The following is a 72089-nucleotide window of genomic DNA, read 5'->3' on the forward strand; positions in this document are numbered from 1 at the left end:
AGGAAAACACGGTATCCCGAATCATCACTGGGGCCAGAGCAAAGGACATCGGCAGCAACCACTGTTGCATGGGATAGCAAGGCGAGGACCTTCAACACTGTCCTAAACCAAGCTCTTATCCCCCATGACATGACACTAGAGGGCACCATCAATGTCCAGCGTTGAACACATTCAAAGAGAGGCCCGACAGACTCCTCGTCCTTGGTTCTTCCAGGCTCGCCATGTCAGATAATTCTGTATTACCACAGACAGGGCTCACTCAGCATTTAAAAAAAAAAAAGAAAAAAAAAAAGAAAAAGTATTTCTGCATGGAAGAGGCTCCCACATGGCCCTTGTCAGGTGGAGGCGGCAGCAAGGGCTCGTGGTGCAGCACCAGGCACCAGCTCAAGAAAGCTGGGTTTAATACCTGTGCCGTCTCTTGCCAGGAAAACGGGGACATGAAACCTTCAGCTCGCACTGTTAAAGTCTTCCTAGAAGGCGTTGACAAGTGCTATGGGAGAGATCAAGGAGCGAGAGGTACTCTCTTCTCCATCAGTTCTCCATTGACCCTAGAGCCTCCCTGCACACCTCCAAGGGGGACCTTCTTTGCTTCAGAGCTCCAGCAACCCAATAACGACGCAACCATTGTCATTAGTGACTAAAGGGGCATAAAAGCCCCATCCCACGGGCAGGAGAGGAGCCCAGCAGCAGAGGTCATTTCAGGAGCCTAAAAACTCAGCTCTGCTAATTAGCACTGGGCACTGCGCAGACAGCACACAGCAAGAGGAACCACCCAAGTATCCAACCATGCTTCGGGATCCTCAGTGGGGATCCATTAGGGATGGGCCAAGGAAATGTCTTGTGGGAAGAGATGGTCTTAAAATGTCATAATAAGAGGTGCTTGTCCCACTGGCCTGTTTGGTAGGCTTTGGAGAGAGGCATCACACAGCCTTCAGCTCCCCAGGGTCCTTCAAACACTATCCCGCATCTAAGGCTGTGTTTTGTCCAGGCTACAGAGCTGTCTCAGTGGTTTGTGGCATTTTGAGAATGGGGACTCCTACAACAGCAAACAAGCACTCCTCCATTTCCAGTGGTTTTCACTGGTTGGATGAGGAGGGACCTGAAAAACGCCGAAAGCACAGAAAAACACCAAGAAGAGTCCTGATGTCCACCTGTGGCCATCTCTGACCTGCATCCTCAGAAGTGCGAGACACGGGTCAGCACACTGGAGATGTGGCACAGATCCTAGAACACGGGGACAAACGTTTCTCTAAGTCAAGCCCAAATGCACTCACACTGTTAAAATGGGGTCAGAACAGAGCATTATGGCTGTTTCATTTCCTTCGTTCTCTACCTCTCCAGAAGTCAAACATTCCGCAGCATCCCTGGGTTCTCCCCTCTGGATCACTAAGGGAAAGCAGCAGGATGTTGCAGGAGGGCGGCGAGGGCCACCAAACGCTGGGTGGGGGGAAAGGTGCAGCCTCAGAGAGGGCCCCTGGCTTGGGCAGGGTGCTGAGGGGCAGGAGCTGGGCCACCCTGCTGCTCCCCGGGACCTGCCGGGGAGATTCCCTGAGCCGAGGCTGACCTCCACAGGCCAGCTGGATCATAACAGCCCTGCAACTCCTCCTCCTCCTCCTCCTCGGGACCAGGAGCACCGGGAAAATATTTCCAAACCGTGCAAACAGATATAGGAGCCTTTCCCCAGCAAAACCAACGCAGTGTTACCAAAGCAGCGGGCACCTCTGGGATCTGGAACTGCCTGCCTCATGTCCCAGCAAGGACAGCTCCGTAGGGGAGCTGCCAGCTCAGGACACAGGAGCTCCTGGGCTTGTTTCTCCTCTCCATCTTCCTGATACATCCAGGGCTTCCTCCTGTGCATCTCCCCTACTGCTGCCTTCCCTTGTTTCAGAAATTAAGAGGTTATAAGAGACATGGGTGCTACAGGAACGGAAGGTTCACAGCAATTCATTAAGCTGTTGGTCTAACAGGGCTTTCCAGGGCCCTGAGGACCCCTTTTGCACACAGAAGATAAAGCAGTACTTCAGGGCCAGGAGCAGACCCAGGAGTCCTGGTTCCCCAAGATCCACATCACCTGCTCAGAACAAGCAGCGATAGGCAAGGACTGTTTGCACCTTTGCACTAACACAGTGCCCGGGAGAGCTTATCCTATCTCCAGTTAATCAGTAGGGCAGCAAACACTGAGGATTTGGTTTTCGGCTCAAAAAGAACAAAAAAAAAAAAAAAAGATTTCATCTGTATAGCTGGTATTGAGGCTTCCTTTTCCCAAGAAGGTCTGAGCAAGCAATGCGTACGCCCTGACAAAGAGTGAAGTCATCCCTGGAGGGCAACAGCAGCTCCGAAGCCTCTTGCCTTACTGAGGTTTTCACTAGCAACTGCTGATCTGAATTCCTAGACACAGCATCTGTCTCCTCAAAAGCCTTGGGTTTGTCCGGGTGTTAGCACCAAATCCAAGAGCTCTCCGGCGTCCAAGCGGATCTGCTTTGCTCTCCGCACACACCAGCAGCCACCAGCTTCCCCACGGCACAGCATGTGATGGGAATGGAAAAGCGTGGCCCTGAGGAGCAGCGCGTGGCCGGAGCAGCGGGCAGTTTCCCCACAGAAGAGCAGTTTTAAGTTGGTGATGCTGAGGAGGACTTCAGAGCAAGAAAATCAAAAGGAGGATTATTCAGAGACTCATTTTAATGCCTGGAGGAGGAGAGTGAGCAGAGCAAAGCCAACAAAACTGGCAGGGCTGCGCGAGTGGTTTGCAGGTCTGAGAGGTTTACATGAGGACGTTGGCCAGATGTGACATGAGCTGCTCCGTGTCCCTCCAACCCCACCCCACTGCTTTCCCTCTGAGCCCAGCCCCACGCCCTGACCAAGCCCTCGGGGTCTTGCTGAGCCCGGTGTTCCCGCACTGATGCTGTGACAGGTTCCCTCACAACAACCCAAAGTTGTTCGACCGAGATGGTAACAACCTTCCTTCGACGGGCTCAGGAGCAGCTGCGTCCGCAGCACAACGTTCAGCGGACAGAGAGGCAGGTTTTCTCTCTCCCGCTGCCGCTACGGGTGGGCACCGCAGAAACGAGCAACGCTGATGGGAAACCAGAGGCTCTGGCATGGAGAGGGCAAAGACCTTCTGACCGTTCTGCCACAATGCCACCGGCCCTCTCATGTGGGTAACTGGACTGTTTGCCCCGCAGACCCATCACCACTTCCTGGCCTCCTGCTAGAAAGAGGAGACTTGCTGGACTAGTGCTGTGAAGACGACATGAGGAAAAAAAAAAAGTCTCCATGAAAAGAACCATTCAGGAAGGCGCCTGGCAGACAATTTGATGTGCCGACACATTCTGCAGAGCCAAGTGTTTATACTGAAGTGAACTCTGTACAGATACGCACTCTAGGCTGGGCAGAGATCAGGATCACAGCAAGGGTGTAAATAAAATTACGAGCGTAACATTGATTCCAGTTTGCCCACTAACAACGTTCCCATTCACTCAAGGAAACATTCCCAGGAATCGCTCCTATTTGCTGTCTGGCAATTCAGGCTGCGTTTTCTCCTCTGTTGAACCAACACTCCTGATAAAGCAGGGAGCCTTCCGGCTACTATCTCAATGTAAAGATACAAAAGAGACCTTGCCTTTTGTTGCCTGTTCCAACCAGGCAGCGTGGCCAAAGCAGGGATCCTGGGGAATCAGGACTCCTGGATTCCTTCCCGGCCCTTCTGCAAACCCTCTGCGTGCAAAGGGGGGGCCCTGACACCTGCCCGCGCTCCATTGGAACGGGTGCATTTATAAGCTCAGCTCCCTGCGGACGTGATAAGATCAGTCCTTGGAAGCAGCGCAACCACAGCAGGAGAGCGCTGCAGCTGGGTTGTTTAACCTATATACAGCACCCCAGATACAGCTTTACCCCTTTGGGTCAGGTCAGAGCTGGGGATCTCTCCTCCAGGCTGCGCTGCACGCTGTAGACACGCACTGGGTGACTCACACAAGGGCACCCGGAGAGTCAGCAGCAGAGCCAGCCACTGCACCCAAAAGCGAGTAACCTGGAGGGACCCCCAACGAAGCTGTGAAGCTCAGCTATTCTTGGGAACCAGTCACAACTTGCCCTGGTTTCAAGGCCTTCTCTTATCTTTTGCAGCAACTTGGGCTCATTGTGAAATCTTACCACTGGAGATGTTAACAGCCAGGATTTATGGCTTCTGTAGTTTCCCTTTAATAGCTTCAGCTGGGGAAGCGCTGGCGAAGGATGAAAGATGCTGGTACGGGATGGATGTCAGGAGAAGACTTCAAAGACTTCCAATACATTGAGTCGCGTTATGATACTCGGGATCCTTCTCTTACAACCATCCAACACTTTCAGGAGCCTCTCCCTCCTTAAGCACAGGCTTAACCATTTGGATCCACAGTCAAGCACCTGCATCTCAGCTCTCGAGGCTCACAGGCGGGATTCTGCCCCGAGGAGCCCCCGTTCAGTTGCTCCCAGCAAGTTTCTCATCGCCTACAGCACATGACACAGCAGTGCCTTTCTCCTTACCCCAGACTTCCCCAAATCCTTCGCTCCCAAAGACGCTATGAAATGCCAACGGGCTCAGACCAACGCAGTAGCCACTGCAAAATCCAGTTTGCAGCAGGAAGTTTCATGGGAAAGCTGAGCAAGTTCTGCTGTAACGAGTAACTAGCCATCAGGAAAGTCTCGTCTGGAGGGGAAGGACAGAGCGAGCCTGAGAAGGGATTTTGCACACTAATATCTATGGATTGCGTTGCCCTGCGGGCTAGTCACACTGTGAGAAAGTTTGCTCATGTGCATCTTTCACTGCCCACTAGTACAAAAGGATCTTAGACTAACTGAACTGGTCTGTCACACACTATGCCTCAGGGCAGGTAGCTGGGACCCAGGGACAATCTCCATCCTGTGAGTTGCCTGCAAGCGTGCAAAGTTTCTCTCCTCAAGCAATCTAGCAGAGAAGAATCCACCCAATGGTCAGAGCAGCATTATTTCACACTCCTTCCCATGGCAAGTTTTACTGCATAGCTGATTCTGGCTCAAAGTCCACAAAACACTCTGAAATTAGTTAGATCCCCTTGAAGAAATCTCACACTGAACACTTCAAATCCGCCAACCCCTTGCATGACGCCTGCAGTAAATGCACATGTGCTGCTGTATATCTGATTCCTAGGCGAGTGGGTGCAGCAAGACAAAGAGCCAACCACTGCCTTAAAAAAAAAAAAAAACCAAAACACAAACTACAGGAACTCCCAGTCCCTATAAGAAATATTGCCTGAGGAAATTAAAACTAAGAAGTAGCTGAAGCAGCATACGCCTGCCTACACCTTAAACCCACATACACAAGCAGGAGCTCTAAAAACTCTCAGCATTTTCCTGCCCTCTGTCCTTGCACGGTGCATCCAGGCTTCACATGCTCATTTGTCACAGGTAACGCCACCCGGCATGCAAACAGCAGTTTAAGTTGTCCAAGTGCCCTGAATGACAAGAAGAAAAGCACAAGCTTCATCGTTCAGTTTTGTTTCAGACATATCCACAGCAGGAGCCCATGGATACAGATCAACCCATCCAGATCAAATGAAAAAAATTCAGCTACAAGCCACAGAATCGGTACGAACGCTAACGCAGCTTTGTTACACTGATGTAACTTCATTCCCAGCGAGCCAGCAAGGCAGATAAACAGAAGTCATTGCGACCAGCAGAGCTAATAAAAGCCAATTTCCTTAGGGCACATGCCCTTGTCCTCAAGCACCCCTCTCTGCTGCAGCAGCCTCAGCTCCCCCCTTCGCCCCATCAGCCTCCTGACACAAGGCAAGGTGCAGCCAGTGCCGTGACTTGTCCAGAGCTACGCACACGCTTAGGCCAGCTCTGCTGCCAGAGAGCAAGTACATCAGCTGAGCTCTGCCCTCCAAAGGGTCTTCGTTTAGATCTCAAAGGGAGATGATTGTCCGTGATACTTTCTTCTTTAAGTTTCCTTGTTGGTAGCTACAGATGGAAAACACTACCAAAATCTTTTAAAGGAAATTATTCCCCTTTTAAGCAAGCAAAACTGAGACACTACAAATGGAAACAGCTTGCCCAACACAGACAAGAAATGAACCCACGGCCCCTAGAGTCAAGTCCAGGCAACTATTGTCTAGACCATCCTTCTTCCTCGTTAGACTCTTCCCAACAAGAACTTCACCCCAGAAACAACCTCCAACGCTTGTGCAGCTACAGAGTAATAGCTCGACTTGCCGGCTGTTCACAGGGCCCAGCTCTACTGCTTTATGTTTAAAGGCAGTAAGTCTCTAATGAGACTCAAGCCTCAGGCAGTAAATCGTTCAGGTCAGAAGACCAGGGTCTTTGTCTTTTGCCTGGCATCCCACAACAACTGCGGGAGTATCCAGGAGTTTAAGTTCTCCTCGGAAAGCTGCGCGCACACAGCGTGACATGTACAGAGCAGCCGGGCCTCGGGGAGAAGGCTGTGTTCGTAGCTCCCGGGCACTGGGCTGACTGCAGCCGGCTGCTCCGTATTAAAAACAGGAGCCAGCTGCAGCTGTGCTCCACATCCAGATTAAAGCATCACCCAGCAAAGGCTGCAGCAGGCAGTCGGGGTATTGAATCAAAGGAGAAACAGGAGCAGAAGCTGTCAAGGATGGAATTACTCAATGCTGGGAGCAGGAAGGAGGAGTCAAGACAGTTAGGTCTGTATGCCAGGCAAGAGTCTGACTGACAAGCTTCCTGTTCCCAGTTCATGTCGCTCTTCAAACTTGATAGAAGGAAAAAAAGGTAAAAAATAATGGCTGGCTGCTCCTGGGTTCTCCTTCCTCTCCAACCACCAACTTCTTAGAAGATACTGAGCAAACCCATTTCTGCAACCCACGGTCCCGTCTTCCTAATGGGAAGGACTGGAACTGGAGGCTTGAAACGCACCTCAGATCAGAGAAACCCCTCCACTGCCGAGCTCTGCCGTGCAGGCGCCTCTCGCAGCTGACTAAGCTCGCTCTTCGGCACGCTATTAGCAGTAGCTTCTCACAATCAGCTTTTTAAATCACACATCATTTAAAACGTTGCTATGTTCTACATCCAGAGCTCAGCACCATAAATGCTTTCTCCTCTACCCTGCATTCAACCGATGCATGGACAGAGGAGGACATTTTAACCAGCATAACCTTCAAATTCATTAAGAGAAGCAGTATCACTTTAATCAGACTCTTTAAAATAAGAATTCCATGTGCAAACTGACAAAGTCATTCTCCTAGGTCCTGCCAAGCCCTTTGCCGCAGGCAAAGGAGTTGAGACGTCCCTTAGCATCAATTTTGTTTGTTTATTTATAAAGTTCACATGTTTGATCTTTGTTTAGCAACTGTTTTCATCTCTCTGTCCAGTGGTAAGAACACAGCAGTTCTTCTCTTGAGTCAAAGAATCATGAGTTCTCTTTTTCCAGCTCTGGAAACCATCCAGCATCAGCTTTGAGAGCTCATCAGAAGTTTAGCAAGACCAAGTGCAGTAGGATCTGCAGGGAGAAGGGTTGCTTACCTCTAGACTTTTCATTTCTCACACACAGTTAAAAGGCTCTTTACGTCGCCTTAAGTTAATACTTCTCAGAAAGGATCTCGTGACACTTGAATAATTTCTCCCCCCAATCTCTGGTTACTTTTGAACACTGCGATCACAACCCCAAGTTGCTCAGCCACCACACACTTTTGGCAGTCTTGGAAAAATACTAACCCAGACTAAAGAGCTTTGTTATTGCCAGTGTTGCTGCATTTTTTTCCATTAGAGATTAAACTGCTTTAAGTCTCACCACTATGTCTACTGACTTCAGGAGACCACCACAAAACCGAGCATTTGGGTGTGAACTATTCACCAGTTCAAGGTGAATCTTGCTTTTGCAGAATGAATTCAACGAAGAAAGGAAAGCCCTCGAGCAGCAGTTCCTAAACGTTTATGATTAAATGGTCAGTCAACTTCTCATGGACCATTCACCCCGTTGACACTATCCCCTGCTTCATGTAAGCCCATCAAAGGCTCTCCTTGGCCTCCTGCACCACCTGTGATCCACTGAGAAGAGTTTGGGAACCACTGGAGTTAAACATATTTTTGATTAATGAGTCACTACATCCACCCTTTCTCCCGGAGACTTTCAGAGACTGCAAAAATGTTTAGACATTCAGCTCATACTTAGCTTTCATTGTAATGAGTGTCCAAAAGCCCTCAGGCAACCACGTCAAATGAGTTCCTTTTCTATCCCACTGAATACAAAGGTTTGTCCAGGTTTCTTTTTCCTTCCATAAAAATCTCGACTACCCTCTGACAAATTGGTTTATTCCTACACCAGCAAGTACTCAACAGAAATACTTCCAGGGTCTCCTCAGCCTTTTAGCTACTGTATTTTGCCGCTGTTTATAAGAAAACTGAGTTGAGGAAGTAATTAGAAAATTGTTTCTGGAATTTCCACAGCACAATTAATACTACCGAAGCTTTTGACAAATAGTATGTTTTAGCCTCTTTGCAATAAGAAAACTGGAGCTCTGATAAAGCGTGCTAACTGCTAAAGGAATGAACCAAGACAAATCTGATCAATCTTCTGAAATGTGTGCAATACCCCATGTAAAATATGGAACTATGCTAACAAAATGCTTGTTTATTTCTAGGAACTTCTTAGTGAAGCATCACAAACATAAGTTGATGAGTATCTAAAATAGCATTTTCAAACAAGGTGCCAATATTTCAAGGCTAGTGCCCTTCAAAACACATCTCAAGGTGAACCAGTGCTCCAAGATCACTAGACACCCCCCCCCGGCTTGGTACCAGAGACTGACAGCAATTTCCAGTACATTGTTAGGCTCACTTAGAATAGGGCAGACTACAAACAGAAAGAAAACGATCAGTTAAATCTACATGGGGTCTAGCTAAAGCATGTTGATGTTGCAGGGGTGGACAGGACACAGGAGACGGGTGACACACTTCTCAGTAGTCACTGCAATTCTCAGACTGCGCTCCTCTCCGTCCTTGCAACTGAGGTGAACAGATACTGACTGCTTTCACAATTACTACTTATCACAGTTTAGGTGGTCCAGATCCTAAACCACTGGAGTTCATTACAAATCTCTAGACTAGTTTTCCTTGGGAGCACGGCAGCATTTTTGGAGAGGTAAGCCAGAGCTACGAAACCTGGATTCAAGCCAAGTTTAAAACGATTTGGATCAGAGCTGTCCCTGAGAACAGGGAGAATGCAGTGGTCAGAAACAAGTACGAAACATTCAGCCTCACCTAGCTCCCCTCAAGCTCTTAAGTTCTTTCCGTTGCTCACAGTCAGCAGCTACACAGAACTGTTTGGGAGTGGGCTCCATAGCTTTCACTCCAGCCAAAATCCAGCTGTTGCTTGCTAGGACATCCAGGAGGAACCTTCCACACCAGACTGGGCAGTCACCCGAGGTGTCTTAAAAACAAAATCTAGCAAAAAATACAAAGGTTATTAGCTAGTCAAAAGCAGCTCTTGCAGCAAATCATTATACAAAATAGTCATCGCATTTCCTAAGACTATTGCCTTTGCCATGCAGGACGAGCATCATCCTCACAGGTCAACACTATTCCCTTTCAGCGTGCTCTTCACACGAAGAGGGTGTTACATGACCTTCTGGTCCACTCCGTTGCATTTCACGGAAGTATGTGACCAAACTCAAACAAAGCAACCGCAAATCTTACTGCAAAACCCACCTCTGATCACAGACCTCGCAGTCAGTAAAATGACATAGTGTACAGGTATGTAATCCTACCAAGGGTTTAATTGCTGGATTTGCTACTACCAGAAGCACGTCTGTTACTTCCCTGCACATGCTCAAACTCAGATGATGGCATCCCAGATTACAGGCTTCAGGAATGTCTTCTGGATTCCACAAATTTCCTTTCAAAAACAAAAAGTCAGACCCCAGATACACCTCAAACACTCATAAGACAGACAAGAGATTGACATGATAATGCTTAGGAAGTTTTGAAGAAAACTTCCACTAGTGGCTGGTGGTCTTTGCTCTGAAGACCTAGTACCTAGTTAACATACGCATAGTAAAAGCAAGGGTGTATGGTGTTTACCACGGCTAGTTGAGACATATTTGAAAGCAAAAGACAGTAAGGAAACACGGCTGAAACTCAGAATAAGAGCACTGGGTCTGAAATCCATGAATTCTGTAGATGGGATCAATTCCGTCTCAACCCTTGAAATGGCTATTTAGTGGATTATCTGGGTGGAAACAAGCTGAACCAAACACGAGAATTTTTTTTATGTCTTTTTAATCAATTTTCACAGTTTAACTGTGAAAGCCTAGTACTCCACAGAAAAACAAGCTACCAAAAATTTATGTTCTTAAGAGTTTCCACTTAAAATCCGGAGGGGGGGGAAACAAACCACTTTTCATAATTTCTGTAGAAGTCATTATTTCTCAACTCGTTCTTAATTTTAAGAAAGTTCTTAACTTTGTTAAGGGGCACAACAGCTAGTTATAACGTTAGAAACGACACGTATTCTGCCTTAAATCACACCACCACTGAAAAAAACAGAAGGCCAAAAACTGAGAACATAATTATTACAAAGTTTTGGTCTGTAGCTTAGCACACCACATTCAAGTCATAGCTTACACATGCGAGAACTGTAGTCTTCAGAAATAAGAGAAAGATCTGCTTGATAGTGAAAATATAATTTTATTTTTAACAATAGCTGCCAGCAGTATACTGGTATACCTGTAAAAGATGTTCCAGAGAGTGAAAGACATAAGCAAACTACAATAAATTGTATCAACTCTTCAAGTATTTCTGCAAACAATGCTCCAATTCTTGATGTCCTGTCTTGGGAGTCTCGATATCCTATTCTGCTCCACTATTCTCCCATCCCCCCCACCCCCTCCAGAAACAAAATGTAATAAGCTGGTGGCACAGGTTCTGAGGCAGATTAAATATTTTTCACTTGGGATAAAGCCTTCTTCTGAAAATATTAATTGGATGTGTTCAGATAGTACTCTGAGTGGCAAAGAGTAAAAAAAGTTGACTGTACTTAGCCACTTTTTGTTCTACATTGAGATAGGCATCAGTGGGTTTGGCTCAAGCATCTTCAATTTATTCACGTCTGTGTTCCTTTGATACGAAATGCTAATTTGCTACTTTAGCATAAAAACTTGATTACATCTCTCTTCTTATCATGGAACGGCACGAAACTCTCAATCAGTTTAAACATGCCCATTGCGGAAAAAACACCAATTCTATGGGAAAACGCAAACGTACAAGCTACATGGCTGTGACTGTCCCTGTGGGACACTGACACAGACCAGCAGTGAACAGTAGATGGACAGGAAAGCTTTGGAGTGCATGAAATTGTTTCAGAAGTTCACATGCCTCTTGTACAACAGGCAGCTCTCACACATACGGAATCTCTTCAAGAAGGAAAGCTTTGTTAAGGAAAAAAAAAATCATGCATATACTATAATCTGTTCTCCCACACAAAAACAGGGTGAAGATAATGGAGTTTCCCTTTATGTTCAGGAAATACACAAGTCACCTGTTTTAATGGGAATTTAAGCATATTTCAGCTTGAGAATAAAGTAAGTTATTCAGCATGCTAATACATGCAACCAACTTGCAAACTGGAATGCCTACTTGAAAGGGTAACTGCTGTTTTTAAATTGTAGAAGGGGCTAGAAGCATCATTTTAAATTTAAACAGGGGGTAGATTAATTGCTGTTTGATGAAATTAAAAATGCATTTAAAGATCAGATTGTAAACAAGTTGACAGAAGTCAAGAATTTACATAGTTATGAAAGGGCTTTTTTAATTAATGTAGCGCTGGTGATCGGGGCCAGATGAAAGTGCTCTACCCACACCAGACGCTAAGCCTTTTACACACCACCCTAGCTATACTCTGCCGTTCTGAAAGGATCACCGACAGAGGTGAAAGCTGCTCGCTCTCCATTAGATTCCTGGCCTCTGCTGAAGCCAGCAAGAGGCTGGCCAGCTTCTGCCACAACACAACAAAGCTGTGCAATAGGAAGCCTGAAAGATACCAACTCCTTTCACACAGGACAATTAACAGCTATCATACGGTAACCGCCTTCGAAATTGCTAACCTGGTCCTCATTTGAATTACACCTATAAGGGAAAGGCTCCGACGCTCAATACTCCATTGTACTGAGATAAATACATCAGTTACAGCAAGAGCTTTAGCTTTGTTTACAAGCTTTCAGACACGATCATTAAAATACTTAATGCCGAATATAATGTGTTACAATTATTTGAAGATTGCCTAAAAAGTAGAGAGACTATATTATCTATAAAAGACAACAAGCCTGGTATTTTAACAAGTTAAGTATTTGTGTGCATTGATATGCAGGCAGTGCGCACACTAGAAAACTGCATGAAAGTGTTTTCATGCTCATATGCACATAATTGCCTGGTGCACTAAAGCAGTGACTAATTTGCTTTTAAAAGGAGCGTGGCCCGATTACTACAACCTCAGACAACTTCCAAGGGCCATCTGATCTAGGTTTAAAAGTAGAGTTAAAAATTTAACAAAGCTATGCCCACAATCACATTGCTTCCTATATTTTTCTTTTTAAAGGTTAATTATACAATGGCAAAGAGCACCAAACCAATGAGGGTTGGGGTTTTTTTTTACCCTATGTGTCATTAAAAATGTTATCTAACAAAAAAGGAAGCCATTCCTTTTTCTAGATGTCACGTTGTGGCAAAGACTGAACCCCTACAGAGGATTATTATGGCTGAGAAACTTTATTCAGGATGAGAATGTGACATTAGAATACAGTAATTATTAAAAGGCTACAGTTAACTTTTTCCTAACCAGGTCGCTCTGCAGAATATTCTTTCTGTGCCTAAACACCCCTGTAATAAATCATAACAGGGTCTAAGTGGATCTATGGTTGTCTTCAAAAGACATGTAACAGGACTGCTAACTGCCTTTATATTGGAATTCTAGCTCTAGGCAGGCAAGACAAGGCACCACAAGCCACGTATACAAATATGGATCTTGTACTCTACCTCTTCTATGTCAAACTAACTTCATGGGTATATAAAGTAGCAAAAGCAGGATGCTTAGAAAAGTCAGGCTCGTTTTCATAAAGCCAGTGCTTACCAAAAAAATTAGTGTATAAAAGTGTTTATGTGAGCATTTCCATGTTATTGCAGAATGTTAAATATTCCAAGAACAACCTACCAGGAATAGCACTTTCCAGCTTCTAAAATTCGTTAAATATAAAAGTATCTTTACAAAAAAATAGGCATATAAGTCTAGCATTCTTTGGAGTTGTTTATGACGGTCTTTTAAAAATAACCTAGCAGTTTATTTCATGCATCAAAATCATTAATTTTAAACAAGAAAACTATTCCCTGGTTTAGAAATATTTGAAAATTGCTTTTAAAAAAATTGTAGTGCTATTCCTCAGTGTTGCCGTAAAAAGATTATGTATAGTAGTGCAATGATTATGATTATGCAAAATTGCAGCCCAGGTGCACAGACAAGCAATTAGGGTAAATTCAATGTAAAGGACTGGATTTCACGCACCATTTCTTTAAAAGTAATTAATAGATTTCCTTTCAGGAAAAAATGCATACTATAATTTAAGGCAAATGTTATCTTTAAAGGTCACTTTAGCTTTCTTCAGGAAAGAAATAGCTTAAAAAAGTTCCCAGAAAGACTCCCACTTTAATGGCTATCAGTGTTCAGTCTTGCATCCCTAATCATTGCACTGCTATTCACCATATACAGTAGCTATTTATCAACTAGGACACTAATGTTTACATGTACTTTGTTTATGACAGCACAGATTTTGTAAGTAAATATCACCAGAAAGACCTATACAAAATAAAGGCTCTTAACTACCAAAAAGAAAGCCACTTGCAATTTTTAAGGTGAACAGATGGCAAGCATCCAGTTCTTCTGGTTTCATGATGGTAAAGGGCATCCTGACAATTTTTCATTCGCTGCAACTCAGAATTTGAGACAAATGTAGGTTGCCAATTTAAAAAAAAAAAGGGGGGGTTTTTTTTTAATCTCATCAAGCTCTTGAAGACACAACTAAATACTAACTCTGAACTGTGAGCTTCCTGCTATAGCACTGAAGCCTAGATTCAAACTTCCCTGATGTCTGAGGTCATTCAAATCCAAGTTTCACATTTGAGTCCATTCTCAACCATTACTGTGATTTCAAATCCAAGAGAAATTTTTTTTAAAAACGTTGCCAAATATTCTGCAAATGGCTCTTTTGGATAATAAGTTCCCTTCTATATGTAAATAGGATAGACAAGCAGGTACAGTTCAATGTGTCACATATATGACAATTGTGTATAGATCTTCTGGACAAGCAATAAATTCCAAAATACATAAATATTCCTTGTACCATATAGCAAGACAGTATCCTAAACCAATTCGTAGACAGGGACCAAATGTTTGCAAAGAAAAGTAGTAGGGGCAAGATAACCCTTCATACTGAAGAATCTAGAGTTACCCCAGTGCAATATTAACATAACTGCGTTAATGATATTCAAACTTGCTGTGAAAGGAGGTAAGGAAAAACAAGCCTATAATTAAGTCTGCAAACTTTAGGTAATTACTGTACCTGGTCTATCCACCATAACTTTGAATAACTGCAAGTTCATGCAAAAAAAATTGCTATCTTATATGAAAAGAGCAGTCTGTTAGAAGCATTGTTATGGAATATGCAAGAAGTCATCTCTTTTGCAAGTGCTGTTTACTTGGTGAGTCTCTTGGCTACATCACTGTAAGCTATTTCAATTTCTTTGTCTCCAGGACAGGTATTGGTGAATTCATCCCTGCTATAAGCATTCGTCAGATATCTCCAAATCCCTGTCATTTCCTTGGGAATCTCAAAGTTGCGGTATTTTTTGGCCACCACCTAGAACAAGAGAATTACATTATGAATTTACATCCTTCAACTTAAACCGCTTTTCCATCCCTTGTCACTCTCTCGTTAAGCTATTCTTCCAACGCATACACTCAGAGTCACTTCTAAAGTCAGCAGAACCTGCCCCTCTGGGTTACGCCTGGGCCTGGCAGCATACTGCCTCGCTTAGTTTGTATTGCTGTCCTCACCAAAGTAAATACTTCTGCACCCAGGCAGAAACTTAATCTGTGGCTCCATCTGCAGTACAAAACTGACAAAGATCACCGGAGACAGTGAAAAGAAATCAAACCACAATCATATAGGCACATCGTCACTCCTGTAGTTATCCTAGGCTACCTCTTTCTGGACTTCTGACTTTTTTTTTTTTTTAATACAATCCTCGTTATATCACATTGTGTCATTTACTTTGTGGCTAATAGAGCAGTTTTCTCTACAGATGTGAGAAGACATCCACTTCAAACATTAACTGGTCACACGATGTTCACCTTCCTTCTTCTACCTCATTCTTTTAAGCGTTGCAACTTCCTGTGACCACATTGGTCAGTGCAGGAAAAGGGGTTTTGGCTTGTGCCATTTTATCATCTGCCACCCAACTTGTCTACTGGTTCACACCTTCACTGAATTCAACTGCTCTATCCCTAAAGCCTTTGTGAATTACCCAAATCTTATGCAATTTCATGTACTGTTAATACTGTAGTTAAACTGACATGGGAGCTTACAAACGGTTGAAATTGGTTGGACTCCAGAATGTCATCAACCATAAGCATTTTGTCCTTCATTATCACATAACAACATACAAGGCATTTACCTTGACAATGTGTAGTTTGGGTAGCAGGTTGCAGTCTGCTAATGTCATCTCATTGCCATCCAAAAACTTGCGGGTAGAAATTGTAATATCCTCCATGCTATTTTCATCTATCTCATCAGGAAGAGGAGAGTTCAGATACTCGTCCAGTTTCTGGAGGGTTTTCAAGAGGCCACGTTCTAAGGCTACAGAGGAAGGAACAGTTTTAAGGACAAAAAGAAAGCCAAACCACAGCACAGAAATTTCAAAGCAAATTATCATTTAGAATATTGATATTAGTAGCAGATCTGAAAATCAAAATCCACATCGCTGTACTACCCAGAACAGACCATATACTGCAGGATTTTTAACCCTTGTACATTTTTTGTGGCAACACTACTGCTGGAGCTGCCTTCGTGGTCACTAGTAACACTGAAACTGAACTAGAATCCCTTTAAATATCACACAGATGCAGGTTATTTAAAAGGTGGTTTATATATGAGTTTGCACTAATTTAAAATACTCTAAGACTGTCCACAAGTGTTTATTTTTGGTTTAAAAAGTGGCTTACGTCAGTTTCTTAAGACTATTCCTAACTGGCTTAAACTAATTAGAATTAAGCTATGCTAGCATTTATATTCATTTAAACGTAATCTGTTTAATGTCACATGCTCAGCTAACAGCCACAGCTAAACACACAGACTACCGAGAAGGTTTATGGAATACAGCAGCAGAGGGCAGCACACCCCACAGAATCAAAAAGTCTTTCTTGGCTGTTTACAAATATTTTGCATCTCTCCATTTGAAATACAGCAGAAAGGCATTCTGATTCCCTGACTTCAGTTTTCCCTCCAAGTACACTGAGGACAAAAGATTTGTACTAAACTATTCAAAGGTCTAATTGTGCATTCTTTATCTCTTACTCATCTCTCACCTTCCGTCTACTATGTTCTCTCCACACAGAAAGGTCTTAATCCTTTAAAGAAAGCAACACAAACTAAGCTTAACTCAGAACTCTGAATGGGAGCCCTCAATCCTAGAAAGGTCAAACAACCAAGCGTGCAGAAAGGCCTCACAGCAAATGCATGGGAACTCAACCACTAGGGCACGACACAAACTCTGCATGGAATTTGGTCCTGGACATTAAAATAATTTCTACTTAGTTTAAGAGGTTTGAGTGCCTGTTGCGTAGAGAAGTTTCAGTGCCAGGGGTATTTACAAACCATGCATACCCTACTAAAATTCTGACTGAAAACTGTCTAATTGAAGTTCTCTTTGGAAGTGTTTAAATCTTTGTGTCTGACCATTAACTTTAAACCACAGGTTTAATTCGTGAGACTCCCCCAAGTGTCTATCAATGTGCAGCAAAATTTGTCAGTGAGACACTTCACAGTAAAGCTGCTCTGAAAAACACGAGACAATGAAACAACGCGTGCACAGCTATCGGCCCCCAAGTAACCTACCTTCATTAGCTTCCGGTCTAGAATTTTTGATAAATGCAGAAAATTTGGCAAATATATCCATTCCAGCAGTGTTGGATTCTGGATGCTTTGGTGAAAGTTTTAGGTACCTAAAAAGTAGAAAGGAGTAGATCTACAGCACATTTAGCAGAACGATGCTCATCATATATTAACTAGCACAAAATGGCCCTTTTAAAAAAAAAAAAAAAGATTCTACATCATGTACATTTACCAATTTATCCATTTTCAGATCAACGTGGAGGACTTGCTTCTTAAGTGTAATATCACACACTTCCATTTAAGTTAAGATTTTTACACCCAACACTTTTTAATCACTTTTCAGAGGAATACCAAAGCATATTTCTGCTTTCTGAATCAGGCGTTTGTTTCAAGCACAGTGTCTGAAACAGCCCAGGGTCACAAGAGCAAGCTCCCTTTTTCCAGCACAGCAATGCTGCCAAGGGGGCAGATCACAGTTCTGTAAACAAGAATATAGTCAGGGATCAAACAGGTAACAAATTAAATAGTCTTGTCCATTCTCTGTTCACTGGAGATTTTTTTTTCATTTAAATTAATATCAGCTGTCCCAGAATATCATGGACTCCAAATCTTTTAACAAAAAAGTAAAGTCTTGCCATACTAAAAAGACGAAACAGTTCAGTCTGCTGAAGGCAGTGTCTGCATTTTGTCATTGCCTGCCAGCTGAGGGAGAAGAAAGCCAACAGTTTAGAGAGAAAGCTTGAACACATTTTTCATGCTTGTGCTGTGTAATCTAATTATTTTTAAAAGTGTACAGTATTTTCCACCATAATTTCCAAATACTAAATAATCAATCTCCAGGACTCATCATTATGCCTAGTATGAAGGAATTAATTTTTTAAAAATTATTTCCAAGTTGCATTTAGTAATTGCTGGTTCTGTACAATTATCAACTGTCCCTCTACTTATAGAAAGCTGGAAGGAATAAAAAAAATAATTTAACACTAAATACAAAGTTCACTGGTATTCCTGGTGAGAACAAGCAAACGACCAATTCTTGAAGACTTAAATAACACCATCCTTCTAGAAGAATGACTGCAAATACAAGTCTCCAAAAGGATGCTGCACATCTCCTTAAAACAGATTCCCACAATAGTTTATTACAGAGCCAGGATTAAGTTTTGTATACCAGGCTCATCTTCATTTACATTATTTAGACACATCATCAGAATAGCCTGCCCCAGTCATCACAAGGAAAAGTCATTTAGTTTGAAAACTGCAGGAAGGATGACAGGAGTCTACAAAAGACAATTTTAAAATAATCTTTAAAAGAAAAGTTTTTAATATAAAGATGAGGGAGCTGGAGGAAGGAAAGGTATGACAAGCAAGAACTCCAAGCTATTTTCAACATCTTGTCTTCAGTTTACTGATGCTGAAGAACACCTTAATTAATGCAGAAAACCCCTTTGAGAACACTCCATCTAATCTAAGGTCACAAATTATCATTTTAACACTTACTTGGGTGGAGCCAAAACATCTTCCAGGAATTCTTCAATCTTATTCACGTCTGTTTTCACTTCACCATTGTAAGTTATGAAGGGCGGATGAGTGCCTGGAGCCAAATTTTGAAGGTCTGCTGGTTTTCTAGGGTGAAATACAAATCAATACAAAAGTAAGCATGGGACATCCATGACCCTAGCCTTCATTGCTACAATCACAAAAGCACTACCTGAGGTTTTTACATCCTTGCAGTTTTAAAAAGATATCACCAGTTTTCTTTTTAAAAAAGTGAGTTTACAGCTTGATTAGCATTTTGAATATATACTTGATAACAATTAATTTCAAATACTTAAAAACAACTGCTTCCTCCTACCTCTGGCTATGTTTCTTCTCAAGTCAATATAATGTTGACTAGCGGGGGGGATATATATACACACACCACACAAACACACTCTCTCTTTCCCAAGATCTGCAGTACAGAGTTTATATATAGCATAATCTGCTATCAATGACAATCCTCCCCCTTTACACAGAGCTTCTCTGGAAATAAGCAAGTCTGATATAGAGCAGTATGTATAAACCATTTATTATGTGCACATAGAATCTGGTTCTAGACAAGCTGACAGATGCTTAAACATCGTGTTTGAAAATGATGCTTAAAGCATCCTCCAGTAAAAAAACCTATTTACAAATAAGAGTAGCACACTTGGGCAAAGGGAGGAGAATCCTCAACATTAGTATGACTAGACACAAGAGAAACAACATCAAGCTAAAATATGCAGACATTTCTAAATCTTAAGTCAGTTTTGGCAATACCTCTTGCTGTTCACTCCAACTCCTTTCATACTAATCCTTATCAAGCTAAGCCAGTCTATTTATAAGCAATTGGCTTCTCTCTCCTCTAGTTGTGCCGTGATACTGTAGTGACAAGGAACAACACTGCAGGCATTTATCTAGAAGCCTATACGTCAGCTGCGCATATAGACCTGCCTACTCGTTCACCCCAAAATGCCTGACTTACTCTTTAATGTAAAGCTCTCACATATGCCTCATCAGCAGATTCAGATGCAAAGTTGAAGTAAATAATGAGATGTGGAACCATTACAAGCTATAAAATCCAAAACATCGTCTAAAAAGCTGCAGCCAATTTTTCCCCAGTAAATCATCATGCTGTTAGTTAGTCCCATGCTAGTGCAACTGTCTCAGTGCAAGCAGAAATAAAATTACAGTACTGCTTGGCACTTCTTCAGTAGCAGCACTTAAAACTTCCCTCTGATGAAGTTATTGATTACAGTCCAGGATGACTGCTCAGAAGGACACAGTCTAACTGACTTCTCTAAGAACCTCTCCACATTTTAGAGGACAGTCTGCAATTGCTCAGACCATCCCTGTGTACTAACATCTGACAGTACACACAATCCAGATGAGGCATGACTGTACAGTTACATTTCTGTCAAGCTGACCAGAGCACACGCTACAGGATGACCACCACCTTTTGCTGGCATTATGCTGGATGAGGAACAACAAACGATACCTGACCCAGCAGAAAGTCTGCCAAGATAAAGTTGCCCCTTCGTTACTGTTTGAACAAATCCAGACTGGACCATAACCCTTGAACTGGGTTTGTGCTTTGTACAACGTGGCCACATTTCTGAGCTAGCAACAGGCATCCAGGAACTGGATTTACTGGATACTGGAACTACAGTTCAAGAAAGCCTCCTAACTGTACTGGACAGGGAAACTAGATTAGTAATACACACAAACACGGTCATTCACGGTAGCATGAGAAAGCAGTGTTTTCAGGGACAGCACTCAGACTCTGTAAACTAAGCACAGTTTACAAGTTTATCCTGTAGAAATGTTGCTTTCAATTTCTTACAAAATTAAGAACCCCTGCCAGAATTTCATGTCCTGCCCACTGCTGAACCTTTTAAGCAGGGCAAACAGCAACAGTATGTAGTGCCAAAGTGTACTTACGACAGATATGAGCACTTGGCAGCATATGTAAAACTGAATGAGAAAATTGATTTTCATACTTAAGAACATTAAACTCCCTGCTTTTAGCCAGGTGACAGAAGTCTTGGTAATACAAGAATTCAACTATTTTCAATTTTTAAGCTTCCAGGAAGTTATTTCTCACTAATAGTTGCCATCACCCTCTTACTTTTAGGATTTAAAGTCTGTCATCAGTTAATGCTTTAAGTAGCTTAACACTTCATTTAAATACAGCTTTGTAACCCACAACAATTACAGGAAGTCATCGTGGCTCACTTCCAATTTCACATGTTGGCTAGATAAAATTCCTCAAAAGGAATGTTATTTTAAAAACAAACACAGGCAAGACCACCGGATTTGCAGTAATACTATCAAAGGAAAGATTTTATTTCAGAAACAGACTAGTCTAATGAACTAACCAAAAAAGTTTTCCAAAGAATCAGAGTACATCTCAAGGATCCCAGAGCATTTTATTAACCCCTCTTGCCACTCCAGTCAGACCACTTGTATCTTTCAAGAAAAAGAAAGCAGAAATTAACATCCCACAGCCAAAGCCCCAACATAACACAGGGTTTGACTTCCAGTTTGCTACTCTTGCCAGTAGATCATAAACAAACCCTGGTTTACCACATACAAGCCACAGCCTTTCCAGCACCACGAGTACACAGGAATATCCTTAAAAGGCTAAGAGTACAACTTCCCTTAATAGTTAACAAGAAGGCAATTAAAAATATTATAGTGAAGTTTACTTTGGAGATAAAACTGGACAGCTTTTTAAAAAAAAAAAAAAAAACAAAAACCAAACCACCAACTTTTATAATCACTCAAAACAATTCCATGATAGCTAGTATCTGCCCCAAAGTTTACCGGGGCATTTGGAGGTAGGGCCACATACTTAAATATTTGGCTATCACTAGCTAATTAAGTGGGCAGACTCTTTAACACCAGAGTTAAGGAATAAACATTTATGGCTTTGCCACAAACCAGAATAGCAATTAGCATTCAATTAATTTCCTGAAGATCAGAGAAAAGCCAGCCCCCAAATGCAATATGCTCTACAGTGATTATAAATGACACAAGTACTGCAATGAGTGTCTGAAGAGTAACGTGGGAAAAAAAAGTGTCAGCAATAAAAAAACCCCGTCTCCAGTTCCTAAGCAGTATTTTACAATGCTAAAGTTGCATTCACCTCTGGGCAGTCTTTAATATTTACTAATCTCTTCATTTAATCTTTGTCTGTCAACATGATTGTAAAACCACACAATCAAGATGTTTAAAATAGGATTTCAAAACTTAACTGAATGCAAGCGGGCCTTGAATGTTGTTACAAGCCCAACAAATGGTTTATGTACTGCAACTCTGCTCTAGTCACCACAAGTCAAATCTCTGACCACTGAAATGCTGCTTCTGAAAAGGGAAAGAATAAAGCCTCTGTCTGACTAAACAGAAGCAAGAAATGCATGATTTCTTTGAAAGGGCGGTACATTCCACTTCGTTTGCCTATGTGCATATTTTTGTGTCTTCAGAGTAGAACTGAGAACTCCAAAATGTTCTTTTGTTAGCACAGTATGATGTCCAATGCAATTATGGAAGGGAAAAATACACGCCACAAAGTCAGTCAAATCAGACTCAGTTTCTCCTGTGTCCCAAAGTTACTTACTTGTGAACTTTTGTACCCAACCATGACCTTTTAAGCCTCAAACACAGAGAGCTTGCCTTACTGTTGCGCAGAAATTACGCTATGAAGCAGAAGCATGGTTTGCAAGTAAACCCTTTTTCTTTTTTTGGCTAGCAAAATAAATTCAGATGCTTAAAACTGTTACTACCCAGCTCTTCAACAAGTTTGTGTCTTTAACAGGAACAAAAAGAAGAGAGGGTAATTGGCTTGAATAATTTACTTGTAAAAGCAGTTTCTTGTGACAGTATTAGAAGTATTAAGGCAACATCTAGCACCTATAATCACTCTGGTAATGCTAACAGGGGGGAAAAAACACCAGCTGGTATAAAACATTTCCACTTGAGCAGTTAGGTGAATTTGACATTCTGCAAGCTACACTACTCTACAGCTAGGTATTAGACAATCCAGAATGTTAAATTTGTATTTATGAAGCTTTAAATAAAGTCTAAAAGGAATTAAGTTTGTATCAACATCTATTCAAATCTGCATTAGCTTCAGTGGTCCTTTTTTTTCTTTACCGGAAAATACATTCAGTGTACAACAACAACAACAAAAAAAGTAGAGTTCATTTGACCTATTCCCATGCAGTTTTTTAATTTTGCACTTATTTTGTGTTTTCCCCTCCCCAATATAAAAAAAAAAAAAAAGAAAGCTTTCCTTGTGTAAGAAAGGACAATTTTAAACATCTGCAACCAATTTATATTCTAAAAGTTAGTCTTACATCCCAGTGCCCCATCCAATTAACTCAAAGTTGCCAAAGGGACACAAATAAAGCCAATTCATCAGGCATCTTTGGCATTTTAATGACATCTCTCAGACTGGTTCAGCAGTAAAAATGCTTCCAAGTATAAAATGTCTCTTTCAACCTTCTTCTCAACCCCCACCCCGCCCCAATAACTGCAATAGGTTAAACAACGCCATCATTAAAAGTAAAGGAAGTCCAAAACTACAAACAGTACGCAAGTACAAGTTCTACTCCTGAGGTTTCCCCAAACCAGATGCAGTGCTAAATGGAAGATATATTTGGTTTATATGTGCTGGCAGCAACTATTATTTGCAGTAAAATCCCACACTGGCCAGAGAAGATCTTTGAGCTGATACAAATGCACACACAGTTGACAAAAGCTGCTTTCTCCCCCCCTGTTTGAGTGGTCTGCCTCAGCCTTACTACACATGGAAATACATACCACGAGTTGCCAGCACTGAAGCAGCAACTTCAGTGATTTTTAAAAATCAAAACAAGTCACCCCCTTCAAAAAAATTACAAGAAGAGGTTAAGTCTAGCAGGGTGATTTCTTACTTACACGTTTTACACTTGATTCGTTGGAGAACACTGTATATTTCTATTGGCTTTATTTCTGAAAATAAGGTTTTAAGCACTGGCAGGCTCTTGTCTCTCCAGAGTTCAGTGACTAACATTACATTACTGCTGTGAAAACATTACTTCACACCAAAAACAAATACAAGGCCTCTGCTGAATTTAGCATTACCACTTCTAATAAAAGTACACCCAACCTTAGGAAATTAAGACGCCTGGGTTCACATCTCACCCTTCTTAGCCACTAAGGTATTCATTTCATAGATGGAGAAGTTGCAATTTAGGTGACACAGCATCATGACATATCTGGCTAACACTATACAAAGGCAGAATACTTTACATTTTATTCCTACCCATTTCACTTCTATTTCACTCCTATTTACCTCCCGGACAGATATTTTCACATTGTTTTTATTCTTATTGCATAATAAGCAATATTATCTTAAAATCTTTAAAAGAGGAGTAGGCTGCACATTATTTGTGACAGTTATCCAATAATCACTGGAGATTTGATCAAAGATTGGTTGATCTAAAATACCCATCCAGCAGTCTTCACTTGTTGGATCTTGATGTGAAGTTAGTAAGATTCAGTATTCAGTTATAAGAGACTTCATGTCAGCTATTAGTTTTACAGGAGAAGAGCATCATTTAACAAATCCAAGAGAATTTATCAGACCCATTCTTTTTGGTTACAGATACTTATAAATAACCATCAATGAATGCACCATTTACATCAAGGTTGCCTCTTCGTATTTATGAGGACAGATTTTCTTTTTAATTTCAGAAAATAAGCCATGCAAGATTTAGAAGCCCCAGACAAACGTTTGTTACACCAAGTGTACTGTACTCTTGCTTCTCAGATAAACCAAGTATCTCTTACCTCTTCAGGTCAACTGTTGTGACGCTAAACACCACTCCCTTTAGCCAAAGAATCATGAACAGCCTCTGAGAAAAAGGACAGTTTCCTATGCTTTCACCATCACTGCCAGCCTGCAGAAGAGAACAGATCCTTAATTAGAAGGTAGGACTGTGCCATCTACACATGCTCACAATTACTGAAAGATCTTTAAATAAAGACAGACTCAGTAACAAATCATGGGTTTTATTGCCTGTACAGTCTTCACAGCAATAACTCTTCCAAAGACCTAACAAGCTTACAGTCAAACCTCGTATCATCTTGCAGGAACACGCCTTTGCTCTCAAAGTCCAGCTGACACACCTGGACCAGATATCCTGAAGGTATCTCCATATAATGCACAAAATGAGCATCCTCAGAATATTTAAATACACTTCACATACTGGGCAGGTACACATGGACTTCTGCATCATTTTCTTTTTTTTTTTTTTTAACTTCTTGCACCTTCCAATGATTTTTTTGCTGCAGACATAACAAGGATTTTATTACAGTGAAATCTGCACATTTATGAAGTCAACTAACCTATTTACTTGTCATGTCCTCTAACAGCTGCTCACAAAATGTATCAAAACAAGATTTCAGACAACAAAATAAGTTCTTTTTCCACACTGAAGACGATCCAACTGCTCTTAACAGTTAAGAAAGGGCATCTAATCAATTCGTCTGAGCAGCCACGCCTTTTGATGGCAGTTTTCCAATGTCAATATAGTTCTTTGTTCTTTATTATTCTTTTTTCTTTCTTGTACAAGGCATAGCTAATTGTAGTCATCTTCCAGTTCATTGCTTATATCTCTCACTGTGTAGCGCTACAGTGAGCCAACTGCAACCAGGAACTATGAATCTTTATTGTATTGCAGGTGTTGTAAGGAAAGACATAACTGTAAGTACATAGAGACTTCACTGACAATAAAGTAATATTCCAAAGCCACTTTTTATAGGCAATTTATCAATAAGTCTTTGTCCTACCACAACAAAGGTCCATTACATAGCAACAGTAAGCCACTCCAGGGCACCCAGTGATGGCATGCATCTCATGATTGCTCTGACAATGAAGTATGTATTGCTGAGTTGGAAAATTTTAGTTTTTAGTGGGCTAGAATTAGACAGGCAAAACCTTGAATCTTGTTATAAAATTCAATCCTCTGAAAAGAAAACTGGTTCAGTAGTTAAAACAGCCATAAACGTCAGATTATCTTGACACATACTTTACATTAGACAAGTTTCAAAGGATTTTACTTATTACTATTAGAGTACTTCCAAGAATAATTTTAATCAGTACAATTCTCAAAACTTGGCTAATTCTTTCATCATTACTATTACCTGTTGCCTAGGCCATTTTAAAACATATTGTAGGATATGCTGGCTGTAGCCCTCAGAGAAATGACAGAAAACAATTATGTTCACTAAGCACAGGGTATTTAGAAGCAGAGCTACGCAAGTGGAAGGGTTGAACACAAGGCCTGAGCATTGACTGGTGGAGATTAATATGTTCCTACCTCACAAGATGCTGACATGAAGAAAGACTTCACTCTGCAATCTATTTCCAATAGCTGTATGCTTTTATGGATGTTAATATTTAACCACAATGCCAACCCTCCAGATAGCAGCGTATATTTCAGAATTTTCCACTATAGTTACATTACTGTGTTTACACTGGAACAGACATTTCCTGTAGGTAAATTATGCCAATGTAGATTTATACTCATCTACTTTTTTTTTTTTGCAGCATGCAAGATCTTATCTACCTTTGAAAAACAATACTGAAAAAGACAACACTTCATCCCATCTAAGGAAAACATATGTTTTGTACTGCCCAAGCTAATTTACACTTTGAAGCAGAAACAATTCTTTGATTCAGAACTGATCTCAGTCTTCAAGTTTTACGGCAACTTCAACAATGCTACTTAAACCGAAGCATATGAGTTATGCTGCAGTAACAGCGTAGGCATGCACGCCCTCATCCAATTAAGCTTTACATCACTTCCTCTGATGGAAAAGCTACCACATATTTACTATAAAAGGAGGAATGTGGGCATTTACCAAAGTGCAACACCCGAAAAGTGTAAAGCCACACCCTGAGGCACCTTGCAGGAACTGTTCACACTGCTGTTCTCAGCGACTCTCTGGGTCTGCCACTGGCTGCCACACTCAGCAGGTCTTCAGCCTGTTTTGCTCACACGAGCCGCACTTACAGGACCTAGTCAGGATTAGCTCTCCTCACTCTTCATCTTTTATTTAGCACTTCTGACCTCAAAATCGGAGACCAGAGCTGGTGCAATATGACATACATTGCCAGAGATCTCATCTGATATGGACTAAGGAAACCTTTTAATAGAAGAAATAAAGGCATGTAACCAAAGGAAGAATCATTGGGATGCAACTGCCTGCCATCAGCGTACAGATGATCCTCAGCACCAAATGAAGTCCAGAGGCTTAGCTTCCGTACCGCAACATCAACAAATGTAATTAAGGCATTTCCTGAAGAGAATATTAAGTTAAATAAGCACTAGTCAGCTCCCCTAATTTCAAACCAATATTTGAAAATGCATAAATAGTGTCCTAATGGACAATAGGCAAGCATCTAGAAGACAACTAGTTTTTACAAGTCACTTTGTTAATTTGTGAGTTGCAAAACATGACTTAAAAAAACTCATTGCAGAGGGCTGATTAAGAGCTTCAAAGATTTACGATCCATCACCAGACGTAGAAAGTAAGAAGTTACTCAGAAGCCAAGAACTAAAATACTTTTGGTGATAGCATCAGATGAAAAAGCAAAATGGTTCCCCCATGCACAAAATAGACTCTTTTTGCAGATAGAATCAAATATGAAGATTTGTTATTATAAAACTTCAGGGCTTTTCCTGAACTCAGGAGTTAGTTATAACATCAACCAAGTCTTTGGCTGCCCAGGTTTTGCTACCTGTCAATGTGATAGGGAAAAGCAGTGACCCTCCATCAGCAAAACAAAGTTCCAAGGGCACATGAAAACAAATGTTAATGACTGAGGGATGTTAAACATTTTTCTGTCAGACAGACTTTGGAATTTATCAGCTGCAACAACAATACAGTTTGAAAGAAAGTTAGGGTATTGGATTAAACCCCATGCCTTCTTTCATATGATATAATTCCACCATGGAGCTTCATTATTTCTAGTGGAAGATTTAAAAATTGCAACTGAAATAAACCAAACTCAAATTCAGAAGGCAGTTTTGTTTACTGTACTTAAAAAAAAAAAAAAAAAAAAGAAGTCTTAGCCCATCTGGAACCCAAAGCAAAGCTACTTTTAAGTCACAGAACTGAGCAAAAAATTGTTTAAAATTTAAGGCACAACTCTGAACTGCAGCTTTCATTACGGTCCATTTTCCTAAGCCAAAGCCAATACCAAAACCAAAGTGACCAGTAAGGACCAAAAAAGGTCAAATGCATTTACACTGTAATGCCAACTTGTACCAAAACTTTTCTTCTCTCCCAACACAAGTGTAACATTCAAGATGAACAAACAACGAATAGCATCTGCTTTTGTTTAAGCAAGACAAGCTTTTTGGATTATTTGAATCAGAAAAAAAAGATTACAGCTCAGTAACATACAGTGCTTTGAACAAAACCTAATGCATTTTCAAAGCTGCAGCTGAACAGCTAAACTGAGCATAGACTTTCATGTCTACATTCAAACATTTGTCCCACTTCTGCTCCAAAAAGTCCGAAGTTATTCTGAGCACATACTGGAAAAGGAATGCAGTCAGAACGCCAACAAACTTTTGGCTTCAGTGCTCTTGAGCCAAGGAATTCTGCTATGTAACTGTTTGCCCGAGAGGCCCGTTTTCTATCTTCTTGCATTTGACACACTGAGAGCTACAGCACAGATCTGTTACAACCAGTCATCAAGAGCAACACCATGCTGGCGATGCAACAATTATTCTCCTTCAATCACATAAGGATTTTTTTCAGAGGGAGATGAGTTTGGTAGATGTTTCTGTGAGAGTCAGTTCTGACTGATTTTCTCCACTGGAATAGAACTGTGCTTGCAGTAAACTGTAATCCTTTAAATATTGCAAGAATATTCTGAAATTCTACATGACTAGTCATGCAGGGAGTTAATCATAAAACAATTGTTGCTTAAGCCCACTATTAGAAGCCAGAAACCTGTCATTGCCTTGTCTTTGAATCCAGGCCATAATATTCCAGGATATCTTCAGTGTCTAATCCTCATCACCATCAGAGTAAAAAAAATATTAAATGTTGACTTCTCTATACTAACATCAGCCTATATTATTTATTAATTCAACAAGATTATACTCATTCTATACTGAGAAGCTTTGAGTTTTTATTTCAAATTCTTTCTAAAACCAGTCTAAAAATCTTTATTACTAAATAATGCCAACCTTTCTACAATTCGGGCTAATTTTCAGTTATCACTACCAAATCAAGCTACCATTATCCACTGAAGGACATTTACTCAAGAACATCATCATACATCTATGTTTCACTGAATGCCAGCTTTTCACTTGTATGGATTAGGACCAGACAGAAAAAAGTGCAACACCACACACAGCAAGGAAACATGGTGTTTTTCACTTGTGAGTGAGTATTTTGCTTAAGGATTATACCGATTAAGAACTAGCTCTGAAGAGCCTGGCTTTAATTTACCACCAGGGAAAGTACCCTGCCAAACACAGTGTTTGACTTGACCGTGACCCATGGCCAACTCCTGCCATGCTACAGATGCCATCAAGCAGTCTGAAAAGCTAACAGCTGCCATAGAGCATTTATCGCAGTAAGAAAAAACTAAAGATATCCAGTTGCGTTGAACAAAGTTGTGTTACCCTCCACAAACTGACTGTAATTAAAAACTTCTGAAAAGGTGGCAAAACGGACCTCGTTAATTGTAAGATGTGACACGGAGGAAGAGCTGGGCATACATACACCATAGCACTCACCCTACAGCATTATACGAAAAACAAGCAGGGCTACTCTTTAAAGAAACCTAAATAAGAAAGTAAGTTCAAATAAGAACGAAAGAGTTACAAGGCAGTAAAACAAATCAGTATGCTCACTGAGAAGTCAACCTGGTTTATCGTAGCCACAATAAAACTACTGGCAACTCCCAATGCCAAGTCGCTCAGCCCATGCAAGAGTGCCAGCTACTTGGGAAAAAAAAAAAGAAAAAAAAAAATCTACTTATCCCACTGTCTGGAAGACTGAGCTTAGCTGATGCAGCCAATGCGGAAGCCGCCACCTCCTCCCTTTCTCTTCCCCTGAAGCAATGATTTCATTCAAATGAGATTGTTTTTCCCAAAAACCCCAGAGAGTATAAGTAATCATACATCTGTTTAAGCAGCTAAACAAGCTAAGGAAAGGGGGGGGGGGGGGGAAATCCATTTTAATTGTGAAATGTTTGTCTTTACAGCTGTATAAAAATTAACTTGACTCCTAACACAAGAACCTGCATGTATTTACTTTACCAAGGTAGTGCTGAAGTTTACTGAAAGACTAACAAGAAAAATAGACAAGCAAAGAAACACTTAAAAGGACACAAAGCCCCTATTATATAGTATAGATCTGAAAGACTCAAGAGTAAAACAGAATTCTAGAAATCTTTGGTCCCAAAGGCCTGCAAAATTGTTTCAAAGAGCAACCAGTTAAAAGGAGCACACTACAAGTTTCCCAAACTGGATCAAATGACTGCAGAAATAATAGTAAAGTCAAAGTGCATCTGATGAGAAACAGAATACAGTTCAGTCTCTGCCTACGTAAATAAAACAAAAGAAAAGGGCAGAACATTGGAAGACCATTTCCTAATTTATCCAAAACTATCAAGGGAATCTCTCCCAGAAGTGGGAAAAAATAAAGTTTGGATGAAGAGGGGAAAATGCATTTTAGAACTATCTCCCAGAATACCTTTCGCCAAAGACAACTACTGGAGCTATTTGATTATACCACCAAGGAAGTCTGCACTCCCCTGAATAAGAAATCTGCAATCTGCAAACTCGAGAAGATTAATGTTCCAACAAGTAAACAGATGGGGGGGGGGGGGAGAGAAGGGAATATCAGAGGGTATGTTCAAATTTTGAACTCAATCTTGAAACATATCTCAGTTCTAACAAAAAAAAAATCTGCTGGGAAAACTACATGAGAAAAACAGCATGATGCATACTCATTACCTCAAAACAGCAGATAACAATCACTCTTGCATGTTTCATGAACAGTAAGCTCATTCAAAAAATGAGTAAATTAATAATAATCCTATATGGATTACTGTTTTGAGAGGAAATGGTTTAAGGTAAACTAAAAAAAGTGATTCAGGTGAAAAACATGCAGCAATTCAAAACTCCTGAGATGAAAGAACACAGAATACAGAAAGGAATGGTTTAATGCTCCACACATGAATACTGAAAACGGTCTGGTAATATCAGCCTAAATCCTTGCAACATCTCCTCAGACCTTTATCTTGCCAAGCTGAATAAACAGAATTCCATGCTGTTTACTGAGCAGTGTTTTCAGATAAGATGTAAAGAATTACATCCATGAAAGGACTATAATAGTATTTGATGTAACACCAATCAAACGCCTCCTCCATATGGTGCCACTATACTGATTGTTTTGTGTTTCTGTTCAGGCAGTAGACAGATGAGCGTCAGGGATGTTATATGTAAGCACTCACTCTGCAAGCCAAAACATACCTTAAAGGGTTCCCAATGTCTCAAATATTAATGAAGTATCATTCAAAAGAAGAAAACAGGTGACAAGGTAGCAAGTTGCAGAGATCAGGACTGAAAGAGTGTTGTCTGCAATACAGAGTGTTCAATTCATTCTCACCCTTTCAGATTTGTTAGTTCGAGAAGGGAGGTGTTTTGTGTTTTTATGGGAAGAACAGGTCAGGGAGCAAGCCAGAGTCAAGCTCTGAACTCTGATGCTAACTAAATCTGGTTCAACCAGATTTAATCTGAGGGATGACAAAACGAAAGGGACACTTCTACTTGTCAGTTCACCTTTTATTTCACCTCTCTAGGACAGTGCATAACTAGTGCCCCAACTTACACGTGAAAGCTTTTGTTTCTGTGTCATGTCCTTATGCCACTAGGCAGACCAAAACTTAACAGGACATTTCAACGCACAAGAGTGGCACATTATAATAAATGAGGCTGATATTGCTGACAGCCTAAAGAAGTTCCCTGCCATGATAAGCAAAAGACAGGGAAGGTCAGAACTAGCGGAAAAAAAAACCCCAAAAAAAAAAAAAAACAAAACACCACAGCTGGAAAGACAATTTCATCCTGCAAAAAATTCAGAATACTAGAAGGACTTTTATGCCATGTTTCAATATAGATCAAACATTTTGTTACTGTTACTGGAAACCCATAGCTAGTGGTAGCAGCAGGCACTGCTTGTGACATACAAGAACTTAAAACACTCATTTTCATTGTCTTAATAGCACTGAAAGCGAGCAAGTAAATCTTACTCTAACCTTAATGTTGAAAGATTGTCTACAGATACTTGACACATGCTATGAGATACTTTTCTTTCAAATTGCGATATCTTGGTAAATACAAAACAAGGAGTACTGAAAAAAAAGACGTTAAAATAGCAAATGTAAAGAACAGTGTTATAAGGATAGGCAAACTAATGGAAGTAAACAAAATCTCAGGCTCTTTATTATTCAAACATATCAACAAAACAGCTATGCCAGCACAAACCCAATCGCAACCTTGGACAACTCCTTCCAGCAAGTTTGTTCCCTTTTCCCACCAGACATACCAGTGAGAGTGTTCAAGCAATGAACGCTTCACAAACATTGCAAAAACACCCGCTTGCTTTAATAATTAGCCAGTGAGAGCTGCTATCACCACATCCATGTGAAAGATGAATGAAAAAGGCCTGGAAACCACCTACTACACACATCTTGCGTAACAGGATGTTACTAGCCCACAGCCACACAGATAGAGGTGTCCAAGAATTGTGATGTGGATCCCAGCTGAAGAGTCTGGACCACCTCATTAAGGGGGGGGGGGGGGGGGGGGGGGGGGGGGGGGGGGGGGGGGGGGGAGGAAATCCACACACGAAGAGGATAGAATAAAGATGATTTTAAATATTTCCCCAAGATAGTACTGCTAGGCTCAGAGATTACGTTTGTCTTGACCTCATCTCTATGTTAGAATTCATATTTGGCAAAGCTGTTCAATATCTAACATACTATTTAAGTTCCTTCAGTTCTGAGTGCTCATTACAGCTGACATTTGTCATGTTTATGAACCAACTCTGTCTCCTTTAAAAGTTTTTCTTAATAGATAAAAAACTGTTGCACGTTTAAAGATCGATGTCAACCTCTTAAAAAGAGACAGGAGCAAAGGCAAGTCTCAAGACAGCTTCAGGCTGCTGGTATCTTAAGTGGTAGGGCACAGGTCCTGTGTATTCCAGCTGATACCACAGCACAGCTTTTTAACAAAGCTGTATTTTGAAACCTATCCTACTCATTTACTGCTAACGTAAGTTAAAAAGTCACTAAAGATTCAGTCTAAGTACAAAATAAGCCTGTAGCAACCATTAAAAAGATTGATTCACACAATTAAATGTCTCTGACAAGCAAGCTAACTCCTGTAATTCTTTCACAATGTTAAGAAGATTCTAAATAAAACATCCAACATCATTCTCTTCACCTCAAAGGTCAGCAGTTTGGCACCTTATATAGCTATTACTTCAAATTCACCCTTGTTCCTCATGTTCTGTGTTGCCAGTAGATGAGCCTACAGCATCACAGACAGTGCAAGAAGGGTACTACCACTGCATCATGCCTTTTCTATGCAATCTTGTTCTCTAATGTCATTATTAGCTAACCTCCACCGTAAGTTTCCCCAATACCTTTCAAATGCTTTTGAACTCAGAAAGTAACTTTTTTTCATAAAGGAAGTGACAAGATAGGCAAATCCCTCATTATGTGCCACCTAAAAACAAGAAAATATCTGTCAGGAAAAGAGTGTACGTTCTTTTCCAAGTTGAAGACAACTGACCTCAGAAAGCTCCAAATTAAGCTTGCAGCACCTATATCACAGTCTTATCTTCATATGAACTACATTGATTAGTGTAACCCCTTTATTTGACCTTAATAAGGGAACTTTAAAAAGCTTGGCAACACTGTATCAAGTCAGACTTAAACTCTCAAATCACAACCACCACACACCCCCCAATTTTAGTTCTGTAGAACAATATAGGTAATCACTGCTACCTTAAATAGCTAGTCCGTTAAGAAAAACGGAAAGCAAAAAGCATAAGGCCAGTGCTCATACCCGGAATTCACTGCAAATACAGAAAGCCTAAGATGATTAGTCTGTATTTCCTATATGCTGATTGACATCAATCCCTCCCAGGGAAAACGCAACCTTAGTTACCACTGCCTCTTGACAAGCTATATCATCTTTGTGCAATTTGTAATGAATCCAACTTCCACATCAGCTGAAGTTCCTGTAAACTCAAAAAGCTTATAAAAAATTAACGGAACTCCCTGCATTTACTTGAGATCTGGCTATTAAACCAGTGAAAGGAATGTTTATCAGCCTATTCAAGTAGCCTCTTAAGTCATTACCTTTCTGATAAGCCACCACTGTGTTAGACATTTGACTGTAACAGCAACTGACCATTTTAGGATGATGCTATTTTTAGCCCTGTGATGCTACTCCTAACAAAATAATTAGCAGACTTGTCTTGTACACTTTCCTGCAACTCTTGTTCATTGCTACCCAATTCTCACCATAAAGCTTCTCGAAAAAGCTATGGGATCTTCATGATGTATTAAAGTAACTTCACAATTCAGTAGAAATTAATTAAGCACTTCTAGTTCTTTGGAGAAAAGAAATTATCCCATGTTCATCCTTTGGGAGAATCAGATGAGTCAGAATCAAAACCTGCATTAAGTACTAAACATCATTTTCTTCAGTGAAAAAATTAGCTTAATGATATGAACACAAAAACTTGGGATTATTGTGGACAGCCACACACATGACCACCTCCTAGCCTGACACAGGAAAATTAAATTATTCGTTAATGGCAGAAGCCTGGCATGTCTTCTGTCCCTCTTACTCCAGTGGCAATACCTTTAACAGTGATTCAGTTGTAACAAACCTCGGTAAGATAAACAGGGACAAACTGACTAAAATTTGCTGTGTAACAGCTTGACACATTCTTGCAATATTCTGGTCGGAAACTGTAAGCAGGCAATTACCTATACAGTACTAAGGGTTTCTTTTATAGTGCTTGAAACTTGCCTTTGGGTACCTAGCATATAAACTTGGAATAGGCGTTGTATGTGACAATGATTCTCCCCGCCCTGCCCCCCCCCATTAAGTTTGTTAACAAAGTACAGTGTGTGCTTTGACTACAGCCCAAGAGACCTACTTCCAAAACCCCCTCACCGAATAATGAAGCATCTATAAAAATTATAGGAAAGAACTGCAAACCTTGTCACCGGGTCTCAGAAGACCAAGTAAAATTTTTATCTTTGGCATTTAAGAGTTCTTCAAATGAACTTCTGAACATGCATCACTTCTGCAGGACGGAAAAACAAAGAACTATGTTTGTGGTGTTTTATAACCTAAATTTACAGAGCTTAGATGAGCAATGAGTTGGACAGATTAGCAGAGAGGAATGATGAAGAGCTGCTCCAACTTCACCCTGCGCACTGCTCCTTCTCCACCAACAGCCAGGTCATTCAAGTTGTCAGGCTGGCTTAGACTGAACCCTACCAGGAGCAGGAGAGGCCACGTCAAATGCCCAAATGAGTTTCACGTCAAAATGCTGGCCCAAAGCAATCACCTGGGAGCTCCAAAACTCTGATAAAATAAGGAATACAGCTAAAACCACAACTGCCTCCAAATCAGAATGCAAACAGCAATGTCCACAGAAGAATGTGCCAATGAACAAAGAACCTGCTCAGATTCTCAAAACTCACTGAAAGAGAGTTGCAGTTTGGAACCTGTACCCCCTGCTAACAGCATATTCAAAAGCTCTAGCAAGGAAAAACATTCTCTTAGACCGAAACTGGTGTTGGAATTTCTATTTTAGAGCAGCTAGAGAACAAAAGTTCGAGGAAGGCTTGCTCTCTGTTGCTTCTGGTTCCAACGCGAGCAATGTGCAACTCAGTTACTAAAAGGCACCTCTGTGACTGTATTCTACATCCCTTGGGAGATGGTATCCAAGTTCTTCAGTTCCAGAGTAGAACTTCCTCCTTTGGGACATTTTGCCTTATCTCATTAAGCTCCAGTACAGCATGTCTCACTAATGCAGCTAATACATCCCTTTGAAAGACTACAGAAATATACTTACGCTTGCTTTGATTTTATTTTTAGACAAAACCACGTAAAAAACTATTTCCTTTATTTAAGAAAACCAGCTCTCCAAAGTACAGACCATCAAACTCTAGCCAAAATAGTAATGCTTTAACAGAGCCAAAAAACTCTGAAGCTGATCCAGTAGCACTGACTGATCTCATTAGCTCTTCTCATGAAAATATACAGATATGACTTCACTCCTGGATTACACGCCTATATTTAGTTTATACCTAATATGGATATTCAGTGTACAGAGCTAAGTCATTTCCTTTCCTTTCCTCGTGTAAAGTTCCTTGCCCTTTGTCTAGCCAACAATACAAGGAATAAGTTTGAACTCTCAGAGAACTCGCACACAAAGACGTTTGTAATTAACAGCAGTTTAGCTTATGTTTTTCACTTCAGCATAAACAAACACAGCATTCAGAGCCCTAAAAATCAGATTGTCCCACAAATGCATGTTTGACCTGAATTAAAAAAACAAAACAACTCAAAACAAGTTTAAAAAAATTATTATCTTTTTTAGGGGAAAAAAAAAAAATCTAAATAAAGGATTTAAAGCTCCTGAAGTGAAAGCTCTATTTAAACTCATATCAAGGCAACAAAATGATTTTGGGTTTGGGTGTTTTAACTGTTAAAACATTCACAAACTCTTAATACAACAAATGAGCACAGAGTGAGTACCTAGCACCTATTTTAAGAGTGAAACACTATCACTCCAAAGTGAAGAATATGCAAGAAAAAAACAACTTGATTAGGACAATAAGTTATTTGCTATGGGTTATTTACAAAGAACTTTGAAGATAAAAATCCAATTAGATGGATAACAAGTACAGAGGAAAATTATTTTTCCATGGACGGTCAACTTGCAACCAACCACCATCTTAATTAAAGTTTGTCGTCTTAGACAAACCAAGTGTCTACACTGGCAGACAAAAACACCTTCCTTTCTCCCACACTGTCCAGTTAAGGTTTTATAGAATTGCACTGCTCAGCTGATTATCAGTTGTAGGGCAAAAGAGAACATCTACCAAGAGAAAAAACAAAAAAACCCAAGACAACAAATCCAATTACTGCCAAGTACAGTTACCCAGTCTTAAAAGTATTTCTTGTGGATTTCTAAGTGGTATGCCCAGCCCAGCCAGAACTTGGAATTGATGTACACACTGTTAAAAGTGTGTAGGCCTTGTGTTAAAAGAGACAATAAATGTCTCATTTAAAAGAGAATCTGAACATGCTTACACTGGTGAGAAAATAACGACAGCCCAGGGCTCTTTTTGTCCCTTTTAACTAATGTACACTTTTAAAAATCAAACTTGCAACCTCAGAGTACAAAAGTCATTTTCCAAAGTACATAGATTACTATTTAGCTAGAAGTGCAATGAATTCCCCAACTAGATTCTTCCAAACACAGATTTTTGTAAGAGACAACACAGCCTTCAAAAATCCACAAGCTCAGCTACAGAACCAACTACTTCTCTGCTCACTCTAGTCACATTAAAAGACAGACAGTAATACTCTTCAAAGAACGAACTCTCTTTCCTCACTGTTTCCTTCCACAAGATTAGGTCAGGATAACCAGTGAAAGACTAGACAGTGACACTGAGTCACTTCAGGCTGTGAGTGTAATGATTACTAACTTCTTAGGATGCTAATACTGTCCCAGTGCTGCCCGCTGAAAGATTATCAGACCCTCCCCCCCCACTTCCTAACAGTGAAACTGAGTTTACATAAATATTCCTCATATCTACATGTTATTTCTCAACAATCAACTATCTTTATGCACAGACAAGACATCTCTTTTAAGAGGATTCTCATTCTCTTCAAATATTTTCACAAGAACGTTGGTGTTGTGTTATGTGTGCTCTTCCCTGCTTCTGTGAATTCCTTACTGCACCCACACACAATCACAGACTGACATACAAAAGCATCAGGAACAAGACACTCGGACTGCTCAGATCCTTGATGTGCATTTACCCCTGACTTTTGATAGGTTCCAGGCCCTAAAGTTTGTCCCACAATACGTGCTCTGATACACAGGCTTCTCTCTCCCCTTCAAGCCTTCAATGCACAGCCTGAGACATTTCCCATCTGGGAAAACTGAGGACAGATTTGTCTTTTATAGCAGTATCTACGCTCCAAGAATGCATCTATGGCATACAGCACTCGTGTGCACCATGGAGCAAATGACTCAGAAGCACCACTGCAGATGACCATACAATCCCAGCCGGCAGATTAGCAGGCTGTGAAGAGCAATGAGTTGAAATTCAGGAACTCGGCCAGTTCTCAGGCCGCTTTGTGGGGAAAGGAGGAAAAGTGCACGAGTGTCAGACATCTTTCAACTGCAAAGACAGACACAAGTTCTCTTGACAATCTGAGCTGTCTAGGTGTTAATCATTGGCAAGGGGAGGATAGATGCCAGTGAATAAAACCATTACTGCTGAAGTGTATTCAGAAGCAATTTCTAACTGAAGAAAAGCTAACTCATCTGTGTAATCCCTTTGAAAATGATTGCTAGGAGTTTTTAAGCTTACTTTCCAATGTTTTGCAAAAAAATTAACATTCACACTTGAGACCATCTCTGTATTTTTCATCAATATTGTACAAAGTGCACCAATTTCTGTATTAGCAATCAGATGCAAATCAAAAAGACAAGGAGGTTTCTGGCTATGAGAACTTTCCCAAGTGGAATTTAAAGGAATACAGTTTGCTGGCCAGAGAAGGAAAAGGTCTGATTTATAACAACTAAGCACAGGATATTCCAAGATGGTTATGCCTCAGTTTATAAAGAGATCCCTTACAATACTCCAGTATTTGCTCACAAGAAATAAACCACTCACGAAGTTTTGCTATCTATACCAAACGCGTATCAAAGGCAGACTGAGAAAGTTCTCAGGTGCTGAGGTTATTACATCAAAACCTCCAAAGGATGATCTTGTACGTAAGGAGGAGACTTATCTAATAAGATTATCAAGTGACAAGCCTGCCCCGACAAGACTATCTCTGAGAAGCAACGTTGCATGTCTCTAGTCTTGTTATTTCCTTATATCGATGTTCCTTTTAATTTTACAGCTATATTGTAGTTGCCAAAAAAAACCCCCCAAAACAACCAAAAAAACCAAATTATGACAAAGAAGATCATGGGATGGTTTGTTATAAACCAATATACAGCAGCTATACTACTTCAGGATGACACATCAGAGCTTACGTAAGGATACGCGCAGGCAATGAGCAACCTTAAGACAAAGGCAGACCTGAATGCGTACAATTCAGACAAATCACACTCCTCTCACCCAGCCCTCAGCTAACATCAAGTCTGCTGCTAGAGATACAGATGCACACATCCCTTTCCTGCCACAGGCTCCAACATTTAACTGAACAAAACAGACCTAGATCCCAGAAGACAAACAGTTCACCTGCCAAATTTCTGTTTAATTCAGATACACAAAAATTTAGACAAGCTTCTGTTACAATCATTGGGAGCATTTGAGAGTAGGGTATTTATTAAATGTGAAATCACAGCTTTTTTTCTACTGACAGTACAATTCACAGGTAAACAGATAGTAGACACTATCTGATTTTCAAAACAGGTGCCCAATTTTGCAATGACATCTTATTTGAAAGCTGCCAGAAATCCAAGGTCTAATTAATTTGCAAGTATACACACGTTACACAGTTGAAGAAGAGAGCACCTTCCTTGATGGCTACCTACATCTACTGTAACCCATCTCATGCCAGCAGATATACGACTATGAGTTTCTTGTTTGTTGGGTTTTTTCTTTAACACCGAACTTGTTGATCATCTGTGTCTTCACCTTGCTATTACAAGAAGAATGCAATCACCAACTGCCCTCTGGAACACCAAGGGCTGAGCTTTGAGCAGCTTCCATCCCCATCTCCTTTGTACACTGTCTTAAAGAATCTGCACAAGTAGCTTTGTAAGCTCTCTCCTGTGGTTTCCACAGATGAGCGGTTCTATTTGACCAAGTCGGTCCACCACGCTTTTTATTTACAATAAAAATCCACACACGATCAACTAAATTGCACCTATTACAAGTGGCCTATACAAGTCGTATTCAGATCACAACGCTCGAGTTTCTGCATGCACGTTCATTACAATGCAGTCTTCACTACTCTAAAATGCCACAAGGGCATATAAAAATATTCTTGTTAGACAATGGAAGTGGGCCTCCCTCATTAATAAAACATGGGAACATATGAGGAAACTAAACGAAATCAGATACCTCACTAGTTTCTCCTAATCAGCTCTCAGAGGAAAGACCTGAAAAATATTTACACTTAGTTTAAAAGAGACCACAGGCAGCCCACCAGCACTGTAATGAAAAAGCTGCTGAAGCTACTCATTATATGAGACCAAGAAACAGATTATTCACCTCAGTTTCAGCACTGTAACACATTTTCTTTCCTAAGTATCCTAATTCTGCACCTACGTTATCACAGACTATGAAAATACAAGTTACAGCAGACTGATACACTGTCTTCTTGAATAAATCAAAGCAATTTGCTGGTGACAAACAGCCCTATATAGTTATTCATAACTGAAACCTAACCATGTGTGTACTCCTCCCCATGCTGTGCCCATCCTATTTTGTTACTGATCACAATTTAATAAGATTCAAACCCAATATTTTGGGCACGAAGCCAAACAGTTTCTCCTGCTTCACAGGTTTGTTTCTCAAGCTTTAATCCATAGCTTTGTTTCATCTTAGTCTGGCTGCTACAATCCTTTGTACGCAGGTCATACAGTTACCGCCTTTCAGCCGCAGGCAATTGGCAGAGATTTCTTTTTTGGTCATGAAGTCTTTCCACTACCTCTACCTTAAGAGCTTCGCTGACTAACAGTGCACAGGTAGAACCAAGACCCCATGTACTGTTTGAAAAGCGATTAGCTACATTGCAAAATACTCTAACATTCGCCCAGTAACTTCAGACTTTTTCCAGATTGCACCCATAACCAGGTGAAAACTGTGCAACAGACAAAAGCAGACACTGAGCTTCCCACTTACAGGGGAAAAAAAAAATGACTACCTCAAAATCTAGTGCTCTTCTAGACAGACACTACTAGTTTTATTGAATAACCATAAATATGCTGCTTGCATTTTATGAAGTGACCGTCTTAATGAGACAGGTAGCAAACAAGATTTTCATTAGCTTTACAAAAACACTGTTCTGATAATATTTAACAGCTTCAGTAAAGTGTGGGACATGCAGCAACACCCAGATGAAACAACTATTTTGGTCTGTCTGCTGGGGTGGGGGCTGTTCTTCCTCTGCAGGATTTTACAGGGAAATAACCTTTACCTGAAGATCATGAAGGCAGACAAGAATAACTCCTTTTTTAACCTGAACTCTACCTAAGCGCAGACAGTATACAGCTTGCAGCAGTCATTCATAACACTGGGAAAAGGCTTCCTTGAGGGAGATACTACTCACTGATAATCCCAAATATAGCCTTCTTAAATCCATGCCAATAAAGAAGTTTCAACTGAGAGGGACAGAAAAATTCCCTGCTTTTCCCCTTTCATATACTCTCATATCTTTATTGGTCCAATACCGATTTAATCAGAATCAATACATCTTTCTCACAACTAATTTTACACCTTCTTCCATGCTACCCTTCGTGCATCAAATATCCTCTTTAAACAGACCCACAAAGTTTATTCCCCTTGCCCCCAAATCCTTCTGCCATCCATCACTGCTCTAATTTGTTTAAAAATAAGAAAAATCGGCCAACGAACTTTAGGACAGATGAAGATAAGTTGGCATGTTATATTAAAGAAGTACTGCTATAAATAATTCAAAGTAATCTGTAACTTAATTGCTGTACTAGTAAGTTCTAACCTCTACACTAAGAACCTAAATATTCTGACTAAAATCAGGTCTGGAATCCTCCACTGCAATGCTTTCCCTGGGTGCCGTTACTGCCTCTCGATACTACTAAAAGTCTGAAACAGGAAAAAAAAATCAACATTTTTAGAGTATCATTTAAGAAATAAAATCTATATTTAATAACTTATTTTTAAAGCTCTACCTAGTCTGCTGGAAATTTTCACGTTTGTCACCGTGGCTTTTACACTAAGCAATTCCCAAGATCTCAGGTGAAGGCTTTCCATTATTTTCTCACTGCAATAGAAAGAAACTTCATCTGAAGAATTAAAATACTTTTCTACAGAGGCTTTCTTCAAAGTAAGTTTAAGCACAGAAAGAAAAGATTAACACCATTTACTCTCTGCACTTTTGATATGAAGTAAAAGTAAGATGCTGCATCACTAGAGCCCCAGAGGATGCAAAATATTGCATCATACTGCAATATATGAATGCAAAACATGTGGAGATACCATATGGTATCTTTGCCAGATAAGGGCAGTACAACACATGCTCATTAATCTAGTTTGGAAGAAAGAAGGGTGATGCATTTACATGTTTCGTTTCTGACACAAAAGTAGACTTCTTAGGCGAGGGACTGAGTGAAAAGTATCTCGTATTTTTACTGCCTTCCTGCGCACACTTGGGCACACAATGCAGAGAGCTGAATCGCGAGGGCGATGTATTGTGGTGCACAGAGCAAGTTACTCCTCTCTGCTACCGATGCCCACAGTCCTGCCATGCACCAGCTGCAGCATCTGCTCTCGGGAAAGAATTTTCCAGCAAACGCACGCGGGCACACTTTTCAAAAGTGACTTATCCGCGGTCCGCATTATCGCTCGCTCCATCTGTACACCCTGATTCAGCCCCGGCTCCCCGCACTCCCTCCCCGCGCCGGGCACACACCCTCGCCTCCCCGCTGAAGGGCCCTTTTGTGCGCGGCAGCCCCGCACCGCGGCGAGCGACGGGGCGTCGCCCACAGCCGGGCCGGGAGCCGCCCTGAGGAGAGCCCCGCGCTCCCGGCCGCCCCGCCTCGCCCCCGGGAGTTTGAGGGGGGCAGAAAGGGGGTCTCCGCGCCCAGCACGGCGGGGGGGAGCCCCGACAGTAGGCGGGGAGCGGGGTGCCAGAGGCTGCGTCCCGTCCCCCCCGTGTCCTCCCCCAGTCCGCCGGGGAGGAGCGGCTCCGAGCAAAGTCGCTGAGGGAAACCTGGAGCCCCCGGGCGGGAAAACGGCGGCTGGGGGAGGGGGCGCCCAACGGTCGGAGCGCGCGCTCCGAGGGGAGAGGAGCGCTCGGCGCCGAGACGGGACTGGACTGGACTGGACGGAACCCCCCCCCCTCCCGCCTTACCTTGACGAAGAGCTCGATGACGGGCTCCTTGTCGCCCTCCTTCAGCCCGTTGACCGGCACGGACAGCGCCATGCTTCAACCTCCGCTCGCCTCGCCCGCCGCTGCCAGCCGGGACGGCGACGCCGCACCGCTCGCCTCACCCGCCCTGCGCGCGACTGCGGCCGGCCCCGCCCCAGCGGCCCAGGCGCCCGCCGGGGCCGGCGCGCGCGGGGGGGGGGGCGGGGCCGGCGCCAAAGGGGGCGGGGCCGGCGCCAAAGGGGGCGGGGCTGGCGCTGAGGGGGCAACGGTTTCCATGGCGGGCCCCAGGGCGCGGTGCTGCCGGAGGAGGGGGGGGGGGTCCCCGGCGGGCAGGGCCGGGCCGGGGGACCCCCCCGGGGCGGCGGAGGGACACCCCCGCGGTGGCAGGGGACACCCCCGGGGTGAGGCCGACGGCGGGCGCTGCCCGCTGCTGGTGCGGTGCCCGATGACCTAACGTCTGGGAGCGGCCTGCTTGGGCCCGGCCTTGGCGGAGGCCGCAGCCCCGTGGGCGCTGCCAGGCCCAGGGAGAGGGTCGTGTGTGTCGTGTCCGCCCCCCCCCTCCGCCATCGCCTCAGCCCCGGGGCTGCAGCCCGCCTCGCCCGCAGGGAAAAGCTTCAAAACTAGAAACTTCCCCCTCACGGCCCCGCTGCGCTCCGGGGTGCGGGACCCGCCACGCCGCGGGAGCCTGCGCCAGAGCAGCAGAAATAGCTTCTTTCCTGGCTGGGGGAAAAAAAAAATCTATTTCAAGAGGCAGGGAGGAGTGTTTCCAGCCTAGTTTCTCCCTCGCTATTAAGGTCAGGGACTGAGGAGCTGGACAGAAAAATGCGCAGGAGAATTGGGCGAAACATCGGAATGGAATTAAACCGTTTGCCCTTTTTCCAGTCTTCTCACCAAAATAGCACAGGGCAGCGCACAGCCTGCGATCACATTTTCCCCATGCGACTTCATGCCTGCGGAGTCCAAGCCGTTGTGAACAGAGCGGCTTTTATGCCTCGGCAGCACCCGCCCTCGCTCCCAGTCCTTCCTTTTTTCAGGAGCTCAGACTCTGGTTTTAATAGTCTTGAGTTCAGCTGCACCTGAACGTCTGGGCAGAGCCGTTCCCAGGGTGGGATGTGCTGGGGCTACGGGATACCCCGAGGTGGCATTGAATGACTTGTAGACGCTCCTCTCCGCCTCTACTGCTTTAATGCTGTCTGTGACCCGGCGCTGGAGCGAACCTCCCTGTAATTTGTACCCAAATGCATCCGCGCAGCCAGAAATGGCTCCGGATGAGATGGTTACCAACGGAGTATTCACTGCTAATAACAAAACCTCGTATCTCTCCAGGCATTTTACTACCCTCAGTTCTGCATAACCGGATGTCTTTAAGCAAATTTTGTCTTTGAATGCCCTTGAATTGTTCATCTAGAGCAGGAAAAACTGCTGTCAGCCCCTCTCCCGGTGCTGATCGGGCTGGGCAACCGATGTGACAAAGTCCTTTTCATTCCCATTCCTACAGCTTCTGTACAGCCCTCCTCAGCTCAGCAGACTCCCTGGGAGCCGGTGGAAGATTTGCTTCTGTTTGTTTTACAGAGAGTCCAAGGAATCTCGCTGATTCATGGGGTGGGACAGTCTAAATTGGAAATCGGTGTGTCACTGTAACCAAACCGATCTGGGAGCAAGGCAGGATTGTGCAGCCCAGCCCTGTCCAGAAACCTCCCTCTATAATCGCCCTTAAATTAATTGCAGCCTGTACCACAAAGGACACCGTCGTCGGAACGTGGGTGGGATAGAGGAGACGGAAAAACTTTTCCCTTAAATGGGATTGTCACAGAGACCTTCCACGAGCATCGGTTTTGGGGCTTTACGTTCACTTTTTCCACACGGCAGAGTAAGAAATTTGCACCAGTTGGGCCAAATGTCCCCAGTAGATTCAGGAACTGGTAACGAGGGGCTTTTATCGCAAGGCCGTTGCGGCACGCTGGCAGGGGAAAGTTGTTATCCTCTGCTGCTTGTTCGGTGTCTGCTGGGACAGGCAAGGGCTGAGTCCTCTGAACTGGGGCTGAGCGGCGCCAGGTTAAGGAACGCTGAACCAGATACCCCCCCGCTCAGCCGAGGACCGAGCCTTCCTCTCTCTGCCTCACCATCCTCCTCTGCCAAAAGTTTCAAAATCGCAGGGTTTTGTAAAACTGGAAATACTTTATAAGCCTCCCCAAAGCAAAGAGCCACCTGCTTTTCAAAAGGCAGTGTGTTTAGTACAAAGAAACAGCTCTCCCACGGTGCCGCTAAAGGTAGGTGTAGAGCAACAAATTTGAGGTCTGCGAGGCACTCTGTGCTTTTTTATGTTTTACTAGCCGTACAAAGGAACTGCCAGGGCTGTTTTTTCCTCACTACCGCTGAATTTCTTCTCTAACAAAAGAGTTCACATGCTGTTATCTTGCAGAGCAGCTAATAGCTAGCTTATTGCATTTATATCCAGCTGCACCAGCTTTGTCTGTTGCTTAATATCTTTTCAGGCATTTTACTTTTAGATGACATTTTCCTGGTTTCCAGCTGCCACCTACCAAACCCCTCATCTCCCCATTCAAATGAAACCTCTTTCTCGAACGATGCTCAGAACGGTTTTGAACGTCAAAAGCTCTCGATTCTTTCCTAGTTCTGTAATTGCTGCTTATGTTACTCTGGAAGCTTTTTTTCCAATAATACTTGGAATTAATTTGTCCAAGCCTTACAAAATAAATAACCAGTCCTCCTAACAATCCATAGGGAAATGGGTATTATCCACCTTTTACAGCTGTGAGGAATGAGTCAGAAAAGTTAAGTGACTTATTCAAAGCTAAATTTGCACCGAGTCGGGGAGCCAGAACAAAGCGATTCTGGCCCCCCACCTCTGCTTAGATCAGTAGGTCACTCCCTCTGTATTATTTTTTGCTGTATTGAGAAGGCATATTTCCATTTGGCAGAGCAGCAAAACAGCATATTATTGTTTCACTTCTCTAGCACTTTTGGCCTTTATGCAGCAATTTTCCATCTCAAACTTTCCAAGTGCTTTTGAAACTGGAGGCATCAGATGTTAAAGATATCAAAGCGAGCGCTCTCCTGCCCCGGCCCTCGCTGTGCACCTTCAGCTGGCGGAATTCGCTGCCGCAATGACCCTGGGGTTCAGAAATGGCTCTTTATTTCTAAGGGGAGTTTTTCAGGCGCTGGAGGAGCTCAGCGTGCAGGTCATGGTGCAGCTCAGCGGGACCGCGTGTCGTATGAACATCCCGGCTTTTAAGCGTAATGAAACTGCTTCGAGAAGAAAGAGCGCTGAGGAAGGTGCGGAAGGCAAACCATGGCAGCTCGCTGGACCATCCAGCGCCGGCTGCGGCTGGAAGCGAGAGCCTGGCCTGACAGTTGGGCTCGTTACAGCTCTTTAAAGAAGAACCTGCCCACGGACACCTATTAAAAGAAAGGCAGGAACGACACGCCCTGGTTTAAAAATACCAGCATTCTCATTCCAATGCTAATTCGGGTTCCTGGGCTTGTCTGCAGGCTAGGATGCTGCAAAGTCCTTCCCTGGAGACTTGAAGCGGAAGAGCAGTGACCACGGCAGGCCCAGACACGGCCTGTCCCAGATGCTCTGCTCCGATGGTGCCCCTTTAGCAAAGTAAGCCCATAAGCTCCGATTTCCTTTAACCTCCCATCCAGACACCAGGCGAGATCCCGGGCTCCATCTGCCACCTGCCACCTAGGATGGACTATTTTGTGCCGCTGATATTGTTCATTCATATTTTATTACCCCTGCGTTGAGCAGCGTTTGGTTTTGAAGCTGATCGGCGGGCGTTAGCCCGCCAGATTTACAGGGAGCGCGAGGGAAATCAAACTTCTGCTTGTGTCAGACTGTTTGCAGCTTGCTGTAACTCCCAACCAGCTGTCCCTAGATAGCTCATTTTCATCCGGGGCGGATGCCAAATTTTAGCATTAACTGCAGGCTCACGGAGCTGGTCCCACAAGGCGCTGAAGTGAGCAGCTGAGGACATGCAGCGCTGCATGGAACCAGCCCCAGAGTTAACATCTGACACTGAAAAATACAGTGGAAAACAGCTCTCTGCTGTGGGTTGAGGCAGAATTACAGGAGCAGAGGACACATCCCATATCATTATGTGGGAAGTTGACTTCATCCCACAATTTCTGGGTCGCTCCCTTTTTGCACGGTCCAAATGAACACTGCTCCAAGCACAGAGGTTGGAGGCCTAAATGTTTCTAGGAAATGTTAATCAAGAACTTTTAGTGGCAGTAATTGCAGCTTGGAGTCATTTAACAATCGATGTACTTTCCATGCAATAGCATGCCTTTTTTTTTTTTTTTTTGGTTACTGGCATATGGTCCTTACCCCAGGGAGCTGGACGGTAATTAATGCATTTTGTGGTTAAATGTTTGGACTCAGCATCTCACGGCGCCCGAGGAGAAGGGAGGTAGACAAAGCAGGCATTGTCTGCAGGTTTCCCTGGGCTGCCTTCGGTCCCCTACACTGAGGCACGGCAGGGGCAGGTTTACGGGAACGCTGACACAGGCAGAGTTTTCACCTCGCTTCCTTTAGTGTCGCTGAAACGCTGGCAAAGTTAAAGTGCTTGGCATCTCCCCGCGTTCGGAGGTGATATCCAAGGAGGGGAAAAGGAAAGTTGGCACTCGGGACCACACATACAACACGAGTAATTGAATGCCTGACTCTCCTCTTTCAGCGGGAGGCTGTTGCCATGCCTCTTGTCGCCTCTCCATGTATTTCTCACTGCCCTACTTTCAAAATTCAGACATCGGCTTTTTCTCTCCTGTGAGCATCAGGAAACAAAGATTTCAGCTTCACCCTTTTGTAGAAAGGGACCTGGAAAGGACCAAGAGGCAGAGTTTGAGCCTCAGCTAAGCGTGAAGGGAGCTGGAAGCCGAGTCTGGGCGCTGGGAAACCTCTGGGGACACATCCCTACAGCAGCACTGCGCAGACACACACGCACTAGGCACCTGGAGTTCCTTCAAGAGAAACCCAAAATCTATTGCAGTTGCGGTTTGAAAAGTTATCTGGGGAAAAAAAAAAGGCACTGTTTCCTGTGCCTGCTTAAATAAAATCTGTATTTCCCCACCCTTATGTATAGAAGTTGCCTGAAAGTAAATAAATTAAGGTCATGGGCTGTTTTCTTTTAAGGTTAGTCTCTGGGTGATTCAAAGAGCTGGACTGATAACATGATTTGGCTAAAGAAAGAAACACTACACAACCTGCTTCTCCCAAAATAAAAATACCAAGTTTGCCTGGCTTTGGTTGATGAAGTGGTTTAATCAGCCTCACTACCCTGAAGCACAGCAATCAAATGCCACCACCTAGGTTTCCTCCTGCATTTCTATCGTCTGAAAAGCCTGAAAGTTGCCAGTAGCTGGGGACTCCGGTAATGAACTCTTTCCATTATATCCCAGCAGCTCCCAGCTGGGTTTCAACACCATGGACTGGCTTCTGTCATGAAGCTTAAATGGAAGAAATGCTGTTTGATGTGGCTTTTTAATGGTCTGCAAGTTCTGTAAAAGACCCCGGGGGAAGACGTGGTGTCGAAAGCCAGCGTGCAGCACCGGCAGCCTCTCGTGTCCTGCGTGCTCCATTGTGTGTGAGCAGAGAGTGGAAGCACCAGCCCCTTCCCCATCTCTCATCAGCCCGCAAATGGCATCTGCAGCGGATCAGTCCAATTAAAGTAATGACACCCAGCCCGTGTATTTTCTCTCTGGGGTGCAAGCTAACATCAGAGCAAAAACAACCCCAAACCCAGCACTGAAACCTCTTTATCCCCAGGCTTGCTTGATCCAAAACCATGCTATCAGTGTAGACAGCTGATAATCCCAATTTATTGCAAGACTGTCGCCTTTAAAAATACAAACCACTCTCTGTGTTTTCTTCTCAGTAAAGATACTGCTGATGTTCTTTGCTCCACAGCAAAGCTTCAAGCATGGGAGAAACCCTTGAAGGAGAGAAGGGGGCTATTTCCCACTCCTGAGCGGCTGCCAAACATGCGCAGCTGAAGAAGGTGCGTGGTGCTACCCCACAGCGGCACTCAGAGCCAGCAAGGGGAGGGCGAGGACAAAGCAAACCACTCATCCGAGGCCCCAGCAAGGACCCCAGCTCATTTCACTGTGATATATGCTAAGAGTCAACTTGTACCCAGCGTCTAAAATCTCTTTATTTCCATATCTGCACACTTGGAATGAAATGGGCTCCTGCCCTGACCTGGCAGGGTCTTCTACTGACCTGGCAGTTGCTGGTGTGTCAGCAGCCATCGCAGTCAGCTTGCTTCAGAGGGCCCATCAAAACGAAATAATTCAATTAATTCCTTCTCCTAGGGGAACGGCTAGATGAGGTTAAGTGATTTGCCCCAGGATCGCGTGCAGAGCAGCACATCATTCAGCAGTGCAGGTATAAACTAGTCAGCATCTGAAGCTTTACATCTCTGCTGGCTCCCAGGGCTGTTTCCGCTTCTAGCCATGATGAGGAGCATCGTCCCTCCAGACTCAGTCTCTCTTTCCTTCCTGCGTGCCAATGCCCAGCCCCATTTTGCTCCCCCTAAACACCAACCCAAGCCTATCCTCAGCACAACCCCGCTGACCTCAGCAGTGCATTTGCCTGTCTGGAGCCCAAGATGGTCCAAAGGACATGGTGCTGGGCTTGGTGTAGCCCTAGGGTGGGTGGCCAGGACATGGCATGGGAGATACGGTCAGTGCCAGACCCTCATGCAGGAGGGAGGATTCTCCACCTTCCCCTCGCTGCCCTGAGCACTTACCCGTTCCCAGTGCCATAATGTGCAAGAAGGAGGTGGGTCCCTGCTCCAGCCCGGGAGGAGATGTGTCCCCGTCACTCGTGTCCTGCCCCAGGTAAGGAAAACCTCAGCGCCCTCTCCTCTTTCCCCTGCCATGAGCCTCAAAACTGAACATGGCACCGGGGTAAACACCCTCGTGCCGTCGGCACAAAAGCCCTTTATGGTGCAATGCCATTTCGGCAGCCGCCTCTCCCCATCTTTTCCCCAGGCAGCAGTCTCTGGCTGCTCCTGCAGCGCTAAGCCTTGAACATCAGACAAGCGTCGTCTAAATCCCTCTGCAGATTAGGCAGCTATCAATCAGAAGCAGCGAGGGACCCAGATTGTCTCCCTAGGTGCATTTGCCCCTCAAGGCCTGGCAGGCAGCAAGATACCGATGTGACTGTTTAATTGTCTTTTTATCACGTAAGGACAGCGGGATTACCGGAGCCCTGCAAAGGGCTGCTTCGGGGCTATAAATCACAGCCAAAGCCCGCAGTAACAGGGGCAGCGCTGCGTATGGGATGAGGACTCGCAGGGAGCACCAGACGTGGTTGCTGAGCGGTTACGTGACATTACTCCTGCAGAAACACGAGTCCCTTGCAGGTTGCTGCTCTCCCAGCTCAGCCCCGCACCTCCACGGAGGGACCTCCCGCCGCTGGGGTGAAGCTGTGCACCGCGAAGGAGGCATCCGAATTCCCCCGAGCTTTCCAGGCAGTTCTTTGGGCAAAGTCCACATCTAAGATTAATTACATTCATCGCAAGGAACAAAGCAAACACCCATCACAGAGCCAGCCTGCTCCGGACTAATGGCGTAAATACTGATCTGACTCAAGCAGTGACATGATGAATGTGGATTTTATTTCCTCCTATCTGAGTCATGGTGGAAGGAGCCAGATATTTTTTTTCAAAGGACTCGAGAAAGAAAAGGAAACATGGTCAGGACGAGAAGCCAAGATCTCGCAGTTCTACCAGGACTCAGAAATAATCTTTTTGATAAAATTATTTGTATTGCAGCAGCACGTATAGTGCTGGCAGCTCTCTAAACGCAGTGACAGAAACTCCTCCACCTTCTTTAAACCTTGCAGCCTGAGGCGGCACAGCGGTGCCAAGGGAATGACGTCCCAAAGCCCTGATATGCCCACAGCAGGATGGAGACCTGAATGTAAGCCTCCTGAGTCACGGCTTAAAAACTCGCAGAAGCAGCGGCGAAGCCGCTTTTGCCCTGCAGACGGGGAGAACAACAGTCCTGCGGGGCAGAACCAGAGCAAAGATTTCCCAAATCTTCCCATTACAAGAGCCGGTTATCTGCCGCACACGCTCTACCTGCTCAGGCTGAAATTCTGGTATTTCTGAACAGCAGGTATTTGATTTCGCAATTTTAATAATCACCTCTTTAGCCCAGTGGTTTTTCTGTGTAACAATCACTATAAGACACTCTTCAGGCTCCTACTAAGTTATGATAAAAGCCATTTAGAGCCAAAAGTTTAGGCACAAAGCTGGGGCAGATACTTGAGGGCTGGAGCCGTCCCTCTGCCCCGCAGCCCAGCCCAGCCCAAGGGCTGCCCAAGCCCACCCAGGCTCCGCACGACATCTCTCCGAGCACCAATGCTGCCAAGATTTTTCCCCTTTTAAATCCTTTGCATCTGTCCCGGCCATGAATCGCAGTATTTCTAGGCGATCTGCATCTCTTGCCCAGCTGCTCACTGCAGCGAGGTGAGCAACGGGACCGAAACGGAGCCGTGCACGGCAGCGGGCAAGCATTGCCACCAAGGCAGTTAAAACACGGGCTGCTTTTCTGCAGCCGTCCTAATTAGATGCACAAGAGGTTTCTATGATTGAGGTTTCTTTTACTGATTTAACACTTACTCCGGGTAAGCAAATGAGCAATTAGCAGGGCTGCATCTGTGATGTCATTTAAATTCAAATGACACCCTGGCTGCTCATTAATAGCGGGGATGTGCAGTTCGAGACAATAAACCCAAATCCGCTGTTGGCAGCAGGCAGAAATCCCACTCTCCACACAGCCCTTCTCGCAGGAGGATGGGGCCATGCGTCCAGCCACCCCAGGCTGGCTTCGGGGGACTCACCCCAGGGGCAGACCGATTTAGGGCTCCCTGAACATCTTGGCAAACCCCCCCTGCTTTGTACGGGAAGGTCCCCGCTGCATCCGCCCCGTTCCACACAATCTGCCTCGGCATTATGCTGCTAATCCACTCGTCACATCAGAAGACACCTTGCTTTGCATTGATGGGCACGATCTGAGGGAAAATTCAACGTGCACAACTGCTCGGGCTTCAGCCCAGCAGGGCAAGTCCCTATTTCTAGCACAGCAAACCCACGCGAGGTTTGGTTACATCCAGACCCACCGATTTCCACTTAACCTCCCGGCTCTCGGCACTCCCAAAGAGGTCCCACCCCCATCCCACCGAGGACAAGGCTCCAAGGGATTATTTCTTTGCCAGCTGTTAGCACAGCTCCATCTCAGCTCCTACCTGCCACAGAAAGCCGGAGCAGCAAGCCCACCCCAAGGCAGGGCGGTGGCAGCTCACCCATCCTCGGTCCCAGCACCCAAGCTCCAGCACATGGCATGTCACCACGGGGGCCACCACGGCCGGTGCTGGGGAACTCTGCTCCTTGCTTTTTCCATCCTCGACGTCTCCATCTCCAGGGAATGCACGGGCAGGGAGCCAAAGGTGGCCGCCACAGGGACGCTGACGGGCCGTGGTGGCAACACACAGCCCAGAGGCCACCACAGGAGGAGCTGGAGAAGGGGCCGGTGCCACCTGGGCTCTGCAGGCAAACCTCCGCCTGCGGTTGGCCAAGATGAACCGGCGCTGCTGGTTGCATCCGAACACCGCCTTGGTTCCTCCCTGATATTGAGGAGACCCACGCGGCACCGTGCCAGGATCCGGCTGCCTGCTCACCCAGCTGGAAAACTGGTGTCCAGCACAGGCAGAAGTGGGGTCCCAGAGCTCAGAGCTCCCCCCCCCCCAGAACTCCGGCTGCACCAGCTGCATCGCTGGAAAAATCTTCCAGCCACGATGGCAAAGCGCGGGGGGAATAACCACTGCAGATAAATCAGGTCAATGTGGACAGGGACTTCAGAGCATTTTTTTCTTCCTTTGGGGGCCTCACTTCCAGCAATAGATGCTTATTTTAATTTTTTGTTTGTTTTGTTTTTGGTTTTTTTTTTTTTTTTTTTTTACAAAAATCAAAAGGTTTGTGGTTGATAGCAGGTGGGTGTAACACATCCACGGCAAAACAGAGCGGGTGCGGGAAGGAACAGGGGGGACCTGGACCTTTTATAACCTGGAGAGCAGATGTTTACCTTCAGGGCAGGATCGCGTGGCAGGGCGTGTGGCAGGAGCACCGGGGCTCAGAGGATGCAGGACTCGGCATCGTTGGCTTGTCCCGGCAATCTCCCACCGCAGCCTTTCGACCTGCAGCATCATTACAGCTTACTCAAAAAGCTGGGGAGCCGGGGCCCCTTCCCCAGCAGAGCCAAGCGGCCGCGGGGCTCACAATAGCAGCATTCAGAGCTGCGGTCCTGCCACAGCGGCGCGGGGAAGGTCCCGGCGGAGCCGGCACAGCGCCAGTGCCAAAGCAAGACCAAGCCGGGCACAGGGAGCTGCAAGGGACCACGGCGATGGCCGGGAGCTGCAGCGACTGCAGCCAGCCCGAGCCCGTCCCGCATGCACGGCCCGTTGCCGCATGAGTTTTTTTGGGGGCCAATGGCACAGCCAGGAGGGTATTTCTTTTGCCGCTTGCTCTTATCCCTGCAACTGTAAAACTTCATTCCTCTCCTCTGTTTTCTCCCCCAGTCTGAACTTTATCCAGGTTTGGGATCTGCCCATGGGGGACCCCAGCACCAGGCGCCTCGGGGGGCATTAGGAAAAGCATTACCCGAGTGAATGCATCCCCAAAGCCCTGGGGTATTCCTGTCACGGTACTCACGGGTACTGCTCCTTGGCCTCACCGCAGCGAAGTCGCCGGTTGAACTGCCAAAAGAGTCTCGGTTATCAGAAAATGATGTTAATCGCATGAGTATCGCCTAGCATTTTATCAATATGAATCTTCATTAGGGCACTAGGAAATACTAAACCCACTGTACTGATGGGGAAACTGAGGCAAGAGGGAGGGATCCCACGAGTTGCCCGGCTTCACACAGTGAGTCAGCGTCCCCAGCTCAGCACCAACCTCATCTCCCTCCTCCTCCCCCAGCGAAAAACACCCAGAAAAGGACACTGAGCAGTAAATTAGATTAACATTTGCTGCAGTTTCTCCACGCTGCGGCGCAGGCGGTGGAAGGCGCCGAACGCTGGGCTGCGGGCAGGGAGGAAGGAAGCAGCAGCTGGAGAAGGGCCAAGTCCCCGCTGGCAACGCGGCCGATCGTGAGCTGAGGTGCTCTGCGCAGGCAGCGTAATTTGGGCGAGTGATGTAGCAAAGCCTTGTAGCCGGAGAGCAGCGCTTTCAGCTCGGGCTGACGGCTGGAGCAACCCCGTCAGCCGATCCAGAGCCGTGAGGAGACCCTGGGGTGACGTAACTCATAGGGTGCTCTGGCTGAAATAGTCTGATCGCCCTTGGGAGGGTGAAAGGCTTTTTTTTTTTTCCTCTTCTCAGCAGTGAGATTTACCCTGCGGTGGCCCCGGGAACCCACAGACCACTGACGCCCGTGGAGATGGTCTCCTCCTGGGTAATGCCCTATTCTCCCACAAAACCTGCGAATTACTCCCGTTTTCACACAACTACCTTTATTTATCTCCGTCCTGGATAACGGCGAGGTGTCCGCTTTCCTTGTCTGGAAAGAAGAGTTGAAGCTGAAAGCGGAGTCTGCCTCCTCCCGAAGCTGTGAGAACAGCTCCCTTTATCCTCCCACATAAATAATAGAAGGATTCATTCACGTGCTTGTAATAGATTAAAAATAAATATATAAGAAAGAGCTCAATTTTGTTTTGCCAGTCATGCACTTAATGTAATTTTCCCTTCTGGTCCCCTTGTGCCGGTGCATGTGGACTCACAAAGATTTTAATAAGCTGGAAAGGCGCCAAACCATTTCTGTCTCATTAAAAAAAATATCATCGCAGTGACAAAGGTAATTTTTTCACATCAGTAGTCAAATCCACTTGCTGAATTAAAATCCAGCTGGACGGAGAGACTATCAATTTTTAATGGGAGCTTCCCCCCTTCCTGGAGAGGGAAAGCATGTGGGGGTTATTCACAAAAGGGCTCGAAATTTTTCACAACCGCTCCGCCGGCTTCAGTTTCATTTGAAGCACGTCGCCAATTATTTTTAAAACCTGAATGAGGAATTACAAAAAGCCGCTTCCCCCCCCTGCCCCAGGCAAATACCCTTCCCTGAGCTTTCCGTGCCCCGCCGGCAGCCCGGGCACAGCCTGTCCCACCAGGGACGTTCACTTCTTCCACCGCACGTGCCGGGTCAAGGCACTGGGCGCCACGAAGGCAGCCGGGGTTTGTGCTCCTGGGGTCGGCCCCGGAGCGGGACACGGCATCAGCACAGGTCAAGGGTGGGGAGAAAACGCAAAGGAAGATCTGGCCGAGCAGATAAGTGGTACACGTGCTTTTGTGCGTCTGGCTGCACAAGGTGATGCTTCTCTCCAGGGGCCATCCCCGAGCTGACGTCGGCAGCCAAAACTCCATTTATTTCAGCGTAGCCACAACAATTTACGCAAGCTGCAGCTCTGCCCCTGCATTTAACACAAAGCTTTTGTGGAGGAGTTGAACAATTCTTCCCCCCCCGAGTCGCCTTCCCAAGATAGCTGTTTTCCGTGTTTTCTTTTAAGTAAAATAGAAGAATTCAGAGCTTCCCAGGCTGGGGATTCAGAGCATCGCCCAGTGCCGCTCCCACCCCTGCCCAGGATCAGCAGACACAGCTCACGTGCACCGGACCAGCCCTATTCCTCTCCCGCAGCTGGAAAGAGCAACCTGAGCACTCCAGTATCTGTTCAACAACATCCTTCTCCGTTTCTCCGTAAGCACCTCCTACGCCCCGGATTTATTACCTCAATGCAATAACAAGACCTGTCTCCAAAGGGGTTGCGTCACACGCTCGTATCGCTGCCGGGTGCCGGTGCCGCAGCCCTCGCGGCCACGCCACCAGCTCCTGCTCGCTCCCGTCTCGTCTCATCTCCCTCCTCCTCCTCCTCCTCCTCGATGACGGTTGCTCGCAACGCTCACAGCTGTGTGCTCAGTGCTGCGCACAAAGGCGGCATTGATTTCGTGAGCGATGGCTACCTATGGTGCTCTGCCCGAGGGGCAACTGCATCCTGCCTTTGTATAGGAGGAAGGACGCAGCCGGACCCCGCATCCCTTCTTGCTGTTTGACTCGTTACCTCGTGCAGCGCAGCGTGCCCTGGCTGGGGAAACAGATGTGGGAGTTAAAAATGATTCCTGTCCCCCGGCCCCGGGCTGTGCAGCCTCCCCTGGTCCCTGCTCACGGCCCGGAGGTCAAGTCCCGCACCACCGGCTGCGGCAGGCGTTCACCGTGCGAACCCCAAGGGATTGATCCCGGATGAGAAAAAAAACACCATTCTTGAGGAATCTGCCACAATACGAACTCCAAAGATAATTAATTTGTGATTAAACCACCTTGCACTAAAGGCTCAGAGTCATCCCCTCCTGCGGCAAATCCTCTCCCCGAGCTGCCGGGGAGCTGCGCTCCCGGCACGGACTCCGGTCCCAGCTCGGGAGCCAGCACGCTCTTTCTGACCGAGCTGATTTTTGGGGTTAGCCAAAACAATCTCAGCAGAAAACAGAAGCAAAACATCGCTGAGCAAACGGGCACGTATGGCACAAGGTGGCTGCTGTCACCGGGAGTCCCTGTGCCCTCTGATCCCAGTTTCACCCAGCCAAATTAGGGCATCAAACACCGACTCACCCGCCCCAGGAGTCGGCCACATCCCATTATAAAATACGACACTCCCAGCTAAGGAAGCGTTTTCACAGCATTTCCCCTCCCCGGGACACTCGGGCTGGCTCCACGCAATACCTGTTTGCTGCTTGGGCACAGCCCCCTCTCAGCTATACAAGACACCAGCAAACCTCATACGGAAGCGCATCGCAGCTCATGTTTTTAAATGAAAGACTGGAAAAAAGAAAAAAAAAAAACCCAACAGAAAACCTCCTTTCCAGCAGTACTTTTAGCTCCGTGACAAACTGGCCGTGATCCTTCTCCCTTAAGCAACAGCTTTCGGTTCATCCCCAGACTGGTGAAATACAGGCAGACCCGCTTGCAGATGAGAGGCGCGGATATTAAGTTCTAATTAAGTCGCCCGCTGTACACCGGGCCCGGGTTGGCTTTGCTGGTCCAGAGGCAGAAGTTATCCTCGCGGACTGGGCTGTCTCCATCTCATCTGCTATCTCGCCTCCAACAGCGGCCAGCACCAAATTTCGTAAAGCCCCAGCCACGAAGACATCTGACTGTTCTAGCAGGAGGCTGAGAGCTCCTGGCTTTGTCTCGCTCCAGAAGGGAGGGGCGGAATCAATGTTTCTTATTAGCCTGCTTGAATTAATTTAAATCACTCATCCTGGTTTAAATTAGCGGACAGGAAGCCTCTTTTCAACTAAGCAGTTTTATCCTATTTTGTATCTGTAGTTTCATTTTTCTTAAGGAAGGTAATTGATACAACCTTTCAGGGTGTGATTTACACTTCTATAGTCTCTTGCCTCTAAATTTGAGGCTATTTTTTGTAAACTTGGTACACCATCCCTGTATACTTTTAAGCTGTTAGCACGCATAATTAACATACATGTGTTCAGATTTTGTTAAATACATCCTTTTCTTTTTTTTTACTACAACAACAATTTTGACTCATTATTTTGCCAAATGGCCTTTAGATAAAAGTTAATTAAAACAAAAGAAACATGAGAACATTTTTTTTCAGTTGTTTTGCAATGACTGATGATTTTAACAGCCATTTGCCTCTTCAAGAGCTGAAGAATTGAACAATTCCCATGCTGCTGTGGTAGGTTTGCGGGCAAGCTCAGTCCGGCTGCTCCTTCACTGCCTGGAATTGAATCCTTTTGAGGAATTTTGCTTTTTGTACTTTCTTGCTGTTCTTTCTAAGTTCAAGACAGCACAAAGCACACCTCTTCCTTCAACACGTGCAGAGCTTAAAATGGTTTTGGTGAAGTTTTGTGTATTTTTAATGTTTTTCTTTGAAAAAATGTTTACTGCTTTGCCACGCTATGCATCTGCTCTTCATTAGCGATCATCAACAGCCGATGCTTTAGTGAACAGGGCAAGGGAGTCCAGCACTATTTCCTCTTCACATCGTGAAGAAATTCAACTTGCTTTTAGTGAGGAAGAACCCCTACTTAAAGGCTGTTTACAATTTTAATAAGGCTTTTCTCCCACCGAAACACCCAAATGTTTGGGTCACAGACTCAAGTTCTGCACCGATGTTCTTAAAAACGAGGCTTCATGCTCAGCTTCCAGCCTCCCTTTCTGAAAGTTTCTACGCTGAATAATTTTTCAATAGGGAACTATAAATTAGAGTTTAACAGATATAATTTTAAACAGCGGTTGTTCTTGAAACGTGTTTAAATCTAACTTTGATTTAAATGGCAGAATCCAGTGACAGAGGTGGTCTTTTCCCTCCCCGCGCAGCCCTGCCCTCCTGCTCCGGGAGCAGGAGGCCCCGGGAAGCGCATCCTGCCCCGGCAAAGAGTGCGGCCGGGGGGGAGCAGCTCCCGTCTCTGCTGCTTCAAGGATATCCCAAAAGGCACAGCCCTGCAATAACCGCAGCTTGCATTTAAGGCAAAAACCCAAAATATTTTCGTTTAAAGGTGAAAACCGCACGGATCCCCTAAGCCGAATCCCTCTTCTCGTAAGCATCTTCGGCTGCTAAATCTATACGGCACACACAGCGTCCGAGTTACCTACGGAACTCTCCGCTTGCGTTAGCTCCCTTCACCCAGCCCTGCAAAACAGCCAAATGCGTTAATAACAAATCTACAGGGAATAACTGAGGACCGCCCCTCTGAACAAAGTCACATCACCTCCAGCTGCGCGTTGGTTGTTCTACTATTTTAAGGTCAATTAACTTAAATCCCACTCTTCCCAGCCATCTTCCCAAGGCTTAATTCAATCCACGCACAGAATTGGGCATACGAAGAACTTGCCCACGTATTTGCATGCGGATTGCCTCCAGGCAACCAAGAAAGCAAACACGAATTATCACAAGTGGACCGTAAGATTTTTAAGCACGATGGATGTTAGCTAAGCTTCACTCTTACTACAAGGAAATGCTACTGAGTCAAGTCAGAACTAAATCTGAACAAGAGAAAACCGAAGTCAAACTGCTTCTTTCAACCAGAACCCAGCTTGAAACAAAGACAGGGTTACAAGATAAACAGTTTATGTAGGTTATGCATTCAGGAGTGTAATAGAGCAGGAAAGAGGCAATGTTCTTGCCGTACTTTAAGCAGGTGACTATCTGATTTCCGAGACAGAAAGAGCTCGGCTACGAGTCACCGTTACGGGACATCACCTACCTCCAGCCAGCGGCGCGGGGAACGATCGCTATCTTCTTGCTTCATGCCGTAGCTGAATGGACTCGAGCAGTTACGACTTCTTTGAACTCATTCTAGGAGAGCTGAAGCAAAGTTCAAAAGTCAAACTGTTGACTAAAGTCTGGAAATACACAACTGCCTACGCCATTGTTCTCAGATTTAATAATCTTTTTATTATCCTTAAAGAGATATACTACTTCTGTGGTAATTTGTTACAATGACCGAGACCTGATCAAGAGAAACAAACAATTCCGCTGGAAAGTTCTGTGAATACGACGGGGGGGGGGGGGGGGGGGGGGGGGGGTGTGGAATCGTACAAGAGGGAAACCCAGTCACCTTCAGCAAAGCGGAGGAAGCTGGGAAGCCACGCGGGAAGGTAACGCTAAGGAGCGGCAGCTCTCCCTCGCCTGCCCAAGTCTCCACGACAGTTTTGGACCCCGGCCGAGAAGCGAATCGAGTGCTGTCGGTGCTGTGACTGCCTTGCTGGATACGTACGCGACATGTAACAACGGACTTTAAGCAAACGATTCAAGGTTTTATGAGCAGATGATCCTGTACTAAAACACAAGCTGTCACACGTGACAGCTGAAATGCAACTCCATCAAAACGCAGTTCAATGCCCTGCTGAAAGCTGCTCTTCCAATAGCACTACTTTTTATACCAAAACACACGTATTTGTAGGTTTGATGTGTGAGGAACGAAGTCAGAGTGCAAAAATGCACGTGATGTTGGAGCTGCTCCTTGAAGTTAAGGCACCTCCCATCACCGCCTGCACCAGCCCGGCCTCCAGGTCTGCGCCTCTGCTTCGCTTCATTGGTGTCAGACAACGTGGAGCTGAGCAAGTACGAGCTTTAATGTGCGAAGTTTTACAGTTACGGCTCTGAGCACAGAACTCCGCCTTAGTGCTGCTATTTATCGTTCAGATGACATCAGCTTTCAGGGAGTACTCCACATTTTCCGCACCAGCAGTAGAGCCGTCGTTGTCCTGAACATTAAGGCCATTCATAAATTAGTTTCAGAGGGTAAAACTGCGGTGGTGAAGCGCAGGGAGCTGGTCCACACAGAACTCCCCAGGCAAACTTCCAAAGTCACACAAGTGGAAAAACGTCATCATCCAACGCTGAACTTCTATAAACTTCAAACTACTGCACACACCCCTGCTATTGTCCCATCTGTTGACATAACAAATACATCTTTCTTTATTATGAACTACAGATATTGACCTGCCAGTGACTCACTTCATCCTTATGTTCACTCCTGTGGACTCATTTCCATCTAAATGATACAGTCCAATTAAACTTGCATTTGTTAATTTTTTTTTTCTTTTTGCGTAGTTAAATATAGCTATTCCAGCAAGTCACTTCTCGAACCCACGTATCCGTCGTTTCAGGAAGGTAGCCTTGATTAATAAGCAAATGTACAGCATTAGCAGATTCCGAATAAAAAGAGCAAGCGAGATCCACGCACCAGAGCTTCTGCCACGTGGCACAAGGCACAAGGCGTCCTACTACATGGTTACTTTCTGAGCTACAGCAGCACGACCACGTATTAAGAGGATTGAGAAACAGAGGTAAGAGGCTAACCAAGAAGATCGAGTGGTAAACAGATCAGACAAGTTTGGGTTTGGATGACGGGATCTCAGTTACAGAGGAGCAGGAGAGGGATTCAATGGTGTAAGTCAACAGTTCACCAGGACAAAGGTTCACAGTACAGACACAAATGCTAAAGGCGATCATCCCAGCGGAGTCATTCCGTACTAAAAGTGTCTGTGCAACAGCAGAGCAGCAAGGAACAGTGTACCAGCTCATGAGAAGACAAGAAAAGGCTTGCTATCACTTGACTGGTACTTACATGCAATGTTAGTATTTGAATGAAAGGCTAAGTTGGAAAGAATTAAAGTATCAAACTAAACACAATTTAGAAGTTATATTCTTCTTAAAGAACATATTTAATTGCTCTTTTTAAACTTAAACCATTCTTTATGGAGAGATGTTTAAAAAAAAAAAAAGAGCAGAGGGAGCATCTAACAATAGAAACTCCAAAGGAGAAAGAAAGGTGGGGGAACACCTGACGGTCTTGGGAAGGTCTGGCCTTCCTTCATGGCTTGGCCACAATCAACAGCGACGTCCTTTATCAAAGTGCAGTCCTGGAGGCAGGAGATGAAAAATAGGTATAAGGGAAGATAAGCAGTCAGTGACTCGGGTACCGAATATATTTAAAGAACTTCTCTTAGTCCTATGATTAAAAGGCACACAGAGGTCACAAAACCCAGATGAAAGTAAGATTCAGGGAGTAAAGAACGAGGCATTAACTCCTTGTGAAGACTGCGCACGTACGCTCTTTTAAGACTGAATTTCAGAATCACGTGCGCTGCCAAGGAACATCACAGGAAAAAAAAAAAAAAGACCGAGGCAATGCGATTAGCACAATACGTTGTTAGGTTCTGCAGTCTCATAAGCACCAAATTCACTCAGATGTACTTTATAAAATGTGTTTGTCCAGAAAGTTCTTGGAATTTATTATACACATTTAATAACAGATGATACTCAACATTCAAGTGTTGTTGAACTAAGTTTACAAGCACTTTAGCATACAACGTATACTTATGCTAAGAAACAAAAGATTCAGCATATAAGGAAGTGCAGAAGGAAGCTACTTTAAAGATATCCCCTTCCATCCAGTATCTACATAATACCTGTTTTATTTTAAAACCCTACACGATGCCAAGTAAAAAGACTAATCAAATATCTACACTTAATTGTGCACATCACATCTACTTCAGATGCAGGACAAGAATTTTCAAAAGCACGTTCCATTCCTCCTTCCAGAGGAACCTCAGACTTCAGAATTGACTTGATTTCAGAAACAGAGCTTGAATTTTTTAAAAAAATTCGACAGTAGCAATCCAGCAAGTTTCAAATATGATTATGAAAAAGGCAGCGAGCCACCCGGATCCTTCAGATGAGCCTTCAAACCAGTGTTTACATGACTAAAGCTCGGTAACTAAGTTAATGCAAACCTGCCGTTAATTTTTTGCAGGACCTTGAAACATTTTACTCGCTACGACAAGCAATTTTCACCGGCAAATACTTTGTTTGTTTGTTTGAAGCTTACCCAGCCTAGCAGAGTGCTGACCAGGTAGAGTGTTTTACTCTTGCTTTGCAAGAACACCAATCCAGACACAACAGGAGCATCACAGAATTAACAAAGGGCTATTTCTGCTACCCCAGGACAGTTAAAAACAAAAGCCCCAATTTTTCAGAAGCCAGCATACTGGATCAAATACTTTTTCGTATCTGTGTATTCGTTAACCCTGTACAAAAGAAAGCTGATTAGCAAATGTAAATGTTCGTATAAAAATAGCCAACATCTGTTTAAATTTAGAAATTTATTTTGTTTAATCCACAAGCTTTATATAGCTTTAGTTAAAAAAACAAAAACAAAAAACAGTGAAAACATGACAATATCCAAAGTTCAGGTTCCTCAGACTTTCAAAGACCACATCTCTGAAAGTTGCTTATACCATTCAGAAGAACCGTAACGAGACAAGATTTATGAATGGGGCAACGACATCTCACAAACAAAATTTATGTAACTGAAGGAATTTTTTTCTGGGACTGCTGATCATGGAAACTGCCCTTTAAAAAAAGAACATAAAAATACAAATGAAATTCCAGTGTTCCAAATCAACATGTTACATCAATATAAACCCACAGTGTCCTGGTAAACAACATGCTTTCATTTATGTACCATTCTAAATTGCTATTCTTGGTTCGCTTTAATGGAGACTATACAGGCAACAGTAGAAAGCATTAAAATCTAGGTACTTCCTTGGTAATTCTGCAGTGGTTTTACTTCTGGGCAAGCTTACAAACCACAAAGGTTAGTAGCGTAATGTAAGTGGATAGAAAAGAAGTCAAATGAGACCCTCACAAATTATGCGAAAGGCTTTGTGAATTTCAAAGAAACTAGGGAACTGACGGTCATGTTTAAAACCTTCAAAACAAATTCCTACTGCTTCTAAAAAGTCTCACTCTAAATGAAATTATGTTGACTGTCAATGAAAGAATGTCACTAGTACACTGTGGACACCTTTTGTAATGTAAATCCATGCCCTTTGTACATGGTGAACCTCAACCTAGCAATTATTACAACAAATGTTATATTCTAAAGCTCAAACACATTTAGCAATTTGAAATTGAATTCTGAGTACAAACCAAATAAAATGTACATTATATCAAAGGATTCAGCCTAGGATGGTGGTGACACTTGCGCCTTCCTCATTGACCTCAGTGCCTTCTCTCGCAGGTGTTTTTCTAGATCATCAAGGTTGTCTTCTGGTTCGCTTTCGGTCTCCTTCAAATAAAGATAAAGCATTTCTTCAAACGCTGAAAGCCACGCCAGGCTGCAGCCCTCCCAATATTGCAAATCGTCAAGTAAAATCACGAGACACTAAGGTGCATTTCAGAAGTAAGACTGCCGTTTAGAACATCAAGAGTACGGTGTACGTTCACCTCCATCTATTTTCTTACACTGGGCTCTTAAAAAGCAAGGCATAGGTACCAAATTCCTACCTTTTTGGGTTCTGTCTCTGCTTCCTGGTCTTCCTGTGCTGAGGTGATATCTGCCACAGCCACAGCAGCAGCTGCTGCAGCCGCTGCAGCCTTCTCCTTCTTATGTTTTTTGTGTTTCTTGTGCTTTTTATCCTTTTTATGCTTCTTATCCTTCTTTTTCTTCTTCTTCTTTCCACCCCCTTCTTGATCTGAATTCTGTAACAAACAATTCAACAGATATTACAAGCTCACTCCTAAGGCTTCAAAATGTTGTTAAAACAAGCCCACAACCATCCTGGGAAATCTGAATGGACTCAGCAACATCTGAAACTCAATAAACTCAACACCGTCTTCAGAACTGGGGGAAGTCACATTCCCAATCACCTGACAGAAGCAATCCTAGAAGACAGATATTGGAACGCACGGCTGTGCTGTGTCTGTTTAACACAGACCAGAACACGATGCAAACTCGATATGCTGGTCAGAGCAATGACAGGCAAGCCTCTTCATAAAAATTAATACTGCAGGTGGGGTCCAACTCCCTCAAACACTCTTCTGGCAAAGAATGGAAGCGTCCCCAGGAAACACCTCAGGAGAACAGATAAGGATGCCAAACAATCTGTTCTTTTCCTATTAGGAATAGCCTGAGTTTGCACATAAGACTACTAAGCATAAGTAAGACCACCTCACTTTGTAGACCATGAAACTCACGCAGACTCATAAAATGGGAAAGTCTTTTCTTCCAGAAGTTAAGATTTATATACAATAGCACTTTTTTTCAGACTCCAGATGTTAAGTTTGAAAAATTTATGTTACAAATTGTTTTTAAGAAGTTTTTAACTATGAAAAATCACTCCAAGCATTTTTTTTTTCCCTGTGAATAACCTTAGAGCTGTTCAGCAGCTAAGTCTTCATGAAAATAACTTCCCATATAACCCAAAACAGTATGGCTTTTATTAGCAAACAAATACCCTTGCAGGTGATGGGCTCTGAGTTGGGCTTTTAGCCTTTTTTGCAGGTGACCAGTTTGCAGAAGGAGAACGAGACCGAGTAGGAGATGGAGGTCCTTGATGTTTTTTCGGCGCTGGCTCGGGTGATCCTGATGCAGACCGTGATGAAGACACCCGTCTCGCAGATCGTGGACTTGGCGTGGAAGCCCTTAAAAACAGAAGAGCCACAATCAGAGATATAAGAGACAAAACAAGAAAGTAAAAATTAACAAAAAAGCCAAATGAACGTATGTGCTTATAACTTGGTTAAGCTCCCACTTAAAAAACGATCAGTTACTTTGCTGGCATATGTTACAAAAGGCAAAACAATCTAATACCACTGTGGATCCATAATGCAAAAGGACATTGCAACTTGATAGCTTGTTAAACAATAATAGTGTTGTTGTTCAGAAATGACTGCTCCCTTTCTTCTGATATGACTAATTTATAACCACATTAAAAGTCAAGAGGATAGCAATGCTATTTTATCATCCAATGAAGAAAGAGTGCAAGAAATTACATTCAGCTACATTTTCTTTCTGAAAGAATTAATAAGCCAGCACCATACTTTTGACTGTCTGCTCGTAAGAGCGGCATCAACTAAAGAAAATGGCTAAAATTCTAAATTTTTTTTTTTTTTTCTTGGATGACCACTTATGAAATGATTTATGAGCTAATGGAAAGTGTTGGTTGCCTTCTGCAGTTCGCTTTAAAAGAAGAGAAAGTTCATTTTTCTTTAAACAAAGCTAGCAACAAAACTTCTCTTGAAGTTCTTTTCACCTGCTCAGTCCCAGCACTTTGTTGTGCTATTGAAAGACCCCTCAAACTCTACATAAAGCCTCTTTAATGCTTCTCTCCGTGTTGCCCTTTATTTTAATAGATGCTTCCAATCTAATTAACTTCAGAAAATCAACACTACGATGGTGGAAGCCAAACAGACCCACCAACACTTGAGCAATCTCAAGATATGAGAACCATTTTAATGCGATTCCCTAGCTCTTCCCACTGCATTAAAACAAAAGAAACAAAACAAACCCTCACAAGACCAACAACAAAGATAGATTTTTTTTTTTTTTTTTTACTTTGTCTTCTTAGGTTCTGGCGTTCTTGACACCCTCCTGATGGGTCTAGTGCTTGGAGATGGAGACTGTCTTCTCTGGGGTGAAGCTGAAGCTCCCCTTCGCGGTGGTGGTGGGCTTGCAGAGGTATGAGAAGCTCTAGGCCGTGGTGAAGGTGAATGCCTTTTGTTCTGTGGTGGAGAACGTGTTTCCCGATTGGACCTACTGGGAGGAGATCCCTTCCTGTGCTTGGAAGATATCGAAGGTGAACGCCTTTTAGCAGTTGGCGAGCTCCTTTGTTTTGGCGGTGGTGAATGGGAGACTCTGCGTTTCGACTGTGGAGAAGGCGATGCCCTTCGTTTAGGCGGGGGAGGAGGAGAAGCCGTTCTTCTCTTAGGTGGTGGAGAAGGAGAATATCGTCTCTGTATCGGCGGAGAGTATCTCCGTGGAGAAGGTGAGCGTCTGCGTGGGGGTGGTGATGGAGACCTACAAAGAAAACAAATGTTCAGGTGCCACAGAGGCATGTGAATTAGTTACAACTGTCTTGCAATCCGCCCAAAGAGGGGAAAAAGAACTCTAAGAATTCTTTAAAACTTCATTTAATACCAAACGTTTTGAAAAATCAGCTTAATGGGTGTTATTCAGTATTTGACACAGCAATCAAATAATATCCAGGCCACACACCTACAACACAAAATCTCACCAGCAAAACTACACTCCCCTCAGTAAGCTGTGAATCAAGGAACTAGTATCACGGCATTTCTTTTTACACGTCATAGTTGGAAGTCAACAAACCAAAAGCAACCACTTCATGACGAAAATGCAATACACTACCTTCGACGAGGTAATGAAGGTGACCGCCGCCGCCTAGGAGGAGGGGCAGGTGAAGGAGAGCGTCGCCGCCTGGCTGGTGGGGGTGACGGACTTCTCCTCCTCCTACTAAAGAGATAAAGGGATTTCCCAGAAAAGTTGGAATTGAGCCATGAGATTCTTTTTTGTTCTTCTGCTTTCACTATACAAAATCATCTTGTTCATGCCCTTCAAAATGAAATTCTATTATAACATGGAAAAAAAAATATACTCGTCTTTCTAAAGGGGGTGAGACAACACATAATTTTATTGTAATTTTCAGAGCCCACTACAGCAGTCATGAGACAATTTCACATTCTGCTTAACCAGGTCTATCCGTATCTTGTAGCCAAAGAGGAAGACCAACTCTCTCCCATTTTCTTCTCCTGAAAGCTCATTTCTGCCATTTCCCTTGGACTGAATCTAGCGATCATCTAATGACTCAGACCAGCTTACTGATCCACCAGGAGACTAATCCAACAAAAACACCTCTTTGTCGTCATGCAGGGACACGATTGCTAGACCCAACACAAGGGAGGAACTGGGAATGCCCAGCTGCGTAAGGCAGAACAAAACTGCGTTCAGCAGCAGTCTGAAGTTCGATCAGATTAAACAGTGTGAAACTGTACTCTTGAAACCAGCTTTTATCTATGGATCTGAAATCCAAAATGACTTCTTTCTTGAAATGCAGAGAAAAATCAGAGTTGTTGCTCAACTGCAGCTATCTGGGTTAAAATTATTCACAAAATGAGCCATTTTCTGCTCTGCAAGGTTTACAACAGACTTCTGGGAGGGGAAATTTTAATCAAACACATACTTTCCTAGAGTTTTAAAGGAGAGGAATATTGGTATTTTGTAAAGTAAAATATTCCCTTTTTTTTTTAAAAGCAATTAAGATAAAATGACTTGATAAAGGAAAAAATGAGAGTAATGAAAAAGCAAAGAAGCTCATCTACATAAACCGAGATTTGATTTCAAATACGCTGGCTGTTGCTCTCCAAGGCAACGAGTTACACTTTTTATAGATAAGAGTTTGCTCCAAAAGGCAATGTTCTTTTATGATCCAAAAAAATATCAGCCTTCAAGTGTCATGGTTGTCCTAATTAAACGTGTATTTACACAATAGGCAGTAGGTGAATTTAGTATGTTGCAAAACAGATTAAGATCTTTGAATTCCAATCTGTTTTACATAGAATTGTTTGACAAGATCCATAATTAGAATGGTCTACATTTGTAGAAGTAGTCATACTTAATCTCATACATCATTATGTATGCTGCGACTATGTTCTGGCTAGGTCTTAATTACAGATTGCTCACAAGGGTCATTATATCAGATTAATAAACCCATCAAGCACCCAGCTTCCTGCACCTTCCTATATTCCGAGATCAACAGAGAGTAAACAATTTCACAAATAAAAGTGTTAGCAATACTGCCTACATCAGAGAAAATAAAGTAGGTGTTCACTACTGGTCTACTACTTGTCTACTACTAGTAGTTCCAAGTATCTAATGAATTGAGGAATGAGACTTTTGAAAATTCCAATTATTTGTGACCCAGAACATCAAGATCTTAACCACTTGTTGCAAGTGTACGGGAGGATTTTAGCCAGAACATCAATGGCAGCAAGAATACAAAGTAATGCTCACCCATCTTTCACATCTGTGTATATGGAATAAGAAAACCCCTGGAGAATACAAGCATTCAGGTGTTTTCAGGCATCAGTAAGATGCTAATAACATTAATGTTATTAGCTGTTACAGGCTTATGTGAATTAACAAATGCTGAGAAATGAAGGAGACAGAGCAGGTGTTCCTCTTTTTTTTTTTTTTTTGCCAGTGAAATGGTCCCAGATCCAACACATTAAGGAACACATCAAGTCTGAACTTCCCTCACCTTACTACTTTGAGTGTGCAAGTCCAAAGGACAAAGGATGGCAAGTACTCATCTACGACAAAATAAATGAGAGCCTGTCTAAATGATTTTCTATACATAAATCCTATTTAACAGATTAATTTCTAACCAACCTTTTCATCACTGGCGATTGCCACCTCTTTTCCATCTGCATCCTGATAGCAGTGGAGGAAAAACAAAACAAAACAAATCTATCTGCCATATATTTGAGGCAAAAATGAACATATTCAAATAAAGTTCAGAGTAATTCTTACCAAATGAGCATAACAAGAATGCAATCTTGAAACAAGATTGGGCAAACTGGACATGACTTAATTCTGTTGTGTATTTGCTGACAGTTGCATAGCAGATAAACAACATTAACTAAATAGTTAGAAAAAAAAGACATCAGTTACGTTCAACTTAAGAAGAAATTACCGAGGGGAGGATTCCTTCTGTCGTTTTCGTGGAGACGGTGAAGGACTGCGTGAATGTGAATGGCGTCGGCGTCTACCAACTTCCCCATTCTTCACATTGGATCTTTTAGGTCTTTCCTCTTCAGATGAAGATGAAGAACCAGAATCTATAAACGTAGAAGAATCACTCTCTGGAAAATGATTCTCATGACACTGTTAACACAGTTACTGACAGGGTTATATGGCAGTTTAAACTACTAACCTCCTCTCCTGCACAATAAGAAGCCTCTATTTGAAAGCAGTTCAACTAAAAACGTTAGTTGAAGTCAAGTGATAAATAAATCCATCAGACCTGGGTATAAATATTTGCAGCAACCTAACTGTCCACATAAAATTTGCCTAGCCAGGTAATTTAAAAGGTGAACTGCAGTTACTTACAGAAATATTAAGTGGACAAAACCCCTATACCAGGCCCAGGTTAATTTACTGATCTCAAGCATACAAGAGTCCAAAATATTAGGAAATAACCTACTGCAACAACAGATTAAGTAATCCATAGCAAACAATAGCTGTGTGGGTGATGTTAAGAGTTTAAAAGTGCAACTTTTAAAGATGCGAACCCATTAACAAGAGATATACCACAACCTTTGAAAGTTATACTTTATTCTTCATAAGCAATAATTAAGGTGACTTCATTATGAGTGGTAAATCTATAATTAAGTTTACAATAGCACTGCAGTGCACATAGCCAATAATTTTCATCAGTATTTGAACTTAACATTAACTACCTCCTGCAAAAGTAAACTACAATCCAGTTCTAGGAAATCTATGTCATCCATACCAGATGAAGACTGTTGATTTTGCCTTCTGTACTGACGCCTCTGTTGAACAGAGTCTGCTGCAGCCATTTTACCTCCTTTATCTTCTTCTAAAAAGGTACATACATGGACAGAATATTTAAACCAAAGATACAAATTTGCCTTAGTCAGGCAGAAGCAAAGTCGTATTACACTAGATCATCAAGCATGCTTTTTTATCCCCCAAATCTTAAGATTAACATTGAGGCTAAAATACACTTTGGCTGAGCTTTTTTCCAAGAAAGCTTGGATAGAAATGTTTGAGGCAGTATGAGTGATCATCTTTATACTTCTGAAAACTCTTGCTTTCAATGCCAGTCTATCAATAGGGTTCAGCACTTTACCACTGCCTTTTATTGTCATGCATCTTTGATTAAAAAACCCACCCAAACCCGGTGTTGAAAAGCGAGAGCCATACCTGATTCAGACAGTTCTGCTTTCCTTGGTTTTGGTGCTGGCGAAGGAGATTCTCTTTTTTCAGTACTCTTATGTTTGGGTGCTAAAAGACAAAGTCAAATAACTCAGTTGCAATTCATTACATTCTTGCATGCTCTTCTGCTCATACAAACTGTACACACCATCTTTGAGAAAACAAAAGCGCAAAATGACAAAGCTGCTGGAATACTAATTTTCATTTCATTACCTGATGCTCTGCTAGGCGAAACAGAGCCACGGCTTTTTCTTGCACGATTTGACTGCTGGGGTGTTGGAGACCTGCGTGGTTTTGGAGGTGGACTTGCTGGTGGGGATGGCCTGTGCCTCCGCCTAGGAGGGCTTGCGGAAGGAGAGAGCCTACGCGTTTTACGAGGAGGACTGGATACAGTTCTTTTAGGTGGTTTCTTTGGTGGTGATCGGGAACGCGAGGAGGAGGAAGAAGAGCTACTGCCAGATAAGGATGCTGATGACCGTCTTCTCCTGTAAATCAAATACAACATTAGATTCTGACTAGCCAGCTTAAGAAATGCTTGAGCATGAACACAGAATTGCATTTGTTTGCAAGCACATATATAGAGCCACATACAACAGCACTTCCAAAACATGGTGGACAGCCTTCAACACTTGGTTTGTAGAAGAGGAGAATAACAACCAATCTTTCACAGTTATTTTTAAACTACATAGTGAGCAAAAAATTGTTAGTGTTACCTTTGCTTGCTTTCTGTCAATCTACAGACTACAACTAAGCTTTTCTCCTGGGAGCAATTAGTTTTGTTTGGGCTCTCTAACTTTTGGATGGTTAAGAGAACTTTCCATGTTAGCACATGTGATTTAATGATCTTCAGAACAGATCTGTTTAAGAGTTTAGTGTGCAAGTACACTAAGTTGTTCTTAGACCAGGAGGTAAAAATTTCAGACAACTTAACAACTTAACAATTCAGAATCAATCGACCCATTCTTATGTTTTAGTCTTTCATCTTTACTTTGTAATTTTAAAAAGGTAGGGCCTCTAGAATTCTGCGGCAAAATTTGTGGCAAGTTCTGTTGCAATTGTGTACCTGCAGAATCCACCTTTGGCTGCAGAATTCCTGAGAACCTGGAAAAAAGAAACCCTACCTTGAGTGAGATAAACATTTGCTGAAAGGGAGCTCTTGTACATCTTGCAACATACATGTTTGATATTTTTCACAGTTTTCCCAGTAACTGTGTGAAATGAACATCTTTACAAACTCAGGGGAAAAAAAAAAAAAGAAGAGTCATCACCTTGTCATAAAAAGGAAGTACTGTTCCTTCCTAAAAAAGAACTGCTGTACACAGCAAGCACCACTTTAATTCCCTTCCTATGAAGAGGACAGGAATCTATTCTCTTCCTATGAAGACAATTATCTATTCTGACATTGCCGTAAGTATATAATTTTCTTTGCAAGGCAACTCAGAGCTTTGCTACTAGAACAATTTCTTATGCTGTCAAAAATGTAACCTCCAACACCAGAGAGCAGACAGTGAAGATTTTTTTAAGTAAAAGAACATGAAGAACAAACACATTTCAAGTTAAAACTTAATTTTGATTTTAATTTTATGTGATGGAAATGTAAGTCATAATTAAAAAACTCCCAACAAGTAAAATGC

General features: G+C 43.4%; 2 protein-coding genes across 5 annotated transcripts in view; both read right to left on the minus strand.

Annotated features, from left to right (window-relative positions):
- Positions 1–13116: 13116 nt before the first annotated feature.
- Positions 13117–43181, minus strand: CLIC4 (chloride intracellular channel 4). Of its 2 annotated transcripts, XM_050909771.1 has the most exons (7): positions 43076–43099; positions 41895–41986; positions 24492–24601; positions 18639–18764; positions 17145–17251; positions 15706–15887; positions 13117–14888 (listed from the first exon to the last, which is right to left on the minus strand). In XM_050909771.1, exons 3-7 carry the CDS (start codon positions 24545–24547, stop codon positions 14724–14726), a joined length of 636 nt encoding a protein of 211 aa, XP_050765728.1. In that variant the 5' UTR covers positions 24548–24601; positions 41895–41986; positions 43076–43099; the 3' UTR covers positions 13117–14723. The 2 variants fall into 2 exon arrangements, with proteins under 2 accessions (XP_050765728.1, XP_050765727.1); XM_050909770.1 differs by lacking the exon at positions 41895–41986 and having other exon boundaries at positions 43076–43181.
- A 19600-nt stretch (positions 43182–62781) lies between these two features.
- The window catches only part of SRRM1 (serine and arginine repetitive matrix 1), an 18817-nt gene continuing 9509 nt past the window's right edge, over positions 62782–72089 (minus strand). For all 3 annotated transcript variants that reach the window (XM_050909693.1, XM_050909692.1, XM_050909691.1), the window contains exons 9-17: positions 70669–70940; positions 70444–70524; positions 70010–70096; positions 69191–69335; positions 66847–66951; positions 66037–66498; positions 64937–65123; positions 63987–64181; positions 62782–63768 (exon numbers count right to left, since the gene is read on the minus strand). In XM_050909693.1, the coding sequence (XP_050765650.1) occupies positions 63664–63768; positions 63987–64181; positions 64937–65123; positions 66037–66498; positions 66847–66951; positions 69191–69335; positions 70010–70096; positions 70444–70524; positions 70669–70940 (1639 nt within the window). In that variant the 3' untranslated portion in view covers positions 62782–63663. The remainder of the gene's footprint in view (positions 63769–63986; positions 64182–64936; positions 65124–66036; positions 66499–66846; positions 66952–69190; positions 69336–70009; positions 70097–70443; positions 70525–70668; positions 70941–72089) is intronic.

This window comes from Gymnogyps californianus, chromosome 22 (assembly GCF_018139145.2).
Source record: "Gymnogyps californianus isolate 813 chromosome 22, ASM1813914v2, whole genome shotgun sequence".
NCBI classification, from domain to species: Eukaryota; Metazoa; Chordata; class Aves; order Accipitriformes; family Cathartidae; genus Gymnogyps; species Gymnogyps californianus.

Bases quoted from the DNA above. Each gene is read 5' to 3' on its own strand.
- CLIC4 (XM_050909770.1), bottom strand. From the start codon at position 43,147: ATGGCGCTGTCCGTGCCGGTCAACGGGCTGAAGGAGGGCGACAAGGAG. The intron at 18,765-24,491 runs GTAAGAGATACT...ATTTCACCCTAG, and splicing joins ACAACAGTTGACCTGAAGAG to AAAACCAGCAGACCTTCAAA. The intron at 14,889-15,705 runs GTAAATGCCTTG...CTCTTGTTCTAG, and splicing joins CCAAACTACACATTGTCAAG to GTGGTGGCCAAAAAATACCG.